We start from the raw sequence: 72,089 nt of genomic DNA on the forward strand, positions 1-72,089 counted from the left end.
AGCTATACGCGTTTATCGAGGAGAAACAGTTTCCGTTGGAGCGTATCCGATTGCCGTTTGAGTCTGAGACGTTCTTAGAAAACGCTAAGTAATCGTGTTAATTGAACGGCTCCATCAACCAGCGTCTTATTGCAGTGTCGCCGTCTGATCTCGCCGCTTCTGTGATGATTACACGGGGCTACCTGATGCATCGATGTATAATTGGACCCAAACCGTCTGCGTAGGTAGAACACTACTGTCGATCGTCTACATGCAGTATCGTGCATGCAGAGCAAAGCGCGAAAAACAGTTAGATTCGACGCGTTTGCGTGCTACGGAAGAAGCTCGCAAACGAGTTAGAAGGCCTTGAAAAGGTGATGTTGGAAAAATTCAACGGGCGAATTTTCATCTGAACTGGATAATCGCTGACGCAAAAACAAATCTTCCGGAATATGCCTTTGTCAATGAATCCTTGTCTCCAATCGCAGCGGCGCTGCAGATCGCATTATTATAAGCCAAAGCGGTAATCATATCCTGTCACTCTGTAAGGAGAAAAGGACCTGCAGACGCTCAAAAGCCTGTAGCCGATATTAAAGCGCCTCTATATTGGTTCCGGCGTACACAGAAAAAGCTAGGTGCGGATATTGCTGACTTCTCAAGTTTAAGAGCCAAGAGGCATGTATTCTGGCGTCCGCTCCGATCCACAGGAATCCAGCTAGACAGCACAGACGCTGCAGTGCTTCAGAGATGGCGCGAGGATGTTGAGAAATGATTGGACAACGCTATTACAACAAACCCTCAACGCCTGCGTTGCTGGCACCTTCAAGAAAGAAACTAGCAAAGAACGCGAACAGCTCGAGACAAGCTTGGGAAATATATGAAGCTAATGCGGCCGAGTGTGATGGCATGCACGGAAAATATACTTAGTACTAAATATGTCCGTCGGCATCACTATATGTAAAGACGAAGTGCAGAGGGAATCAACCGGGATTGGGCCAGCATTAGTCACTACTACACCACGTATGTACACGAACGGTTGTTAGCCTTCATAATCTTCAGATAACGATGATGCTTGATGCTAGAAGAAGAAGAGATCTACCTCCTGCGATTATCCAGTTTTTCATAACCACCCATGATTTTATCGGCGACGCTGCCATTGACGACGAGAGTAAATGAGTGGCAACCGATGCAAATCGTGACAACTCAGAGAGAAAAAGGATGGAAAAAGAAGGTGGCGTGTGCATCAATGAATGGTGAAGATCCTACAGGAAAATGGAAGCACTATGAGAAGTCGACAGGATGATGAGTCTAAATGTTGTTTTTTGAATCATTTGTAGTTGCTTGATTAAGTCGTCTTGAAGCTCATTCGTTTACCCAGTGTACATGTTAATATAATTCCTCCGTTTTTGCATATCTTCTACCGACGCGTTTGTAACCAACATTAATTTATACGATAGTTCTAACAATAGTAGTCGAAAGTCCTTATTATGTTTCCCATAAGGTAGCTGGGTGATGGGTTGCGCCCTATCATCATCATCCCCATAACGACCATCTTAGCGCGGCATATTTTGCTTAGCGTAGCCCTTCAGAGTATGTTTCTAGTAGATGTTGCCGTTGGCGAGATGCACTTCGCTTCCATTTGCTGTCAACCTGTCACTCATCATCACCGAATGCCCTATACACCACCGTACGCATGCACACACACACACGAAGATACGAACCAATAGTTCTCTACGGCATATTTTAAACAACACAGTACATCCACAAAGACCTTGCGCGGGTCTTCTTAAAGCGCGGACCACACATAGCACACGAATAAGCCCATCTGAATACTCACACACACAGACACATCGAGCCATCCAACCCAGCAGCAGCTGTCAAAGGGTCGTCAAATTATTTGACAGCTGATGACCAGCGAGCAGTAGACCGTCCAATTCGCTGCATATACAGAACTAGGCTAATAAAACGGGGGCGGTCTCACTGATTCGGCTAGATGTATTCTACAATCTGGCGGGCCTCTAGCAGAATATCAGCCTCGCCAATAGGCTGAGACATCACAGGGGGAAGCACGAATGCTCATATTTAGTGTTATCATCTATGTGTAAGTACTTTATTAAATTGATTAAAGCAAACTAGGGCCCATGAGCTACACCAGATTAGTGAATAATATATCATAGTAGTGTACGTACTTCTTAAACTTTAATAATTATTAAACAGGTAACAATAACGTCCATTTCAGTTATGTAATGTTATCGATAGCGATGCGCGTTGTCATCATTTTCCCCTCTGAATGATCATGGACCAGGGCAATCTGGTTCATTTTAGGTGCAGCTCTGTCGGCCTTTTGTCGACAAATGCCATTAGTCAACGCAGAACAATGATCAGTCTAGCAGTGTACTCCTTCCTGTAAACTTTACTCCCGTCCATCCTCCATACTTTCTGCTCCGCTTTTATCGTTATCTTCTTCCCAAGCATCAAACCGTTCTGGTATCTTTGCTGTAATTGGCCTTGTTGGGTCGATACTCCTACAGTGCCAGTAGATACTGCGATGTTGTAATATCCCTGTCGTGTATATAACTGTCAAGTGACAATAGTGATTTCCCACTACGGCTGATTAGTTAGGTGGCTAGATTACGCCAGGACAAGCCTGTAACAGACCTTACAGCGCCAATTTATTCACCGTAAGGTTGTCTGACGGCTCCGGTCGCATGCTCTAATGCTGTTATAATTTAGCACGCCCTGAGTACACCTAGTTTAAGAATCTGCCCGTACCCGAAAATTAGCATCTAGCTCATCCGTCCATAGTATCATCGCAAAAAAATATCACTCGCTGCGGCGCGCAACGGCTGACTTCACAAAAGTCATGTCGGCAAATAATTGTGCCTGCCAGCAGGACATAGATCAACAGCTCTGCCACACAAGGGTTCTGACAACAGCATAACTGCGGGCGTGCGTGTTCGGAAAACCACCTATAGATGGATCGGTCAACGTATACGATTAGGACAACAGTCGGAGCGCCAGCTCGCCCGCTCGTCACGGCTTCAGTGGCTCCGATTGTTAATGGCGTTATTGATGCCACACATCACTCTCAACTGAATTCCTGTCCGCCGGTTGTTCCTCTGTCGTGGTCAATAACGCCTACGTCTACCGGCCGATCCACGTCTAGCAGCGTGAACATGATCGCGTCGATGATGATCCAATGGCAACGAAGCACTGCTACAAGCTGCAGCCATTAACACCGCCGTAGAACACCGACCATTCTGAATCTGTATGTATGTGTGTGTGTGTGTGTGTGTGTGTGTGTGTGTGTGTGTGTTTGTGTGTGTGTGTGTGTGTGTGTGTGTGTGAGCTTCATTTTAAGGCTTTTACATAGCCACCATCAAATCGACAAATTTGAATGGGAGCAGTTGAAATAGCGCAACAGAAAGAGAAAGAGAGGGGTAATGCAGACGACAGTAAACACTCGACGACGACGATGATAAAAATGACAGTGCCCACCAAATACAATGGGGCACAAACCGGCATCGACTAAGAACAAATCCGAACGAGCCCGGAAATATGCCGTTACATTGTACACTTATTTGGTTATCGGAAACACCCTAACCGCTTTAAGTCGAGATCAACGAAACCATTTTTTGTATTTTGAAATTTGAATATTACTGAACTAAATATGCATCTTTTGACCGATGACCTTCTGACATTTGTGTGGTAACAACATAATCCCATCATCGAAGAACTGAAGAGTTACTTCTGGAGGGACAAATGATCTTTGCATTCGTCCACTCAAACTAAATTAACACCGTTAAGGAAGTTCCGCAAAGACAGAAACAGATGATAGTTTAATAATGCAAAACCCAGGCTCTATGACCTACATTGAAATTTTTCATTCACGTCCTTTTTTATTTTCGCCGCTTGATTAAGGACATATGTCATTTAGCGCTGTCATGGTGGAAAAATACGCCTCTCCTGTCCACTAGTTCTGGCTGTTTTTTTTCCGACCGTCTATTCTTAAGTTATTATTAAGTCAATCGTTTGGGCGGACGGCACCAATTCTTAATGCACGATTCTCTTGTAATCCCACTTACTACGTAGTATGATCTTTTTTAGCGTTAGTCTGGACTTTACGTATATTCCTTACGTCATATTGTCGACTTTTCATTATCTGTAATCAGACGCTTTTGAAATCGCCTAATTTAGCTGCGTTTCTGTGAAGTTTCGCAGATAGAAATACGGTCGGCTAGATAATCTAGCGTCAGTGCTTGTAAACTCAGGCATCGAGGTCTTTCTGGCCGACTTTTTTCATTTGATACTATATGTTTAGTTGATCGGCGAGTCCATGGCTATTGAAATGTCGGTCTTTCGCAATTATTTTGTCAACTTTTGTTCCATAATCGGTCTAGAAAAACATTTTTTCTAAAACGAAAACGATAGAAGCATGTTTGGGTCGTTTCTTCCAACGACGCATCTTGGGCTCAAATTTTCTATGGATTTTACCAGCATCTGTATCTTTATCGTAATATAACTAAAATATATAGCTAGTTTTTTCATTAATCTTCAAGGAGCTCTATGGTAGTATCCCTAAATAAAGGCACTCCTTAGCCAAGCCAAAGGCTTGACATTAACGCAACTTATATTACCTAACATATAAGCGATATAGTTAGAAAAACGGTCAATACTTTGTTTGACAGCCGTATATATATAGTTAGTCGTTAGCAAGACGTTTGTGCATACGTTGACGCCGAACAAACTGTACACCGTATGTGGCAGTCACTGAAGTTCGTTCTAGAAAGCAGTAATAATTATTTATCTAATATTGTTAGGACAGAGGACACAACCAGCAATTAATATTCACAGACAAGGGATACCGGATGCAAAAAATAGAAGGAAACTAATATGAATATTAAGCACATTTGATTAAAGTTTAACTTATTAAAACTTAACAACTTGGTAGAAGTTACGGTTATTGATACGCGCTATCGTCAAAACTTTTCTTAGCAACCTTGTTCGCCTATTCAGGTATACTATACCGTCTGTTTGGTTCATATTTTTATCCGTAAATATGATAACGATGGGCGTTCGTCCTCCCTGCAATGGGTATGATCTCAGGGGATCCCATTTTGGGCGTTTTGGGATCAGTGCAGTAGAGTACACAAGCTATCTGGGCCCAGAAACTTTTCACGATGGGCTATGTGAACAGCGAAGCTACGACCTAACGTCTATGTAAATCTCAGCAGCGCTTCGCTGTTGTTGTTGTCAGTTCCTCGATCCACTTTTTTCGTCGTAATAGCAAGTGTTCAGTCAAAGTCGGACTAAAGCAAATAGTCCGCCATTGTGCGGAGTGGTGGCTTTTTGCTTCTGTCCGGTGACCAGTGTTTCACCGGGACTACAGCAGATCAGTTTCCTTTTTCATCTTCCCAGAGGAGAGGCGTTGGTCCCTGGAGATTTAGAGTTCGGGCGCTGTAGCCGCTGTATGCCGAATGTTGTTGGATTGAGCTCCTACAGATCACAGTGAAATACCCCCAATAGAAAAGTAGACACAACAAAAGGGTTCTAGTCGAATTTAAGAGATATGGCCTCTCATAAAGGCGATGGTGGCGCCAGGGGAAGCTTATGCTAACGCTGGCGTGTACGCCGTATTTCCACTAGAAGTTAGTAATCTTAGCAGCAGCAACGGTAGTCATCGTAGGAGCTAATGGAAGGAGTTTACGGTTACATTGGCTGCAACAACGTGATTGATACAAGACAAGTTTTATCGGCACTTTATAGTCGGGGAAGAGAATTAGAAAGACGGGCTGAGCTTGGGAGGAAGGTAGGATAGAAGAAAAAGCGATTGCAGCGGATCAGGATAACAGGACGAGTTACAACTCCCTCGGAACAACCATAAGTGCGCTAGTACTCGTATGCTGAAACGATCAGTAGGCATGATTATAAGAACTAAATGAAATAATACTATTCGACGGAATGAATATCGCTAGTGGCTACTCTATCGATGAACAGCTAAGTCAAGAGAGCCAGCTGGATTAAGAAAAAGAATCCGACCAATATATCAATCACACAAAAAGTCCGCTCGTCATGTTCACTTCAGCTTTTGCTAGTTGCTAGCGAATCACTGCTGAACTACTCTCGTCGCTATCCGATAGATGCTATTGCACCGCTGTCGTCGTCGTCGTTATGATGCTCCCAACGACCGTCGTAGCTTATTACATTATACACATTATAATGTATGGAACAATCAGCGAAAAGCTGGATGACATTGTCTTAACTCTAAACAGCTGCCGGCAGTATGCGGAGGATCTCGAGAGGGTGGAAGGGGCCGCCCGAAAATCGAGCGATGAGGAAACCCACAGTTAATGGCAAAGTACGGGGATATTTTGTGCAAAGTTGACCCAGAAGAGTGAAACAGAGCAGGATGACACAGTCGAAGGACACCAAAGAAATAAGCGCTAAACAGGCCAAGTCCCGGTAACAACTTCAGGGGGCGAACTCGCCTTAGAAGAAATGCATGGATGGACGAAGACCAGCTCAGCCCGTCAACATGAACACCTTTGATGAGCGGTGAGCCCGCAGAGGAGCTCACTGCATCGAGAAGTTCGACGAAACTGCACTGCCATAGTCTACACAAGTAGTCACTCCGCTTGTGGCTAGTTTAATTTGCGACCAAGCCGCTGTCTTTTAGTATAGCAGCGTTCGTTAGCGATAGCATTCGAGTCATTCAGAGAAAACGATCGGTCGACGATCCGTGCGAGCCACCGGTCAGTTCAACTGTTCTGATCAATCAACTCGATTCGGAATAAGAAGAATAATATATAGCTTTGTATGTATCAGAAAATAGATAGAACAAAAATTCGAAGCGGGTAGTCGTAATAGGACTACTTACAGGGAACTTGATGGGTGATGTGGTTGATCAGCTTTGTATTATAGCTATCGGCAAGCTGCCATTAAATCTTAGGCTTACTACAAGCCCATTACCTCTTGGGGAAGCAAGCATGAAATTCTGGATATCAACAGGTACCATTAAATTATAGAATTGTTCTTGCCTTAATTGTAGCATGAGCTGATGCTTTGTGGTGCGCACAGGCTTCGCTGAAGCAGTACGTTCAAACGGGTAGCCCATAAGCCAAAAACTCATAGGCTTATCATTTGAAATTTTTCCCACTTCTATTTCTTCTACTAATCATTGGGACCGAATTGGCAATATTATAAAACTATACGAACCTCGAAGAAAGCTAGCTTATTTGCTGGCTAAGTATATTGTATTTTATAGCCTACAACAATACCAATTTCATAGAATCAAGTACTTTGCCATGGGAATGTTCATTGCGATGGTTACCGATCTTGGCCGTCGACCATCTGCTCAGACGGTACGACAGGCTAGTCGACAATAGCTTAATGAAGGATGTCTATCAGCGAAACTAGTAGAAATAGCATTTCTATCTTATCTCAGGTATTATACAAAGTTTAAGATCTACGTTGGCGTATAGACAGATTCGATGGGCCTGCCCTCCTGTAACCCATGTACATGATCTCGCTGCGCTTGACGAACCATTTTTCGGTTGCTTTTTCTTTCATCGCTCACAGTCTTTCCCCCACTATACTCCGTACCCTCTTCTGAGGTTCCTATAACAACCCTCCATTTATCGTTGTACCGCTGCCTCGGCGCTGCGAGGGACTGTCGGACAAAGCGTATCCTAGCGAGTGTGTAATCAACCAGCCATTTCCATTACGCAAACAGACATAACAAGCCGCTTAACGTGGCGTTCTGCTGGATGACTATTAACAACAATGAGGTCCGCTGTTGCTAGGGCTGATGATCTTGTCCCGGGAGTCATCGCAGGGGCTCGTAGTGGTGTCTTATGTTTATTGTGTCTGAAGGAACAGTCTCGTACGATGACGGCACACCGAGAGAGAAAGGGGGCAAAGGGGTTAAAAAGTGGCTATGACAGTAAGGCGTCAGGGGTGATTATTCCGGCTATAAAATTACTGCATCTTTGTAACGGAACTGTTGGCGCGGCACGTCGAGACATCATGCTGTATGTATCAAACAGGACGTTTTTTCTTTCTTTTCTCGAGGTTGTCCGTCTCTTGCGATGTCTGTACGTCTGCCTGCCTGGCTGTCAATACCTTGTGTTGTCCTCTGATCGTTTGCTTTAGTCGTTCATAGCCGTTGTTACCGGAACAGCCGTAGCAGTAGCGGTAGCAATAGCAGTATACACTATCGCAGTAGGAGCCAAGCAAAGCTGTTCTGTTCGTTGTTTGACTGAGGAATCATTCACAGTCACCGTTGTTTCGCTAGCGCACAACTCACTGCTGGCTATCACCAGTCGATGTAGTCTCCCAACTGCCTAGACATTCAACATGCAACATCTAGCCTCTACCGATCCCTCCTCCCTCCTTCTCCTAAATCACTCAGGATGAGTTGTTTATGGCTAGGGTAAACGTCGCGGCTACTGTCGCCGCCGCCACGAGAGACCAGCTAACGACAATGAACGAAGGCGAGAAAGACGAAGAAAGAAAACGACGACCATGATGATGTTGACGAGTGATCGGCGACTCCGTTGAGTGAATGACGCGTTACCGCCGCTGCTGCTACTGCTGTTACTACGAGTCCAACTCGACAACGGCTACGAATTTGTGTGTGAGGGGTGTGTGAAAGCGTAGCGTATGTTTGTATCCACGACGAAAATCCTGCCACTCCTTGTCGTGTCTAGATTACTTCGTAGGCACTAAATGCTTTTCAGTCACCCACCCTCATCGAGTAACAACCGACTGAGACTTCGTAAGACAAAGAGGACATTTATACGGCCTTTATATTTTGAGCGAAAATATGCCAATGAAGACACAATGTCATGATGATACGGATGATCGACAAATCCTAAATTCAAATCATGATCATGTTTACTCTAAACAGTATGGGCAAAAGAAAATGAAAATTGCGTAAAGCACTAGAATACACTTCGTACTTAAAATAAAATCCTCCTTATATTCCTTATGATAAAAGGGTAAAATGATAATCATTATCTCGCTTAACTAGATACCGTTCTTGGACGTTTTCCTATTCAAGCTCTATAGTTTTCTCAGTGAGTCTCACAAAGCTTTCTGCTGGTTCGCATTACTCTATAGAGGCTTATATACTTTGTAGATTTAGAAGAAAATATTCGACGGAGTCAGCCACTGTGTTGACGTGCCTTTATAGTAAACGACCCGTCTCATATTGAAAGCTTAACAATCGGCTAGTTCGACGGGTCATTTAGAGCTCCGCCATTTTCGATCATGACAGGCATCACAGCAACCTGTAAGGCCCGAAAGCTGTTGTCTCTTCTAGAATCATCGCTGCTGACGTATTTGATGTCTGTATCCCATATCTGCCGTTCCTTTAACGTGTTGTCAACTGTTGAATACTGTAAATCTATCAATCTACCAGCTCGACAGATCGACGTCGTGCCCAAAACAACACGAACTAGAGGCGTTAAGCCTTTGAACGTTAGGTACCGTCTACTCGATTGACCAGCAATAGCAAACTACCATAGTATATTAACGACGCCGCAGTTAAATAAAGGTACGGCGCAACGGGGATGTCATTCTTCGACGCTGAGGATAATGCAAGGGGAATGGATCTGTGAGACTTCTTATTAGGCATCCGGGCGCAGGTGAACGAAATGATCCGAACTGAGCGACAAAATCAGAAAACATGGAAAATAGAAATAGGATAAATTGATCAGAAATAATTTAGAACAGGTACAGAAGAGTGATTCGGCTTCCTGACAAAACGTTGCACGCCAATTAGGCTTTCATATAATTCGCATGGCATTAAGGTATCATAGAGGCTATTTGGATGATGTCTACATTGGGGCGCAGTCCTAGTTATAATCAAAGCAAAGTGTTTTTCCTATTTTTTAACCTGCCTTAGTCTTCCCTTTACAATACTGATAATAAAAATAACAATAGTATTTGTAGAATCTTCCTGCGATTTACAATATTGGACACCTACAAATTATGTTGCGTAACGTAATAGTTAGTTGTGTTGTGGTACGTTTTTTCATTCAATTACCTATTTTAGCTAGCATTCGTCAATATCGTGTTCGACGGATGAAGATAACGGATGTTTTAAAGAAATGTAACTAATCTTCTTCAGGGCTTGGTGATGCTGCAAGCTGAGACTGTCTCAGATAACGAAGACATTCTAACTCGTTTTGACGCATGCTAAGACATATTGACTCTTGTTAAGCATGGTCTATCGATGCTGATAGGATTTGCTAGCCATTTGACATGGCAACTTTACAGCTAACTTTTTCTTCCAGTGTTCTTATCTCTAGCGCTTTATGATGCTGCAACGGCGTTTGCTCTATCTACGGATGTGTATTTTTTTGGTAGGAGGTAGTCCAAGTCAGATAGGTCAGTGAATCGATTCCGACAAACTAGACGACAAAAACGGACTGAAGATGCGTACGGCAGACGAGTTCTCTATAGTTACATCTATACCATCAATGGTAAGGGAAAAAGAAGCGAATGATGATCCGGAGCCTATGGATGTAGACTTCACCGTGGTGGAAGGCATATTTGCAACAGTCAGCGATAAAACATATCCTGCCCGGGGGCAATCAGGGACTCTCTACTCTATGTTCGACGCCGTACACCGCTACTCTTCTACGTATTATTGGAAAAAGTCACCTCATGGCTACGCGACGTCAACGTGTGAAAAATAATAGACAGCTGAAACTTAGACCGATGATGTCAACGAACCTCAGTTTTTTGCTGACACGTACCTTTTTCTGATTATTTTGGATTCTAATCGGCGGGAAACAAACCGCAGTCAATCATCGCAACATTTAAAGATTTGCGTTCGGCTCTCCCGGATCTGGGACGTCCTCTAGACATGAAAATGTCTCTAGACATTTTCCATCGAAACCCAACATGCCAGCAAGCGTAGTGGAAAACAAATTTTTGGGCAAGAACGCATCTAGCCCTATTTCAGGACATAACTACATTTTAGTCAATCACCACTAGACCGGATAGCACAACTGAAAAAAGTTCAAGACAAATGACTCTTAAATAATTCTCAACTGATCTCCGATAAACCATGTTAGCGGCATGTCCTGAGACAAGGCTTTATATTGATTAACTCTGCGAACCTGACGGATTCTGCCGTAAACGTCAATTCCTATGTCGTTAATGTTTATCAGCCATGAGCTCCAGCGGATCTGCAGTGAACAGCTGGTAGCGACGTCTCCATTATAAAGTCTATTGTGTTGCTATATCAAACTGATAGTGTTGTACTCGTAGTAGTCCAAAGCCTGTCGCTGGATAGAAACGTTCCACTAAAGACTCGAACTCAAGGCTATGTAATAATATGTAATTACTGCTTGATGAATTATCATATATAATCTGTTAAAGCATATATCGTTTACTAACATACAACTTTAGTCGTTAGGTGCAATAGAGTACGGATTTTTTCCCAAAAAGCCACTCACTTGGATACCAACGAACAAATAATGTCCATGCAATAGCTTATATTTTCATGTTCTTCTCCAAACTTGACAGGCCAAAGACCTTCAATTGAAACCTCAAACCCAAAGATTGCTTGTGTTTATTAGCGGTCACACATTTACGGAAACTGTCATTATTTACGAGCTGTAGAATTACAATAAGAATATTGTACAAAACGAAAAAAATGCACCTGTAAAGCGTGAGAGCCTGGGAGAATAAAATTGATAATTTTAACGACTGTTTATATTGTTTGTGACATTGTTTATATTCTACGTCCATTGGTATCGACGTGCTCCTTTAACCGGGTTGACGTGGCACAGCGGGGAATTTTTCGTTTTGTTGTCTTTCAATTCGTGCGAACCAGGAACGAAAAAGGACAGTGTCCTTGAAAAACGTTAAATATAACAGAGGAATAACAACGGAAAGGACGGCGGCGATGAAGATGACAACTTTCGTGTCATCACTCGTTGCTGGCACGATCGAGCACTTTTTCCACGTTTTAATGGCTTAGACAGATAGATAGATGCATTTTATCCATCTCTCCTGTTTTCGGTTTTGTTGTTGGAGTACGTTGTCATTGGCGTCGCTTGTATCTGTGCTGGAGAGGCAGTTTGCACCCAAGCGATAAGCGGTCGAGGTGTGAATCCTTCCTTTGCCCTTTGTCCCCGCTCGAAAACGACAAGCCACATCTCCTACACCTGCCGCTGCCATGTTCTCTGGGGTTGAAAATAAGACGAGAAAAATACTACGTGCAAAAAAGATGGATTCGTGACGGATTTTGCAGTTGCTTCATCCCAGTCGGAATCCCCCGATTTGCCCCGGCCTGATTTCGCATCCCTCTATCTCCATATGCTCAGGACGCTTTTTTACAGTTCGCGGTGAATGTCGTTTGTCCATCGGATTTCGCAGGCGCAGCCGTCGCTTTGCTGGCAATCATCGATTTCTCAGACAGGTACCCACGATGTCTCCAACAACCCAAACTGCGACTGCCGCAGTCACCGCACTCTAGCAATGATGAAATCCACGCGGATTCCACGCAAGGACGCAAATCGATCCATTCACTTGCCTTTTCCCTAGGTAGCAATAAGGTGCAAGGAAAAATGATATATGCAGAATAAGCTGGTAGCATATAGATGAGTCGTACACTGTGCACTTCTATGTACGGTTTAATGATACACTTGGACATCTGAGGGCAAAGCCTGCTAGCGAAAACATTGATGCCGCCACGAGAAATTACGACGAAGTCCCTGATCTACAGCAAACGTTACATTACGCTAATGTCAATTTTTTCTAATGCTTGATTGATTGATTGATTGACTCATTTCAAAGTGATAAGGCATATATAGTTATTTACGCCCTGTTCATTAGAGGTAAATTACTAGCATTTGCTTTGAGACGTGTACAGGCAGCATTTTCTTCAGATACTCTATGAGGCAGTCGATGTCTTTAACCTTTGATCAGATCAATTCTTAATTGTTACATTGTTGTATGAAGTAAGCACGTGTGCAGCTTACAAATCGAGTATCGGCACTGCTAGGGTTTTTTAACATCACGATCTGTACAACTCTGCACAAATTCGAGCCGATCCGATTTTTAAAGCTACAATAGCTTTCCGAATTTCGATTACTTTAAATTTTATATTCCATCATTAATGAAGATAAATGAATCATTTGTCTCATCCCATGAGATTACATAGACAGACATAGGTCAAATTTACTTATAGAACATAACGTTTCCAGTTATGAACACCGTACACAGATCTGTCCGTCGCGGATTGTGACTGGCGTGTGTACTGAAGTATATTTTTGCATGCTTAGCGTACGTTTAAAAAATTGCCGATTGAAAGCTATTCAGAAACACAAATAATCCAAAAATATTCAATATTCGTGGAAAGATGGGGACGAACTAATTTGGAGTGCCATGTCGTCCCTTCCGAGTAGCCCCTATCGCCTTTGGCCCAGAGTATGAGTAAATCCTGCTTCAAGAGAAAGACCTCTGTCCTGTGACGTCCACTTTCCGACGTCATCGCAATGCGATCATTTAAATCTAGCAGTCAGTTTTTTTGATGTTGCGCCACCTTTCTTTCAACTTTATCTTGACGCTCTTCCCGTCTCCGATGTATTCTAGCTGTTACATTTGAGTACCTTTTACGCAATTCAACCGAAAACAGTTCTTCCCGAAGAATCGCTCGATAGTCTAGTTTCTCGAAACACACCATTATTTGCGCACTTTTTGGAGAAAAGATGATGACAATGACGACGTCAACAACAAATCTTGAGCGACATTTAGATAAGCATAAAGACAACTAAAAACTAGTGCTGAAGAATGACACGACTGACTCCCGTTGTTGTCGTCATCGTCATTCCCGTCCTTGGCATCAGTTCCTTAGGCCGGCTGGAGCGCTGAACAGGCCGGCCGGAAGGCCGACGTTGAGCCGCCGAGCTTAGTCACTTGTAGTAGCATACCGCCGTTGTCCGCAGTGGAATGGCAAAGCCACTGGCCAAGCGAGAGACCATCAAAGCAGCTAGCAGTCAGTGCCGGGGTCGACTCACTGCGATAGTTTCCCGTCCACCAACGGCTACTCCTGTAGTGGGAACAGCAGCTGCGGCTGCAGTAAGACCCAGTCGGCAACGAAGGCCGTAGCTTCTTCATCTTTGCTTGACTTTTTCTTTTACTCGCGCCTACCGATACTTTTTAGACCTATTCTGCTTCTCGTAGATCGCACCGATGTTTATTTATAATATATTGGCTTTATGAAAAATGGTGACATGTCATCCCTACGCCGAGTTCCCCGGCTGCCCTTCACAAAATGTGTCAGGATACGGATAGGATATAGGGATAAGCAGACGGAGGAGAACTCAAGACAGCGATCCGACGAGATGACGCAGCAGCAGCATCGGTGGTCGCGGTGGTTCAGCAACTATACTAGCCAACTGTGAGGCTTTAATCTGGGGAACGCTCTGAAAATGGACAACAGCAACGGCGTTCGCCGAAGCAATCGAATAGCTCTAGCAATAGCCATGCTACCAGTCGAAAGGCCCGCCGTACTAAGCATCCGTCGAAACAGCAGAATCCGACCGGCCGTCGAAGAAAGAGATTGAACGGGAACGCGAATATCTGCTGACGAGGGTACTAACTCTTTTATTTCAGTGTGGAGGTGCTGGCCCTTATCTTTTTTCGTCCCGTATCTCATCCCTGCCCTGGCATATAGACCCACACCCAAAACCAGCTAGTTTTCGATTACTCTCGCCGGCTTTCGCACTTTACCGAGCTTTCAATTGGGAATAGGTCGAATGGCTATTGATCGGATGTAAGAGCACAGCAGAGAATTGACAGACTAGTTTCGGATCTGTGTTTACTTCTTTTGTTTTGCTGTTGTGGTTGCCATCGTTGCTATGACTTTTTCTCTCATAAACACACACGTAGATTCTCTTCCTTCTTTCATGTTCGCCCAAATCGAGAGCATCTCAACAAGCATTGCTACGACGGTCAAAGGGCGCGGGGGGTCTTCGTCAAGATGACAAGCGATAGATAGCCAAATCGATACGAGTGCTGATAAGCTGGAATAGTCTCTTTGGTCCCGCAGCAGCAGCAGCAGCAGCTGCAGCCACGGGGACAAGCTGACGCTTCGTTCGATAACGCAGGTGCCGTAATGCACCAAATACGCCCATGCGACACGGTGCCATACAAGCCAATGCGAGCGCACTCACATAGACACACATAAATCGCCAAAAACATAGACACATCGCGAAGCAATAAGACGGGCAATATTCAATCACAGACTAATTCGTCGTGAAGGTCAATGTGCATCGTGCGACTTTGACTTCTGTGCTTCGACAGACAGCATACGCTGGTCCGAAGTTGGTCGTTTGCCATGACAGGAACGTACCCAACCGCTGGCAAGCTGATTGGGACAAAAAAAGTAACGATTAAAGTGGTGACACTGGCGAATCATGTTGATGTTCGACGTACGACAGCAATACAAAGTGATATCTCTGGTGTTGCTTCGTCCGCGTGTAACAGAGATGCGGGAGCCAAATAAAAGTAGAATGGGGCCGCGAAGGGGGTGACTATTGATTCGATTCAACTCCGCGTAGCGTAACGTCGCTGCAGGGAAGCTACTCGGCGTTGACTTTCCTATGCGACGCTTGATGCGTCCATTACGATTAAATAAAAATTTACAAGTATAAATAAGAAGGCAATTAACATTCAAATCAGAACGAACGAAGACTACTTTGTAAAAAGTTCGCAAGCGCGTTGTACGGTTGTAAAGGAACGCGTTATCGATAAGTCGTCAAACGCTGCTTCTCAGCAACGGCTGTTCGCCCATCGGCCACAGCGTTAGAGAAAATAGTCGAAGTTCACTGCGAGTACGCGTTGTGCAACGAAAAAACAGGGATGAAGCGAAGACCAAGGGGCAAATGCAACGAATCAGATATTGAACGAAGAATTCACTTAAAGCGGACGTTAGAGTACGCAGTTATACGAAAGCAGATGACAAAATCCTTAGGGAGAAATGACGACTCGTTTCGGTAGACGCAGTATTTTATCGCTAACACGCGAACCGAACGATATATCAATGGACCGGAAGGCTCCTCTGGAGCACTTCTAATGTAAAAGTTGAACGTTACGCAATCAGTAAGAAAGCTACTCAAAAGAGGACAAGTTTTTAGCTTGAATTGCAGCTTTCTGCGAAAAAGTAACGCGCATTTTGAAATGGTAGAAAAGTACATGGATCAGGTTATTACAAGCAACGTTGGCTGCAGTTCCAGGTCGGTTAGAGTCTTCAGAATCTGGACGAAGGACCGGCTTCCCAATTGCCACGCATTATGTCCAATAATTATAAAAGAACAAATCGACCTTCTCTAATTAAGAGCCATGCAGATCGGTGTTTGTTTTATTAGTTTGAAAGCACCTTCGCTTCGGAGCTTCTAATTTTTCGGGTGTTTGACGGATGGATAGACATAACGGATTTTCTGCTACCGAGAATTGGATGTGGGATGAGGTGAAAATGAGGCCTGACTAATCGTGCAAGCCGATCACTCGGAAATAATGGGAGCTGTTGCATCTCCAAAACTCACCGCTAGCTGGAAAAAGTTTATCATTTCATTATGTAAGAAATAGCTCCAGAAATATTTAAGGTTTTTTTTACTTCTAGTTACTAGCAAATACTTGCTTCTTAAAGACGAACGGAGCTGAGCTTTTTGTTTGTTAGTCTCAGTTGATGTATGGTGATATCAGATCGGCACGCCGAGGCTAATTTTTTTTTGCAGTTTCCTCCACATGCAGTTCTTCAGACTTTAAATATACTTTCTGATGTCGCCATCTTACTAATTTTGGCTATATTCACCTGTTGATCTATGGATCTGGTTTCTGTCGGACCTGGCTACCAGCCGACCCGTTCGCCTCCTCGAATCCCTACCTCTACTCCCGCCACTCCGATGTATCGAATCGCACCCAAAACGACGATGAAGGCAATCGCCATTGGGTAGCAGCAGCAGCAGCAGCAGAAGTCGGTCAGTTAAATCGAAGTGTGTATGATCCATGGTTGGCTGAAGGTCCAATGCTCCCAGTGCTTCGTCCATTCGTCGACCCGCCCGTCATAACCCGTCTCATCCTATATCTTTCACATCTCTCATATGTAGCATTATGGTCCGATTTGCCTGAGGTCGTCGAGGACAGCGGGCACCAACAACGGCAGCGAAAATATCAGCGATAGCAGAGACGGCAATGATAGCTGTGTGCTGAAGCTTAGCAAGAAGCATTCCACAATTGCGAACATTAATCATAGGCACGGTGAGACGCTGACGACGACGATGACGAAGAAAAAAGCGAAGATAGATATTCAGAAAGAGACACACAAATCTGACAGAGCTCACACGAGGGTCTGTTGCCGCCGGAGGCTTGGCCGCGCACAGTTAGGGCCATACTATACTGCTTTGGTTGGCTTTGTATAGCCCTCAATCAGGTGAGCTCGTCTGCCCCATCAGACTACTGCTGCTGCTGCTGGCATCAGGGTAGCCGGTGCCGCTGCCGATGCTGCTACTCTGTTCGAGTTATCGCTGGTCGGTCGGTCGGTCGGTCGGTCGGTCGGTCGGTCGTCGTCGTCGTCGTCGTCGTCGTCGTCGTCGTCATAAGTCATAACTCACAGCAGATACACACGGACAGAGCGAGTCACACAAAGTGAGATACACTCACAGACATCTTACCGTAGCAGTCAGCAGCAAACAGTAACATATCTATGGCGTAAACTGAAGGCAGGCGAAAAATAGATTCAAAGCAGGAGTAAACCAGAAAAGCGATGTCGAGAGAAGCAAACAGAAAGCAACAAAGAACTGGCCACAGGCGCTACCGGTATTTTTGACTCTGCCGCTGCTGATTTAGAAACCAGTAGACAAACAGCAACAGCACTCAGTATCGTCACCATCTCCGGCAGCATCGTCATCAGCGCACGCAGCATCGGAGACAAACGGAAGAAAAGTGGGTGTCACGCATCGAGTGGCCATATTTCGTCAGCCACAGCTTCTAGCGGTCGCCCTATTGCCTGAAAGAAAGCAGCTATGAACGTAACTTCACCCAGAAACTGCGGGCGGCCCCGAGTTGCACGGCAATCATCTATGACTTTCGGTAACCGCCATACAGAACGGGAACGGATATACACATCTGCCATCTCTGAAGACCAACGATAAAAAAACTGTGTACGTTGCGTCTAAAAGCCCAAAGTTTCGGGGACGACAGTACCGTCGCGGCCAGCAGTGTAATGCAGTGAAACATGGTTAGGCACGGAGGGATGTCCGACTTTATGATACATAGTTGCTACTTGGATATATCTACAGCGCGGACACTGTGCTTTCTGTTCGAAAAGAATGCATCTTGCTGATCGTTTTCTAGGCTTTTTCAGCGGTTTTTTTTTCGAAGCGTTGTGTACACAGATCAACTGAAAATGTACGTCTCGTCCTATGCGTTTTGTTTTCAAAGCTTTTAGATGAGACAGAACAACTTCGCTTGTCGATAGACGTGTGCGAGGACGCATCGTAAGCTACTGGGATGTTAAGAAACGCCATCTTTACACTAGCTTTTAATTCACTTATCAAAAAGAGGTAACTAAATAAAGTGGCGTTAAGTATTTCTACTATGAAAATAAAATTTGAGTATTCGGCAACTTTAGGCAAAGAAGTCTCACCACTTGGTGTATTATAAGTTCATTAAAGTATCCAGAAGCAGTCGAAGACAGAGGAGCCAAATTTACTGTCCACTTCAAGGCCCTGGCGTCTTATCATTAATCCCTGCGATGATAACGTGGTCGCCTACTAAGTTTGAGCGCACGCAACTTAATCTAGGTTCGAAACCAGACGTAGATGTACTTTGTTTCGTGCTGACAAGAGCCAACTGTCTAAAGCAAAGCTGTGCTAGGCGTAAAAACTTAGCTTAAATTCGATCATTGACTATAATATTGTCAGAATATAATTGAACTACTACTGTGATGTGAGAGATATGCCGTTCTTCACAGTAACCCGAACAAAGAAAGAACTGTTCGTTCATTTTCTACAATGTTAGAGGCTATTTATTTTGTAGGTGCCTATTATTTGCCTCATAGGGCGTATCTATAACCCTTGAAGCGGATTGCTCGAAGGTTTTTTATCATGAGAACAAATACTAAAACAATAACAATATTAGCTACATTGCAACTTCAACAGTCCAACATACCATTTCGAAGGCCGAAAGGCGCCAGCTCTCCTATTTTTTTTTTTTATATCCTAATCATCAATTGTCCTAAATGCTCATAATTTAGGACTGACGTAATGTTTCCAATAATGGTAATCGCATATCGGTATGTAACACTTAAAGATTTAGTTATTTTTTCACGGAACACATTCTGAAGGATCGAAGCTTTGAAAAAAGAAGATGTAAATAAGCGTCCTTCTAAAAAATACCATATCGCACCATTGTTTTCGAATAGCCCTGATGGTGCTGTTAAATGGAGGGTTTGGGGGATTCGCGCGCAGAGGCTTCCTCACCTCTGTACTACTGTTATTTGTATTTCCTGTATAGCAGCAGAGCTCCTATGTAAATTCTGTTGCCAGCGGCACAAGCGTATTTCGTGGTCGTCACCACCACCACCACCACCGCCGCCGCTGCCGCCGCCGCCGCCGCCGCTGTTGGCTGTCTGAACAGTAAAAGTCGATCGGTGTCTTGGGAGTTGAGCGGTAGCTAATGCTTGGTTGCCGTGAGCGTATGTGATACCTGCAGAGGAGAAGTTCTCGGCATCTTCTGGCTGGTTTATGCTGGATGTCGTTTTATGATGGAATGTTCAGCCTGTCGTCTCTCCGCGGTCGTCAGAGATGGATGTTTTATCCGGACGAAACGAGGGACGCGCATCGCTAACGTCTGCGCATATACTATCCGATGCGTGCGAGTGTAGACGGGACGATCGTCAATGTGCGCGGTATGATACAATGTTGTCCGGCGTTCTCTGTCTGTACTGCACTAAAGTCGAAGACAACTCGCGAATCTGACAGTTGTTTTGATTGACCGGCCTGCTGACCGATGGGGATCGACTCCAAGATCTGCCCTCCAGAGGCTTCTCCATGCAACTAATAGTCAAACACCGACAGATCAACCAAATATGTGCCGCTTAATCAGAAATCAAGTCATACGAGTGCAAAATAACGGCATTCGCAGATTCTATTGAACTAGGTTTGGTCCGGTCATATGGTTGTGCAGAGACGGATGGAGCTTGTAAATGATGACCTTCTTTCAAGACACTGATATCGAGACCTGTGCGTAGATTCTGTGTAGGGCAAACTTAGCGCGAATCCATTTTACGTTTGACTACAAGCTTGCATATCTCTAAACAGTTACACAATGGGCTAGGAAATAATAATAATAGATTATTTAGTTTAGCCTACCTGATCATGATCATTACCATCATCCTTTTGTACTGTCTTTTTCCACGTATACGGCCACTTATACGGATTAAACTACACACGTCACACGTAAAATAAGACTACTTAATTCAACGAACGCCCTGCGAAATTACACTGCTGAGGATCATATCTTCACCAAAACTACAATAGCGCTCTTCTCGCTTGCCAATGATCACATGAATATAATAGCAGCCTAATTCAGAGGTACGAGTAGAATCGATGCGTTTCTATGCTGTTATGCAATAAATAAGAAATATCATTGTTCAAAAATATTAAACATACTATGCACGCCGACCAGTATATACACGAATGAGATATCAAATCAAACGAGTTAACGAGGCCGGCGTCCTGGAAACGACGAGGACCGAACAGGCGCTCGGCTTTTTACCCGGGTAGGCTACGGTAGCGGTGACGTGGTGTAAGGCAACTAGCGATTGAGTAGACACGCATATGACGCAGCTCGTGTCTCTACCGAGTCGCGTTGCAGAGAAGGGACATGAAATATGAGTTATTCGTGTTTTAGTTGTTTCTCGTCCTATTTGTCGTTCTTTCGCGGCCCTCTTCTTTCTGCCCCTTTTGTGTTGTATGTCACTTTGCACTGGTCTCTTGTTGCTTGTGATGAATGAATGAAAATAGGTGTCCGATCCTATGTGTCCTGCGGTTATAATTGGCTGGCTTACATCGCTGAACATTCGGTTTAAACGAGTTTCTACGGCTAGGCTCAGATCGGTGATGGTCGAACGTTATTAGCACAGTCGGATTGCCATGAGCAAAATCCTGATGATGTCGATGCGGGCTGGCAAACGCAGGAAAGCAGGAGGACAAAGGGAATCCTTGCACTATAGGTTGGCTTCCTTTTACAACTAATTCTTAGCACTGCAGAGCGAAAAGATGAAACAGGCTTTAGGTTTTTTAAGGAGTCTTCGTTCTATTTGCTGCCTTCGTGAGGCGCTGGAGGACAATAATTTCTGACACTGCCAGCGTATGCAAACGATGGGTAAGAGAAATTAGTGGTTCATTGAATTCATCGCTCAGACGAGATTGCGGATCGGTAGCTTATCATACGTATGGCTTTCGGACGGGCCGATTAAAGTTGCTTACTAAGCTCGTCGTCACCTGAGTTTACTCGACGATGGAAGACGCTGGGGTGCGATAGTATAATTGACTGAAACTAATCTATATCTCTATTAGGCAGTATCGAAAGACATCAGCTAAAGATACATCGTGTGGTGGGCTGCGACGCAATTAAGCTAAACGCAGCTAAATGCGCTTTATGTGTCATAATTTGAATGTTTTTAAGGGCCGCCACATGCGTAAGTGAAGGCCAAACGAAAGGGACCGACTGTCCAGTCACTCAAGACGATCGTAAATTGATCGATCGGTGATACCTTGGCTAGCGTCCAAATGACGAGCAGAGTGGTACAATGTCACCAATCAACAGAGCAGCGTACACGCATTGTGATTTTTACACCGAATTTAACAGTAGGAGAGTGATGTGACGATTGCTAAAATATAGATACATGTTTATCTGGGCCGTCATAGCAGACGAAGGACAGAAGTAAATGGTTTACCGTTTTAGTTGACGCACCTCTGCGTGATCCATCCTGTTCAGTTGTCACTAATAGATATCTGTTAGAAGATTGTCGGATGAAGACTGCTGGTCACACGGCCTAGTAACAGCCACTCCTCTAGACGTAGAGACGTCGTTAGAACAATCCTATCCATTGTCGGTAGATTTATATCCGTAGTTAATTTTACCTCATGCACCGGCGGTACTGATTCATCTATGTGCTGAACTAATGTAGTCTGATAACTTTCATAAAAATGTCAAATTTCTGCGTTCAAGGCACCGTCTACACATAGCAGACTCATTGCATTGATCATATTATTTAATTATATTCTAGTTAATTGTATGTCATATGGATAGCCAATACAGCAGCGCATTTGTAGACAACAGTGCATAGTCATATAGGTTACAGAATAATATGGTAATCAAGTAATAGACAGAAGCCAGTAAACAGAAACAAAAGGGTTAATTGATCCAAATTATCATCTTCGTCGCCGCCATTATGATCACTAGCGCCTTTCTCGACACATCATCGGATCTGGCAGTGATCTACTCAAGTGAGCTCCGTGCGTTAAAATAGTTGTTCTAGGTGGATGGATGGAACCTTGGATGCCGCTATTGACTGATCTAGAACGTACTCCCTTCCATTCCCGCCGCCGCCGCCGCCGCCGCCTTCTCCGTCAAAGTCAAACTGAGGCTATCCGCTGCCAGTAGCCCCACAGATCGGGTGATTGAAGAACGGAAGGCCGAAGTACGATCAGCTGAAGTCGATGAGAATCGCTCATCCATCAAGCAGATTACTGGGGGGTCTTTAGTGGCCCGATATCCCCTGGGTGATCATCTCGAGACAATCCTTCAAATCACAACATCAATACGGCGTAACACCAGAGCTATCCAGTGTGGATACGATAACATCCAGCTGTTATAGACCGAAGAACCGTCGTTTATTGCGTATCTTGCTGCTCGTACTGATTTTGCGAAATTCAAACATTTTAACGATGCTCCATTACGGGGGGATTAAGAAGTGCAAATACAACACGTTAAGTTTCAGTTAACATTGCAGTTACACATGGGCGTCAGATCTATCAACACAGAGATACAAGCAAGCAATCCGTAAATAATCGGCAGAGGGAATAGGAACAATCGGTCCCCGTTGCATACATATGACAGCACCGTCAGATCATATAAACAGAGCTTTAACTTCAACAATTCGGAACTTACAATAATGCTTCTGCTTGTATATTTCCGAGAATTGTTCTGTGATATGATTGCTAGAAGAAGAGATCGGATCCAAGTCAAATGTTCATAGCTGAAGCGCGACCCTTTTGATTTAGCCTAACGGTAAAAAAAAACCGTGCAGTGGTTATGCCGACACTGTACCTAAATGTATACTAGGGGACAGTCGATAGGTCTTGTAGCTTATCGTCGTAATTAGTTGAAGCCAGAAAGGCCGAGACGAAAATGTTTCAGTCGGCTAAATTTTTAAGTTGCTTAGAGGCGGAACGATCCTAACATTGGCGCCATTCCAATCGATCGTCGGCCGCTAAAACAATCCAAAGAGAAATGAAAACAATTGATACTATCTAAATGGCTTCAAAACAGGCATAAGGTTTACCATTTGAATAGTATTATCATTGTACGTTTCACGCCCCCTCTGCGTTTACCATGAACTTTCTCTAGGATTTGCGAAACTTTCTTCAAATGTCAGTGTGATATAGCTAAGAATATAGTTAAATAAATCGATCTTTCAAAACCTGTTTCGTTGAACGATAATACCCAGTCATCTTTAAATGTTCAAGATAGCTTGAAGAAGCTCGTATGACACTGGGTTCAAGCATCAGCTGCTACTATGAGATCGAACCTGTGACCTTGATGGGGTATCTAGGTGCGCGAAGTCAATTTAGAATTACTGCAAATAGATCAAATTGGTAAAATCATTAGTTTCAAGTTGAATCGTATCCATAGAGTAGTCTCTCTATTCGCGCAACAACAACAACAACGGCAGCAGCTCAAAAACCTGACCGAAAACCTTCGCCATAATTTCTGCACTTTGTTTATCGACTTTACTTTTTCCTCTCTTTTCTCACTGTTCTGGCATTAACAAACAATCAGCCGCTGCTCCGAGAAAAGATACGCTATAAGAATTTCTACTGATAGTTGACTGTCATACAGTTTGACGGTACATCTTTGACCGGCTTGGCTCGATACATTATTATTATTATTATTGAGCGTCTTCGTCATCTCGAGGATGATCATCATCGGCGTCGTTGAGAATAGGTTCCTGCCGTCGTACGATCGTGGACTCTTCATAAGAAGTAGCCGAGTAGGCAGGCGTCGAGAGCAGGCAGAAGGAGCAGTTGGCGTTGCCGAAGATTTGTGATGGATTCTTGTAAAACAATTACGTCTGACTGCGTTCTTTTCTGCTCCGTAGATGCTCAGATACGTACATGCCAGTTGTACGCCATGTATACATATCTATATATATATATATATATATATTTCTGCATGGATACCGTAAGGGCGCTAGCCAACAGAAAGTCGAATGGTCGATATAACGATGACGGCTGCGGCGGAGGCAAACGGCGCCCTCTTTGCCACCGCTAAACAACCAAGTAGTCTACTACTTTCGATGTTGCTAATGTTGTTGTGGTTGTTGTTACTTTTACTGCGAGGCATCAGTTGCTGCTGCTCGGTTTTGACGATGACGAAGACGATGATATCGGTGATGTTGGTGAATTGGTGGCGCTGATGATCGGCTAGCGCGAGGCGGAGGACCTCCGGGGCGCGGCCGGAGCTACATCCATCGAAGGGATACATACGTACGGAAAAATCTATAGTATGCGTATATGCTCACATTCTGTTCAGCCACTTCAGCTGAATAGTGAAGGTTGTTTGACTGAAATTCTGAAACGTCTGTTATCCGCTAGTACCACAATAACCAGCCCACGGCGGGCAGTTCGTTCGACCGTCGTTTATCCGAAAGCATGTTGCCCGCTCCTCGGCGAGTCCCCATCCTAGCCCCCGCTGCCCGCAAGTAACATGACAGCGTCGCCGGGACCAGCAGCGGCACCATCACCACCATCACCGTCATCTCCAGTCGAGAGAGAGGAAGACGGCCGACGGACGGGCGGACGGAGTATTCCGTTGAACGACAAATAGCAAACGCTTCACACAACGATTCTGGTTCACGTAATGTCGCCTTGTTCGCGCGCATTCGAAGACAGCAGCGAGCAACAACATCGATCATAAATTATTATAAGTGCTGCTTGTTGTTACTGGGTGATCGGTGTTCCTGCTGCCGCTGCTGCTGCTGCTGCTGCTGCTGTTGGCCTGAACCAGCCACCGGACGGGGGAGAGAGCGAGGAGAAAACAGGCGTTCGAAGTCGTTTTTGTCGTCATTGGCGGTGCGTCGTCGTTAAGCGCCGCGTCACTCTTCGATAGCATGGCGGCGATGACTCGATGTCTCGAGAAGCGCTGAAGAGAAAAGGGCATCACTTCAGTGAAGAATAAGACGAAAATGCAAGACCAACGTCGAGTACTACTACGGTCACTATCGCTGCGATGACGAGCATGCCGATAAAGCAGGCATCTCTTTAGGTGACGAAAGCGCGAATGAAGAAATGCCGTCTCAAAAGCAAGTACCCCGTGTGGTACGCTATGATACACTGTGCTAGACAAGCCGAAGTCCCTTGTTCAGTCGGCACACGTTTCTGCGACATCATAGTCCGCGTAGTACATGTCGTTAGAGATGACTGCTTTCAAAGTGTTCTGAATAGCTTTCGAAGCGACGATTAGGCATCTATCCGTTTGGTTCGCCAAGAGCTGATTTGGCTTCTCCCCTCTTCGCCCAGCTGCGGATGCTAAAAAAGAAAGCCCACCAAGCCAAGAACGTTAGGTAAAGGCGAGAAGTTCTTGACGCCCTTTTCTGCTGGACACGCGCTTACCGCGAATGGCGATGCTGTGCTTATCGTCAATTGAACGCCGTCAAAGGAGCTCGGTCAACATCGGCTACCGCTATGGCTGGTCGGACTGCTCGCGTTTGCAGTTCGAAATGTCCAAGGAACGCGGATGACTGTTGCTGAAGATGACGACCCATCGACGGTGTCACTGTTCGACAATCTTTGCCGATGTTGTAGACGCCGATCCGATCAGACGACACGACCAGACCCTCCAGCACTCTCTGCCTGCCTGCCTGCCCGCCCGCCCGACCGCCCGCCCGCCCGCTCGCTCGCTCGCCAGCCGCCGATCCGCCAAAGCATTATTAATGACTTGGTTGCTCTGCTGTAACCACAGCCACTTGAACGTTGAATAGCGAGGCCGTTCATGTCAAATGGATATCTCATCTCTCCGTTCCATGCTGTCGTGTCATGTATTGGTGCGCTGTTGACCGAAACTACTGCTGATGATGATGAGACCGATGCACAAACGCGTACAAATGAGACAACGCACGGTTTCAGCTAAGCAATGCGACGACAACGTTGACGCGAGAACCCAGCAGAAGCAGTAAACGAGTGCGTGAACGTTCGAGCGGCTGGCAGACTAAACCGAATCGCGCTACGGGTGCGCCAGCGTCGAGCTACGAAATGACGCGATGCGATACAATCCATCGGCACCATGAGAATTATTTGTCTTAGATACGTGTATACGTAGCTTCATGTTCGGATGAGCGAGGTGACGCGTCGAGTGGAAGGCAGAACGCGAGAGTGAGCGGCGACACAGCGAGAAAAAACTCTTCATGCAGTGAAAGCGGCAGTCACCGCACCAGACATTTTTAATGACGTCATGCTTTGAGCGATGAACATCGTGAGGCCATTTTAGTATCGATGCTATTTCGTCGATGTTTTGTAATTTTCTTTTTTTTTTTTTCATTATTACGTTTGATAGATGTATTGAGCTCTTGAAACTGTTAGCGACACGGCCGGGTCCTGAGTTATACCGTCATACTGCTTGGCGTAATGCACGACGTAAACCTCGCGCAGACGTTTAATATCATATTTACATTTATGATATTCCATGGTATGATACAATACTATGAATCAGGTGTATGCCCATAGAGGTCTAGTTCTACTTAGGCAGAGGCTGGCTTTTTGTTACGTGACTATAGAATTTTTCAATAGCTTATGATTGCATGGTATATATTGTTGGCCCTACAGCTTAACCAAGCCATGTGCGCAGTCGAAATGAATTTAAGCCTACTTTTGATTGATAAGCTAGTTTCAAGAGCATTTAATGTTATGAAGATTATCGGCGTCCGGTTTCCGTTTATCTTCAAATCAGAACGTCATGCGTTCCTTCAATAGAGAGTGATAAACGAACCCGTCTAGTCATTCATCCATTCATTCATTCTCGAAAACAGCGGGATTTAATCGAATTCATTCAAATTTAGTTTTTATTGCAAGTCGTCTTCAGCTCAAAAAATATTCTCTTCAACGACTCAACAGGAGATTGCTCTACAGAGCTTCATCTGTTGCTGTCAGTCGTTTGCTGTTAACGGCGGCGGTCTCGAACAAATGAACCAATCTGACCAGCGATCAGTGATACGAAGCGTTCACCATCCTTCAGCAGCAGCAGCGGGATGCACCAACTTCGCAAATGCACCTCATTTGTGTTATGTGTATGTAATTTAGTACAGGACCATCATCGTCATCCGTTTATTGACGTGCATGGACATACACGTAATATTGCCGCTTTGCAGCTCGTTTTCCTTTACCCTTTTCTTTGAATCCGTATTACTCCCATTTATTCTCATTTTACGATCTGTCTGTATGCACAATTGTAAAAAGTAATGGCTCGTATGTATGGCGCGGGCGAAATGTATCACTGGATAGAATGTTGTGTAAGTTATTACGTTTTATCGGACTGACGACGTCTTAACGTGACAGCGGCAACGGCACTAGGGTGCATTGTGATGGCACGACAATTGACGATTTCTTCTTGTTGTCGACAGAAATATTTCGCACAACGGTGCGTGCTCTGGCTCCGACACACGCTCAGACACAACGGATATCTACCCCTATATACCTACGCACGATCATGTCAGTGCCGATAAAAAACAACAGCGGTACCTACCGGCAGAACTACTGCCACCTTATAATAAAGAACAATTTGTTAAATCTTGTAAGTTTAGGATTTATCAGTATACGAATTTGGTCGCCGTGCTTCTCGCTGTCCTTGTCGGCTTTTGGCTGCCGTACTTCTCCCGTTCGCTGTCTTTTTCTTGTCTTGCATTTTTCCAGCATTTAGCCGAGGGATGAAGGCGCTACGGTGTGCCGACCGTCGGTGTCCACAGCATCTACAGGACAGTGGCCGTCATTGATGGACCTACTGCGCTGGAAGGTCAATCGACGGATAAGTGAGTTTAGTGCCGTGAAGACGACTGCGGCTTCGGTGGCAGGGAGCTGCGAAAGAAGCGAAATCAAAGATTGATGTGTTGATTTAGGAGGTGTCCAAAATTAGAGAAAATAAGGTACTAAAAACTAACACAGAACAAATATCAAGGCTAACCATTACGAGCTGGATATTAGAGTCTCTGCAGCGGTTTTTGCTGCGGACCTACTACATCGATACACCGGGAGCCAGTGCAAAACTAACATAACCGTCGTACTTGTATCGAAATTAATTAGGAGTGTAACCGTAGAAAAAAACATACCATTATCAATAAAGGGAGACAGACAGTCCAATCAGACCGATTCAGTCAAACCGCAATGTTTTTTTTTTAGTTTTTGCAAAAAATAGTCGCAGTTTTGGCAAGATATGGTAGTCATGGCCCGAGAGGTATAGCGCTTATAAAGTAGGAGAGATCTGACGACAGGTAGTTTCCGCAAATAATTAGGAATAAAGCCATGGACACGTATTATATATATATATATATATAATAGTTGTGTCAAATAGGTACAATAGTAACGATCGCCGATGATAATATCACTCAATAGCAATACTGTATTTAGAGACAATCCAGTATTTCTATCTATTTCAATTACTCTAATTAATCTTCGATTAAAATATCGACATTGGCTATAGTACCAGTATATGAAACATTGATTATCCTTTCGTCTCAGTAAAGTCGAGTGGTATGTTGAATCAATTGACGTGTGAGCGTCATTTCGACGAGCAGTGAGTGGCCTGACCAGTCGCCTGTGGAGAAGGCCGCCACTGTATAAGGCATAGAGCAGACGTCAGCGGTGTGGCAGCTGCAAAGGGCACTCGCGTTGCACAGGAGAAGCACGCTGAACCGGCCGGACGATGCTTCCTCCTCGATGCCAGCAGAAAGCACGGGTCCAGCGATCCACTAACGTCCGTCCCTAGAGCCATTGGGCGTACGCTGGCCACTGTGCGTTGTCCACGAGGGATAGCGCTGTCTCGGGTAAAACGCACGGAGACCGCCGCAGCAGCAGCAGCAGCAGCAGCTGAGGCAAAGTCCTTCAAAGATAACAGCCGGCAGCAACCGCTCGTATAGTTGGTTGGCCGCGTTCTTCATTTTACCGATGATGGATCTGCCCCCGCCGGAGGTCCGCTCATGCGATAACTCGGTATCAGGCATAACAAACAGTTGAAAGTCCCTAACAAGTCGGACGTCGCCAGCAGACAAATCATTCATAAAAATTGTCGATGCGACCATAGGAAGTTTCATTTGCCAAAAGTTCACCGTTAAATGAACAATTATTTGGCATTAGCAACGTGCAACGGCGGTGACAACAAAAGACCCTCCCGATATATGGTATGCACGAAAACTGGAAAAATAGAGATAGTACCCTAATTATTCAAGTAAATTTGACGGCCCTTCATTTTAAGCCCACAGTTAAAAGTGCATGCAGACATCGGTTCGATGACACAAGCTGATCGTGGAACTCGATCGAAGATATCAGTGATGATCCGGCCATCGTAATTCTACTATGGCATTTTTGTCGCTACGGATTTACCCTTACGCATATCATTACTTCTCTTCAAGTTCCAGCCTGAAAATTTGGTATAAACTGACAGTTTTTACCATTTGGCTATTATAATTCAAATAGCAGTTGACCGGTCTGCTATGACAGAGACTTCCTAATAGCAGAAAAGGGAAATTTCTCCTCTTTTTTTTTTTTTGATGAAAATCTTGTTTATGTCCACAGCTCAACTTACCGAGCTTTCTCCCACATACATTATAAACTGTTCTTATCTCGAGAAGGATAATTTGGCAAAATCCAATCCTACCAATAGCAACGGCTTTTGTCCCGCAGTCTGTTTTCAACCATTTGTTCCTGTTCCTCTTTGTCGTCTCTGTTCGTTCGTCATTATTGTTATCTTCACGAGTTCGTTGCGTAAATTATGGCAGCAGAGGCGGCAGAAAAAATGGATTCGGCTGCTGGCAGTCTTACTTTGACGTTTACGTATCACGTTATACGTAGATATTTTGTTCCAAACATGATGAATTCGTTTCGTCTCTCGCTCCAGCCTCTTTTTCCCATCCCTTCTCTCTGTACACATATATGTATATAGCGGACTTGACTTGATCATTCGAGTGACGACGCTACGTTGTTCCAATAGGCCATTGATAGAATAACTCTTGTCTAGTACTTTGTCACTCCGTCATTTTTCTGGTCCATCAACGGCCTATCATAACAACCCGTATCGAGTCGCGTCGTCACTTGAAGGATCAAGTGGTGCGTCGTTTTCGGCTTTCGATTTGATGACCGCGCCGAACGATGAGAAACTGGGGTGGTTGAAGGAGATCCGACGCCGCTGGAAAAAAAGCAGAAAGAAAAAACAGAGGCCGAAAATGCGGCTAAGTATAATTATTGTCGATCGTTAATTTCATTCATGGAGACTTTTCGTTGCTTGCAATTTAATCACAGATCGCTCGCGACATTTTCTATAGGCGGCTGGCCGATAGAGAACTGCGTTAGTACGAAGAAAATGAATAATAGGCCATAATAATAATAATAGAAAAAAAATCCTAGTAATCATAATAATAGATTGTTACTAACGTATGTCGGCATTGGATCGACGAAGAGAAGGCGCAGACGAACAGCTGAACAGAGATGTTCTTCCCAAAATGCTAATGATTATTTTAAACAGCCAGAAAACAACGAACTTTTCGTGTTGCTTTTCGGAAGATTAACGATATCAGACGTATGCGGATGGGACTGACGCTCGTGTCATCAGTATCGTCAAAATCATCGCAAACTAATGGACCTAGCGCAGATTTTGTCCGCATGCTCCTGTCGTAGTTTTGCTATTGCATTAAAAACTAATAGAAAACCACGACAGAGTAGCAAATGTCTGTGGAAACGTGGAGTTCTATAGTAATGAAGTCATTTACATGTTTTCCGATCTATTCGCATAGATACGGCTGGCCGGGATCGATGGGAACTGAATCGTTGAACGTAAGCCGAGAAACTGACCGGACTAGGAGGATAGAAAGGAAACTGGGCTCAACTATAATATGCGGCCAGAATATGCTTTATTAGCTTTACGGATACAGGCAGTTGTGGTTGTGCTTGCTGCCTACTATAACAAAAGCACTCTAGTTATGTTATCATAACGCGCTACCAAGCAGCAGAACGCATGATAACATTTGTTGCACCCATTTCTACTCGGGCAAAAGTCGGGTTATGCCGTTCTCCGCAGCGACCCTTCTAGATGTTGTCACGGCTTTCAAACATTACGATGATTCACATACGATGCTCGCAAACACTGAAGCACAAGCGAGATTCAGATACGCAGTGCTAAGCGCACGAAGCATATATGGACACACACACACACACAATCATATGAACAGCCGACACACGGGCGGCCAGATCTCTGCCATACATGGACGCGCAAAACCTTAGTGATTAATGACATTGTTACATTTTACGAATGTCCAATGCGCTTTGGTGTCCATCTTCCTTGGGCTCCCTAGCTCAACCTCTCCCCCTTCTTCTCCCCTCCGTTTCGTTTTGGCTTACTCTCGTACCCCACCCCCCTCGCGGCCTATGTCTGTCTGTTCGTTCGTTCGTTCGTCTGATCGTCCGTCTGATTGTCCGCTCCTCCATACCTCGTTGGTCTGCCACTGTGTTGGTGCGCCTTCGCCAAGTTCATAGCATAAACGACTGCTCTTACTGCCGTTGCCCTTCGTTGTCTCCCTCTTACTCTACTCTGGTACTATTTCTATTGCTTTTATTATACAACACATTTACCGCTGCTAGCACCGCTCAGATAATATAATAGGTAAATAGACGTAATATATACGTTACCATATAAATGGAGGAACGATGATCGTAATTGTAATCCTAGTATTCGTAGTGGAGGCAGGTTGAAGTGTTCGTAGAACCAGTAGCGGGCAGGTAACAAGGGAGATATCTGAGGTCGTAATGGTGCTAATACTAATCATATTAGTCATCATAATGACGATGGCCATGATAGTCTTAATTATAATTCTTCTGGTGAAAATGATGATGTTGCGTAGGTTACGGGAATGATCGTGATCAGTATGCCTCTACGATGCGTGTCGTACTACGCGCTCGGCTGCAGTTGTTGCTATTGTAGTGCTGACATCAGCAACGTCCCCACTGATACTGTCGCCGTTTCTGCCTGATGATAATATCGATATGGTACCGATAAGGTGCAAGACAGGGCCAATGACTGATAACAGTGATAAGGCGGCAATGGCGCGAGGAGTGACGCGAAAGCAGCGAGTGACCGCAGTTGGTGGTGATTTTTATAGAAATGTCTCGAGAAAATGAAGCCACTTCTGCGCACAGATACTGTGAGTATGTGTGAATGGATGAAGCTTTACTATAGATCATTTTAACGATAGTACTGATGAAAAATAGCAGGGCACCTGTGGTGATGACGACGATAGTAATTAAACAGTTCTGAATCTGTAATTGAATTAGGGCAAATCGTCTATACTCGTGGTCGTTGTTTTGTAGATGAAGCTCTACACTAAAGAGACATGTACGTGGATTAGAACAGATGAATACGATGTCTATCGGACAGAAGGTTCCAGTGTTACCATTTATGAAATTCATCGTAAACTCAGTCTACGTGAGTGAGCAGTACGCGCATATAGGCAACTTTGCCCCTTTGTTTGAGCTAAAATTACGCTCATATCCGCGCTAGTTCAGAGCAAAAAGAAAAAGCCTAGTCAGACGCGTGAAGAATAAACTGTAACCTACACTAGAAATCAAGCTTTTTTTTCAGCATATCAGCAATCAGAGAACGTGATACCGAAACCTTGGATCTTTTGCTTACGTGTGAGTCTTCTCAAATATCTTAAGTATTCTTTGTTTTCTTCTTAAATCTTCTGCGTGACTATCAGTCGCAGAACGTATGCTATTTTTCATTTGTCTGACACTTTCGACTCGGCCGGAGTCCAGTAGGGCCCATCAGTTTCCAGTTAATGGTCAAGACCCTGTACTCTCTTATTATACTACACATATGCACTGTGCCTTCGGCCGTTCGCAACACAAACAGACAATCAGGAAGGTTCAAACTTGCCCTGTTGGACGATAAATCTTCGCTTAGTTCAATATGCTTCCAATCTTTTCTGGCCTCTCTCTCGCTCGCGTTCCTCTCTCTCTCTCTCTCTCTCTCTCTATCGCGCGCGCGCGCGCTCTCGCTCGCTCTCGTACGCCTTTTTATTCTGCTCCATTACTATTAGCACATCTCATTGCCTTTTTTTCGGGGTGTTGGTGTACGTTAATTGGTGTGACTTGCCGAATTTCTGCCTAAATAGATTCTAATCTGCGGCAGTGATGAAAACCTCTATGGCCACTACTAACAGCAACAGCAGCACTATCAGTGGTGGTGGTGGCTAATGCAGGTCCGGATGAAAACATTCGAGGTCTTCGGTAGCAATGAAAGTTGTCGTTCAGTTCTACTGCTCATCGCCGTCTTTGCGATAGCAAACGCATAGAGGAAGCGACAAATGACGGTAGCACCTTATCGGCGAAAGGGATCTCAACTCAGGCAGAGATCCACTGAGTTTCCCTCGCAGCTGAGGGAGGCACCAGAAGAAAAGCGTCGACGCGAGTCACCGCTAATGGGTAAAGATAACCGAACTGCTAAGACACCGCCACCGTTTGTGCTGATCTGTCTGTGCGTCGCCGAATAGTCGGTAAGTTCTCAAAAAATCAAGTCCCTGCTAACGTCAGATATCTGGGGCAAGTAAATGTCTAGCAAGATCTGACATTAAATTCTCAACCCTCAACTCAAGGGAGACCCACCACGCACATACATACACATATAGAGACACACACATACGTAATTCTACAATACTATTCTGCGGCTGTTAACAAATCGTGATATTTTAAACGGAATGACGAGAGTGAAGTGCGTCAACGTTTTCCCTATTTGCAGATGGCGACTGGTGAAGGACAACTGCTAGGATGCTGGAACGACGAGAGAAAAAATACAAAAGGAGACTAAAAAATGGCGCACAATGATTAGTAGGCGGTCACATGATTGTCAAGCGTTCTGCTATTGCTACTGTTGCTGATGACCGAGAAAAAATAGATTTAATCGCTAAACGACCCCCTTAAAAACCCTGCCTATAATTAAGTTTAATTTCGATAAATATCCTTATCTTAGGCCATTTGCTGGCAGTGTCGATGTGCCTTTCTGTGTTTATACAGGGGCATGCGCACACGTTCAAGAGGCGAAGGGGTTTGACCGCCGGAGCGACTGTGTTAATTCGTGTAATATCTGTTGAAAAATGAAGCCTCGAATTATAAATGGAGACGTGTGAACATTAAGAAAACAAGCCTAAAATTCGACATTTATGATGAAACGTCATCACACTCGCAAGTTTAGACGGCGACCCTTCAAGGCGCCGAAAAGCCGTGGGTACTTGTTACGGCGAGAAACAAATTACTATCTATACCGAAAATATATTACGTCATATCTAAGATAATTAAGTAAAGTAGACTAGCCAAAAATGTATAAGACGTGATCCCAACCAAAGTGTTAGTACTAGTATTAGATTTTTTGTTTTATTTCACGCGTATTTGTCGTACTGTATTAAATGAATGAATATATTATTGGCAAGCAACCCAAAAATTAAGAGAACAACATTTGTACTCAGTAAATTCAAGCGAGTAATCATAGCATATGTTGCAAACGATTCTCTCAAGTAGATGGGGGATTAGAAACGGGATTGAAAACTCATCTGGGTCTACGTTGGTTCGATAAATATGTGCCTATATAAAAACATTTCACTGGCTTTAGACGTTTCTCCTCGGTGAAGCTAACGACAATCCGGGTCCATTTGCGAATCTATAATAAATCTAAGTTTGCAAGTGTACGTTAAATCGATGGATACATTTTCTTTGTCTACCCCCCGTAAGCCTTATATGGAGACTTATAGCCACCATCCTTTACAATATTATTATTAATAGAGCACAATTTTATCTCGTTTTTTGTTGTATTTGTCTGGTAGTATAAACCCTGGGTGTATCTATTTACGCGTGAATATATTAGATTATCACGATCGCCTTTTTCCTTTCTTTCTTAATTAAAATACCACTGATATAGAAGTATTTTTGCCCTTAGCCTCTTAGGTAACCGCCTTACCTGCAAACTAAGTAGCTCCTTCATGATTTTGGCTGCTCATATTTTCTACCAAAGTATCATCATAGTTTTATCAACTTTTACATTTGTTCTATTCTACTTATTGTTGATTACATGGTCTTGCAGCTATTTACAATCGCATAACATTTGCTCTACGTACTCGTTCCTGATACGGCACTAGAGTCCCCTTCACGCCCCCGTAGTATAAACTTGATTTACCGAGATAAACAGTACCACTGTAGCACCATATTTCGCCAATGTAATTGATTGACTTCGTCAAGAAAGAAGAAGCTTCTATTAAACAGATGCCGGTTACAGCTGAACTCGTATTAGACGTTTAAGAACGGCGTTTTTACTGTCGGAGTACCTGCTTGAATGCCCGTATTATAACCTTTAATCTTCCTCGGCCATCAGCCATTAGCTGAATTCAGCCTATTACGTCTTCATGTACGTATTTCGACAAGGCGCTTGGATGTATATCTACACGCAGACAGTGGAGCGACGTATATAGCAATACTATAACTGCGGCACAGACGGTGATCTATGAGTAACGGCTTCCTACTTCCACATGCTACGTCCCTTTGCTGTACCTCTTACTCTTCAAGTAGCGGCTGCGGTAGAAACAGATTTACGTACAGCGTGTTACAAAAGCTGAACAACCGCAGCCAGGCCACACGGCTAACGTTTGGGGCGGCTGTGTTCGGAATGGCGCCGCCGTCGCTGCTGCTGCATTACGAGCGTTTTCGGGTACCACATACGTGCTCTGGTATATCCCTTGCCGGTGACGCCGGATAGGCTAGACGAGCAAAGTGAAGATCTCTTAAAGCTGGAATAACAATAGCAGATTTTTCAATGCTGCCGTCTCACGATCCTCCTTGCCCTGTTGCCTTCTTCTCTGGCAAGCTGCCGACATCCACTTCCCGACCGACATCAAGCGAATAAATGTATCGTCTGTTCCCGTAGCTGTGACCCATGCTACGGTGATATAGTTGCGCTCCGTGCGAATACGTCGAAGTGTGTATACATCATTTTCCTTTCGCCCCTTCTTTACCAGCGTCTCGTGCAGAGACTAGTTCACTCGCTAGAGATGCTCACTAACTAAAAACAAAAGAACACGCACATCTTACGTGCAGTCAGCGTCGGCCAATAAGACGACGGAACGACCCTATAGATAAGAATCAGTCATGTTATTTCACACAAGCAGATCATGCCCTTCCCCAAGGATTAGTGAATGAAACGGTTTTATCTGCTTTTGACAAGAACAACAGCAGCAGCAGCCTTTGCCGCTAATATGGACGATGCGGACTGGCTACTTGACATTGGTTGTTGTCATCGTTGCAACGTTACCTAACTTCATTAGACCTTTGAACTTAACTAGACTAGACTTGCCTGTTGCCCCACTACCACCATTACACAGCTAGCAAGTTTTTCTCCAGCGCATACAGGGTAAAACCTACAATAAGCAGATCCTCGCAAGAATGCCCTCATACACTCATGCATGCACATTCATATGCAAGATGATACACAGGTCGAAGATCGCCTGCCGCTCCGACCGTCGTCGCCGCCGCCACAGTCGTTCCTTGTTGAAGGTCCATTCTCTTCCAGCCCCCTTATTTTACGTGTCCACTGTGAATCTGCATTGTTATAATTAAAACAAGTGTTTTGCATAGCAATCCGATACTCGCTTGACAATCAGCTAACAAGTAAATAATCAAGCCAGCGCCGTAACGTTAAACAAGTCTCGAGCGATTTGACCTCACAAAAACCATCCTCGTTGTTTAGACGATAGAAAGGCTGCTGTTGTTGTTGCTGCTGCTGCTGCTGCAGTAAAGCCGTAACGAACAAAAAGTGGGAAATGGATTGGACCAGCGATGAGTTTCGAGGAACGGCCCAAATGGGCGCCCCTAGAGCTGAAATGTCGTTACATTTGTGTAACCACATTTCGGCTCTGGCGGCATAAATCTAAGTTATGTGGAGCTCTGCGTTCGTGTCTATCTATAATATATTACGTACACACACGTATATATGTATGTGTGCCTGTGTGTTTATGCATGTACGTTCCTCTCGTTCAGTTGAATGTGCGATTAGATTTGTTTGTGTGTGTGTGCATGTTTGTGTGCACGCACGCACGAACGAACGAGCTCGTATTTCTGTCTCGTAGAGTGAAGTTTGCTTCCCTCAATGGTAGCACCGATTGTCGATTCAGTGTGACGAGTAGCGGCTCCGACAGCTAAAATTTCAAGTAGGCATGAAACAGGGCTGGTTAGTCGCCGAACCCTGAGGCGGACAGGATTGTATGTCACCTTACGTACGTTCTGCCCCCCGTCCTCTCGCTGCTGCTGCTGCTTCACACTATTTGAACAACTAGTCGTCGTAATGAGCAAGGCGCACAGTGAGGACATTGCTAGGGGCAAGATTGATCGTAATAATGATTGCCGTGCATATTAGATGTATGTTTACCGTATTGCTATATAGACTATTGAAGGAAGTACTCGTTATCTTCTCGAGTAGCGTGAATAAAGATGATCAACAGTCGAAAGTCGATAGTTATTCGACCGTTATCCGTCGGTCGACCAGCCGTGCGACCAGTTCTCCGTCTCTCTGTTTGCCCATCGCCGGTTCGTCTTCGAAGACAACACTTCGAACGAAGCATCATCCTCAACAGCAGTAGTATTCATTTAGGCGCAAAAGGTTTCAATAGAATCAACTGTCTATCGATAACATCGAACACCGACAACCGACCGAACCGAACTGATGATATACAGTGTGTTGTATGTATACAATAATGGAAACAAACATAGTAATATGGAACTGTCATGTTACGGAAGGATATTATTGTACATAGGCACACTCTCTGAACGTTGGTCTATAATAGACAACGCATTTGCTTTGTAAAAATCCAAATCACTGATGCGCCGCGGCTCACGTCCACGAAGTACTAATTTCGAGACTTCATTTTGACAATGCAAAAGACATTTTTTCCGTTATCCAGTTCGTGTTCCTGATTAGAGGGTCAGCCCAAACGCATGACCCTTTTACGAGACGCGTCAGACATATAGAACTCAACTCGCTTATTCCAAAGTCTTCCTTGCCTCAAATGCTTGCCTTGAGAAGTGTCTTTTGACAAGTGGAGATATGTATATATATGAATTAATAAACAAACTATCGAGTTATGTTTTGCGAAAGGGCACGAAAAGATCTCTAAAGGGCAGAGCTACGTTAAGTTAATCCTGACGAAACGAAGCTTAAAACACATAAGGTCGGCGATCGTTATTTTAAAGTGAAGGACTGTGGCGAGAGCTGCGACACTGAATTAATTGAAGAAAATCTTCTTTTGCTTCGTGAAGCGAACCATCGATAACGATAACGATTAGACTATCGCTAGGATGATGGGCTATCAAAAAACGTAGTACGGGCCACTGTGCGTTATAAGTATTGCACACAAAATCGTCTACAAAAAGAATTTCCAGTACACAAAATAAATTAGGTATTTTGATTGCCAAAATCGCCAGTAGTAAATGACGGCACTAAGTGGAACGCTCATAATATCTGAATTCCCACAGAGTAATTTATTGTTGTACATATAAAGTGTTCGAGATTAATTTGGACAGCCCTCAATGAGCTGGTCTATATATCAGACGATGGTATACGTTCATCGTACGGCTATCCGTACGGCTAAAAAGAAGCCAATTTTTTTTCTATAACAAAGCTTCAAATTTATGATGACGCAGGCAAAAAGGTCTTCATTTGTGTTTTTGCCCTGAACGAACTTCAAACAGACAACTTCCTTAACACAGTCCCTTAAGAACACAGTCACTTAAGAACAGTCCAAGTTGTATCCAGTCGCATGCGGTGTGCAAAATCTGTGGAAGATTTCCATGGGATTTCACAGTAATTACAACCGATACGTGTGGAAAACTTATCGAAACAAAGTAAGTCGTAATAATTTTGATATGGAGCACACCATCTGTTGTTGGAAGGAGAGTGAGTACCCACATCAACTGGGTCGTCCCAAATCCAACCTATAGGTCAATATTTCTAGTATGCTATCAATCAATCGCTAAATTCTCTCGGCTTTGTCATGTTTCGAATGTTCAAGAAGAACTAACTCGGCTACGAATACAGATAGTACCGTATTTATGAAGATTTATTGGAAGATTACTAACAGAGCTGAGCTTAGAACGCAATAGTAAGGCGTATTTTTAGAACGTCGTAGAGAAGACCATGTGATCCATCAAGTAATTATAGAGGGAACAAAGGCTACACTGCTTGTTTGGAACTTTTCGACGGAATTAATGCACCTTAATGAGAGATCTTCTAAAACGTCCGGAATAGCCTTATTATTGCTTTATATTTATATTTAGCATTATTTGAAATGATAGATGATTGTTGAAACGATAGCACTGAGTAAATTAAGGAACCCCTTTTGCTTCATAAAACAAAGCATCATCACTCATTGAAACAAGCTAAAGATGACGGTCTGCCATCGGGAACGTGCACATTTAAGACGGTAGGCGTCAGAGGTGTAGTTTGCCATGCGGAAAATTTTCTTCTTCGAAGAGAATCGCTAACGAAACTACTGAGAGGAACACTTCTGCCATTTAGGTTCCTGCTGTGCATTATTATAGCCTAAATCGATACTCAATGGTCCGTCGGCGTCAACTTCAACATAAACTGAACTATAAACGACAAATCAATTCGATCAATTCGTTGAAGCCAGGTAAATGCAGCAAAAAAAAAAAAAAAAAGTAAAATTCACGACTATTGCGTGTTATTTCTCAAAATTCTATATTTGAAGCTATGTAGTAAGCCGGGAGAATTAACGTATATGATTCTATAGCTGTTGAGAGCCACCATTAAATGCAGTCTTATAAAGGACACTGTCGAAAGAGAAAGCTTCGGACAGGATTTAACCGCGAATGGATGTGAGCCGTTGTTACGTGTGAGGGGTGAGACTAACTATTCTACATTGTGACGTCGTCGCCTATGTATTGTCAGTGTGTGAGGCGTCAATCAGACGGCTCCTGAAGGGGTTCTGTTCTGTCGAACGATCGCTACTACTGCCGCTGCTATATTGCTTATGACTTGGCCTATCCTAACGATGAACACTTGAGCGTCGAACGCGAAGGTAGCAACACCAACAGGCCCGCAAGTGCATTGGTCCGGCTACATGCAGAAAACTTCATCCGCTCCATCTGCTTCTTCACTCAGGGGGAGTCGGCAGAGGTGCTAGTCAGTATGTTGCCAGGCAAGCGAAGGGTACGAGGGTGGGTGAAGGAGGGACGCAACTGCCGGCAGAGTAGAGGTCATAAATGTCAGTCATTCGATGTTTTCTGCCACTACCACTGACAATAGTCGACCTAGAACAACGATACCGCCCTATATATATCTTCTTAGTAGTACAGACAGCACAGAGACGTGTATTGTTCTATACGAGAGACAATCAGACACAATGTTAGGAGCATGCGCGAACATCACATGTATATCACGGCTATTATGGCTAGCATGCATACATATATCGTTAGAGGCGGATTACAATACTTCGAAGGCTCGATTTCCAAAGGACAAGAAATAAGTCTTCGTCTTGGGAAACGCAAAAGGAGGAATAGCGTAATTTTATGTTTGTTAGAAAGGACTATAATCATGTGTATAGCCAAGTTTAGATATGTACATGGAAGATTATCACTGATAACCATATGGAACCTAACGTAAATAGTTCTGCTGCTTGCCATTGTCACTATAATGATTATTGGAAAAAGTAAGCGTCCGGGCTAAATAGATCGAATAAGGATGCTAAGAAGTTGTTGGTAATTATCTCATTTACTACTATTGTATCAGGGGTGTCGTGATACCGAGTATGCGGAAAACGCAAAAAAAATACCTCAACGAAATCAACCTGATTAGTATTGGTGAAGACCAAATCACACTAACGCCGGAGATGGGGCACACTAAGCTCAGTAACCCACACAGAAAAAATCGGTAGTAGTCTCCGACGGATAGTTGGCTATTTGATGGTTAGACTGTTGTATGTTTCGTGCATCTAAATGCTCAGTTGGACTCTAGTAGCAGTAAAAGGGAAGATAGAGAAGAAGACATCTATATTTCAGAGCTGGTCTCGCAAATGCCAGCGGTAACAGGCGACGTACATATAACAGCGAATAAACATAACAACCATGCAGCCTGTTTTTGTGTGTATGTGTGTGTAAAAAGATATTGTTCCGGACCACAACTTGTTACAACGGAGTCAAACACGAACACGGCAGCAGAAGGACGACGCCGAGGAGAAGGTGGCAGGACTCGAGGAGGTTGTTATTCGAATAACGGCGAGCAACAGCAGCCGCGCAGCGACAACGGGCCACCGTGTAGAATTTAACGACTTCTATCTGCCCATCAACGCCGTTAGCTATCTTACACACAATGAAGCTTTGACCGTAGTTCGTCGGCATAACGACATGGGCCACCAATTCGACTCAGTCAATGGCCACACGCGCATCGGTGGGGAATAAAAAAGAAATAAATACTAATAAATCGGGTCATGCCTAAAGATGGCGCAGTTCAACAAATGACTGGTGGGCGAATTCAGTTACCGTGAACGGCACATCGAGGTCAGCGAGATCGAATTATTGAGCACGAGCATTTCGAAGGAGGGGCGACGGTTGCACATCGTCGTGTTTGTCGAAAGCTCAATTGTCGAAAACAATTCTTCATTGACTCTTAAGGCTGAACGACATCTTTTTAAATCGTATAGTAAAAATCGTTCTCACCGAACATAAGGTTTTATATAAAATCTATGAATGCGAAAAAACAGAAAAAATAAAGCTCTTAGAGAGATCATCGCAAGCACCGGAGCATTCTCTATTTAGTGATATAGCTAACAGCGGTGGGCCTGTCCCAGAAATTTTACATTTGCTCTATTGGTAATAAATGTGAGAGTTGTGGTCATGAAACTGGTCAACGTGTTGAACTGAGCCGGACGTTAAACGCACATCAATAGTGGACGCCGTTTGTCGGTTTTTCTATCGTGTTCTAAGGTCATCGCGCGCTCATCGCCGAGGGGAGAATTTAAATTTGTGCTGCCTAGTTGCCCTCCTATCTGAGCCCCACCAGCGCTTTCTCCGGGCTGCCCTCTGATACCGAAGCAAAGCATATGGGAGCTATCTCCTGCTGCCAGGAGTCACTTATAGACCCGCTGTGCCGTCTGCCAGGAGAGATACATGGTCTAGCAGGACGATGGCGAAACGATATCCCTCTGTCGGGCAGCCTGTCATTCCCGTCGTCCGCTGGCAACGAACGACGGCAAGCAGTAGCAGTAGTTCAGTCATTGCCACCGCCTCCGCTGAGCAGACGATGCGATGCAAATCTGACGACTAATGCTCATGGTGCTCGGCTACCACCATCGTCAACACGGAGCCTTTCTGTGTTTGTCTGTCCATGTCAAGCGGTGTGTATGTGTGTACATCTCTGTGTAACGGCCGTCGTTTATGTTGATGCGATAAAATGGGAAGCTCGTCTTTGCCGCCGACGCCTGCTTGACAGACAGAGCTCGGCACATCGTTTAGCGAAGAGGTCAGGTCGCGCGCGAGCGCGAATGGGGAAAGAGTAGTGGGCGACAATGATGGTGCCGGTTAGAGCTGCTGCTACTGGTGATGCTGCTACGAGTGCGATGGGAGAGAGCGAGAGAAACAGACGGAGCAGGCCAGCCAGAGGGCACAGAACGCGAGAAGGCTACGACGAATGGGGATCAGGAGGAGTGCCAGAAGAGAGAAGGACGAGATAAAGGTGGAGGAGAACGTGTACGACTAGGACGATATATATCGCGATTAAACATCCCGCGCGTTCGTCGTCGGAGAACGCCAGCTCGCTTGTTCGTTCGCCCGTTCGCTTGTCACCTAGTCGCTCCGCCGCGCGTATAGTCCAAAGCAGCCGGTAGCCCCGGCCCTGACTGTTGGCTCACTGTTCTGCTTGTCGTCCGACGAACGAAGCCCGACCGACTACTATAAATCGGCGGACATCGCCCAGGCATGTTTATGGCTCGACTAGCAGCCGCTGAGCTGGAGCTAGACTGTCTGACTGTTGGTGATTGCGACACGCCGGATTGAAGGTTCGGGGCTTGAAAGAGGGGGCACAGGGACACTAGCACCGAAACCTCCTTTTCCTTCTATTGCTAGATGTTATTGCTACAACCAAGCGCTCCCCTCTCCCCAACTTGTGCAACTTCTCCTGTTGGTCCTTATTTCACCCAATTCCAAGCAAACCTCTAACTAAAGGCTGCGTCGTGACACGCTCGTATACGACGTTGTTCAAAGCTAAGAAATCTACAGATGTATACCGGTCGAAACACAAATTGCGCCTCGAAAGGATGGTGTCTAAAGTAAACGAAAAGAGCAGTCTCTTTGTGGGAGACGCAAACGTCTATCGAAGTTGCACTAAAACTTATGCTAGCACCCGATGTAAAGACGCACTACTTCATTTACGAATCTGAAAAGCTATAGGAATCGAAAGCTACGGATCACTCTGGCGACCGATTAAGTTAGAGTGTCTCGGAACACGGTCTCCGCGCTGTTTCCAGTAGAATTCAACTTTCATATTTGTATGGATGAATCGATAACATTAGCAATCGGTAAACCGTCAGAATTTTTGTCATTATATGGAATATATTTATTGTTGTTAGAAAAGGGACACGTTTAATTGCACAAGCGATCCACGGTAATGGCGCAGTGGTGACGTATTTGACTGCCATCGATGCTAGGAACTCATGAGTTGATCTGAGTTTGTCCAGTGTTGGAAAAGCAGTGCATAACGGATATAAAATTCAAGGTAGTCATAGTCAATTGCAGTAAACTTAGCAAATTAAGCAATGGAATCTTTAAGCGCACTTGTGTGATTTAGGCAGCATAATCACATGGGCTATTAAAACAGGGAAGATGTTAATTTAAATAATTCAGGCCATGATTAGAAAAAGTATTGTCGAAGTCGGTCTAGAAATCAGGTGCAGGTAATGAATGTGAACCACTGAGTTGTAGGCATACGCTGGCTGCCGGTTCAGGCCCAACTATGCGCACATACTCCGTATGTTACGCCATAATATATGCATGAAGAAATACAGAATGTTTAGTGTTGTGCTATACGCCAAGCTCCTTGTAGAACCTGTAGTCGAGAGGAACTATAAAGTACCGATACATGAGGCGATAATATCGAATCGTATGTAGGTAATGTGTTTTTCATCGCGTGACAACAGTGGCGAAAGCTTATTTGCGACCTCGTATTACCAAGGTAGTAATCATTCCCATCATTTTGAGTAGCAGTTCTACCTTTCGGATTACTTACTGCTGTTGCTTTTACAGTTGCACCGAACCACTCTGACATTGGTTGTCAGCCTAAAACGTATCTTGTCTTGAGACCCCAACGACAACGTTCGCGACAATCGCCATCGCAACGCCGTGGCATGTTAGTGCACCTAAGGAGTCCGAGGCCGTTGTTACCTTTGGATGGCTGCTACTGTTGTTGTTGTTGTTGTTGACGTTAGTCGATGCCCGTGTGCCGTCATCGTTGCTGGCGTCGGCTGAGCTGCTGAGGAGCGTCAGCTTTCAGCGCGCTTCAACCTACTCGGCAAGTCTTCTTCGTTCTAGTGACTTCGCAGCGCAACGGCGGGAAAATTCAAATGGTTCTTTCCTGTGGAGATTTATGGAGATCAATCCGCTCCTCAGCCGCTTCTGCTGCTACTGCCGATTCTTTTCGATGCCTTTCTGCATCTTTCTTTGAGCTCCTCCAGTGACAACACTCCTCTGTGCTTCTCTCGCTTGTCGTCCGTCTAGCCACCACTGCTGCTGCGTCGATCGGTCGTTCGTTCGAACGGGCGGGCGGGCGGGCGGGCGGACGTTTGGTCGACCGGCCGGCAGTCCTGCGCCTTTTTGCCCCAGTCCTATTTCTTTCCCCCAATATCTTCGTCCCACCAACATCCACCCCGATTCCTCCTGCTGTTACTACCAGCGGGCAGCCCAAGTCAGTGTAGACAGACAGAAATCGGCAGCGATCTGCTGGGAGCGCATCTTGAGGAGTAGCACTGCACAGAGGCAAAGTGCGACTGCCACTGATCGAGATCACGGACCGCCGTGCTGCCACTGTCGGCGCCCACGCCACCAACGATGTCGACGGAGACGAGTGTCGAGAACGAACAGAGAGCAAGAGGGATGGCATCCTTGCGTCCTCGATCAGAGATCAGAGCAGAGTGGGGGGCGGCGGCAGAGTTGGAGGAGAAGGCGATGCCGAAAAAAGGGAGACGAAGCGCTGGGGTGACACAGGCCATAAATAAGCAGATCAAAGTCTGAATTATGACTATTGCCTCCATACCCTCACGGCCGGCCAGCTCTCGGTCGGTCGGTCGGTTGGTTGGCCTGAACCATCGCCCACCCTCACGACATGTCCCTCTCACCGCCCTCGTACTATACCAACACGCACATGCATAGACGGGCAGTCAGCCTACGGGTGACAGTAGTGGCGCTTCTAGTGAATTCGATGGAACAAAGAGGGCAGGAGGCTAGCAAAAGAGGGCATGAAAACGAGTGAAAAAAGCACCGTTGACTCTCCTTCCTTTCCCAGATGACCCCCACTTTCTGTACGCCCCGCAAATACACCCCACATTCAACTTCTTTGCCCGCACGATCTTCTTGCGCATCCCACGTCACCGATTGGTCGAGTGGCAGAGCAACGACACGACGATTCATGGGAACGGTCGTGTTTTAGTCAGAGGGGGTCTTCTTGATCGGGGGCCACTAGAGCCCATGATAGTCTGAGGTTAGGCAGGACCAAGCAGAGTCAGGAAGCCAGTTGAATTGCTTTCCTATCTGTACTGAAGGACGAAACAGAGAGGGAGAGAGAGCGAAAGAAACGCATGGAGAAATGTGCTTTAACGGGAAGATGATTGCAGAAGAAAAAGGGGCAGACTCTTTTGCGCACTGTTACGAAATCATCTTCTATATCTGCTAGACCAAACGTGTCTATCCATTCTCGTGAACTTGATTCTCATATGACATAAGCTTGTCCCTTACGCGCTTCCTTTGGTCAGCCGAAATGAACTCTTCGGCTCCACTCGGTTAAAGTTAAGTTTAATGATCAGACATCGCCATTGTCAGACTTGTAACACGATGAGAACAACATGTTGCTCTACGAAGCAAGATGCTGCCGACTAAAGGGTTTATGAATAACCTGCCGTTATCGGCGAAAAGCCATATGTAGTGCCTAGATGCTCTCGGGTCGTTTCCTTCGGATAACGCATGAGGTTTCCAAGCTACAGACCGTTGTAAAGCTACTACCTACTAAGTCTCGGCATCGTTCGCCAAACTTAAATATGGATATTCCTGTTAATCAATGTTGTTGTAGAACTCTTTTTCGCGGCTACTTTATTCATGGTCAGGCCAACTCTACTTATGATTAGGCCGACATCTACAATATATTAAATAATAAGAGTCCAAAAATCTAAGTCGGTTCGCAATTTTTTTTAAACAATTACACAGGATGTCATAGAAGCTATTATTATTATATATATATATATATATATATATATATGTATATTTATTGTATTTGTGAAGCGGCGACAGGACGCAGAACCAAACGAATGAGATAATCACTAACAGGGTAAAGCCGTTAGCTGTTGCGAACGAGATCAATAATGTCCCCTGCAGAAAAATAACGTCAACAGTTTCTGACGGAAGATTTTTCTTTTCCTCGACAGTTCTCCTTCACCTGCAGACGCTGGTTCACGTCAATAATCCTGCTATGCGCCGGTTCACATCATTCGTTCTTTTCTCGCCTTTGAATAATTACCCTAAGTACCCTGCATGGCCAGCTAACTAACTAACGAAAACAAACAGCAGGTATTCTAACGAGCTGACGCGGCTTTACGAGCCCCACTTGGGTAGCACGTCGCGCCACTAACGATACGGTGGCGTTGGACAAAGTCGCTTGAGTCGAACCTTAAATGATATACATAACGCCTTCGCTTGAGGTATCGGTTTGAAATACATGAACACTGCCGCCGCCGAGCGAAAGCACTACGTGCACACGGCGATGTTGTTTTGTTCTTTGAGCCGGAGCCGGATAGATGACATCAGGCCAGCAATTAGCCCCTTGAGTCGTCGTTATATCAAGTGGCGTAGTCGATCAGCGACATGAGAAAAATTACCCCACGCTACTGTAGCTAGCGAACCGTTTGCTAAACAACAAGAATATCGCTACCGTTCCACTATCTCAAATCCATTCTATATTTGTCGAACTAGCTTAAAGGCAAAGCTAGATATATAGTATATGGCCACCTGACGCCAGGCAGCAAGCGGTACCGACAGCAGCGGCTAGTATATGCGCTAATGGTGGTACAGTGGCAACAACAATGGTGCCAGCTTCAGCGACGGCGGCCATAGCGACAGCGGTATCGGTATGGCTTCGCGCAACGCGCGGCCCGCCAAACGTCCACGACGACAACGCTGCACGATTCCATTTAGCCGAAAACTGGAAGGCAATATAGTCAAGTGCTGATTTCTGCCTACTACGTTGACGGCTGGTACTGATCGTGTTGTGCTGCAGCTTGACGTTCCTGTGCAGTGTCGCTGTCATGATTGGCGTGCGCTTTTAGTGGCAGGGAGTTCGTTAACAGGGCGAGAGCACAATCGCCGACTGTGGTTCGCCGATTCCCGGATTTAACCAGTGACGAAACCGGTGGTAAAGGACAACTTCGTTTGTCGTTGATTCGACATTTCAAGTAGAAATATTAGATACTGTTTCGCTGGTCGATACGTAAATAGCAGAACGACGTTCCAGGCAAAGCATATATTTATTGTATTTGTGAAGCGGCGACACGACGCAAAGCCAATCATTAGAGAAGGCAGCGACAAAAATATAGGCTTTTATATAAATTAATAATATTAAAAGGCCAGGGGATAACAGCAGCGGACGCATACAAGCGAGGAGGGGCAAACAACCACAGGCCACAGAACGAAAGAAACAACAACAGCCATCGCAGGCAGCAATAACAACGAGCACTCGACATTTCTGGCTGGACAGACAGACAAGAATAACGGCGGCCAATAACGCCTTACACTTCAAGGTCTCGCGAGAAATCTCAGCTTGCCATCACACTGGCGACGGTACATAGCCGATGGCGATGAATGTATTGGAACTGTGCGCACCTATACAAGAAACAGGTCTGTTACTTGATTTTTCTAACTATATATCCTACATTATTATATCTTTACATATATATATATATATATATATATATATATATATGATCAGTTAATGTGTTCTACAGATTTACGAATTGCTTCGTCGTTACTGGCTGAGTGAAAAGATGCCGAAGCCATCTGATTCGTGACACGTCAAGATGATTGTGGTCCATTTGTTATAACGAATCCCTATAACTCTGCCGTTGCTGAAGAAGTCAGAGGAAAACATCTCTTCCTGTGGGGGTTGAGTATTTGACAAGCGACCGTCAAGATTAGTTTGCTATAAATATAAAATAATGCACGACATTTCTTCATCTTGATTTGTTGCGTTCGCTTTAGCTACTACGGTACAGTCCCTTTTTTCTTTTTCAGATTCTGCCATTCTTTCAGTCCGTTGCCAATAGTCAGACCTGCGCAAAGTCTTGGGTGATTCTCAGCGAAATACTGCATACTCAGCAACTATTAGTTCTCAACAGTTGAAACAGCGCCCCAACAAACCCTTCGTGTCTGTTTTTTACGTTGACTGTAGGGACTGCACGGGCGACGCCATCGTGGGCGTGCACATTCGTCTTAAAGAGCGAGGCGTTATGTTATCTGTATGTCTGGTGTGTGTGAGAAGAGTTTTGAGGCGGGAACATAATTCCTGGTTACAGCCGAGGCGGGTTTACCCTGAAACTGGTTGTTGCTGGCTGTTTGCCCACGTCGCCGAACTAATTCCTTTTCCGTCCGTTGGTGGCGCTCGCGTCTCCTGTCAAAGCGTCTGAGCGATGGGATGACACGCTATGGCGTAGCGATGAGACAAGTGGTTGATATTTGACAGACGGTAGGCAAAGCCAAGGAGCGCGATGATCGGGGACAGTATTTGTCGTCTTTCACTGTCATTTCCGCTAACCACCGCTTGATCTAGCCGGAAAAGATCGAATAACAAAGCATGAAGATAACGCGCGTGACATAAATAACGAGCGCTAACTATATTGGTTCTTTCAGGAAATCGTACGAAATAGTTATTTTCATTCGACCTGTAGCAATCTCCAATCAATAAGACCTGAGAAATTCGTGCACCTGCAATTGATTCACCGTTGCACGTACGTTAACAGATAAAGAGCTGGACGGCCACATACACACAGACAGGCACGCACATAAAGATGTGTAGGCCCGTACACACAAGGCAGGGAGGGTCCTCATGGACCGCCTTTTCATTTTTGTCATCGTTGTTGCTGTTGGCTTTTGGTCGGCTGGCCTGTCAACCCGTCACTCATTTCTTCGACCGGTGAGACCTATTATCCCGTTGTTCCTCAATAAATGATAACTCCAAGTAAAGATACCTACACGATGGACAAGATCAACGAGTCACCATCAATCTGACAGGCAATTGACGTCGTCGTTGTTGTTAGGAGTTTTCGTTGCTATTACTACGGTCATCGCCCGCTTATTAGAAACCACTCGTCGAAATAGTGCCACGGAGGAGACAAGAGGTTTGGCTGTAGAACAGCGGGGGGAAGAAGGGATAACAAACGAAGGGAGGGGGAGGGTATCAGTCATTCTCTGCTTTCGTACAGTTGGTCTATCTCTGCTCGTCCGGTTATCAGTCGTCAGCCAGCTAGCCGCAAGCCAGTAAGTAGCTAACGATCAAACGCGATTGACAGCAACAACGATCATAATGGCGCTCTCATAACCAGAGCTAACATAGCGGCTAAAACAATCTTCCGCAGCGACGTCACGAGAAGCGATCGCAGCAATAGCCTGTCAGTCAGCCAATCGTTTAACAAACCAATAGCAAATCGACAACTTCGTACACGCTCGCTGGCCCATCACAATGCCCCATCATAACACAGATGCGCAGTTGTGTTATGGTGGCATTGCCGATTCTGACAATGATGATAATGATAATAAATACGCTGACCAATGATAATGGCATCCCCGAAAAAGATCATTTCGTCGAGCGCCCTCCAACGGCAAGCTCGCCTACCCAGCCCGGCATAATTAACATCCAAAAAACGTAGTTATGATATTGGTACTAGAATAAAACGCGCGTGGTCACAAAGGCAGGACACGATATGATAAATACACACAACATGATACGAAAAGTATTTTGGTCACTTTTTTATATATATATATATATGCATCCATGCGTATACAATGGTCGTTCTGGCAGGGCTCTATTGTTAACGCGATTCCGATTAAGCTCAACTTTCATTTACAGGTTCAGATATAGATCGAATAGGTCCGTTAGTGCTCGCAAAAGTCGGGAAATTGAAGGTCGCTTCAAGTATGCTCATGCTGAGGAAATAAATGGGGAAAAGTCTTTTCTAATATGCTTTACGTTTATCGTAGTAATTGTTATTATTGGCAACTTCACATGGCGTACTGAAGTCCTCAGACTGCTTGAATGTATACTCAGCTTCTCTATTCGATCAGCGATCGTCTAGTCGTGTACGCCCTAACCGTTTTTATGACGTTTCTTACGAGGCATCTTCAAGCGCAAACGATGTTTATGCAGAAAATAAAAAACATACGGTTTACGTCAATTGTGGGAAAATTTCACCAGTTAACTTTATCGAGTATCCATCTCGACACACGAGCGAACCCGCCGAAGTACATACGACGGATGGACATACGGACGATTGCTATCCCCCCCCAGTTGTTAGGGGCCGATAACGACAGTGGCGGCTTGAGGTGGCGAAGATGATTGGCTGGGAGTGCCGTAATAAGTCGTCCATATTTTTCAAGTGAGCCGAAAATTTATTTACTTATACCGGCTATCAAGGATGGTATTCGAAAAGCGGCATCAGGAACGGGAGCCGATGCTGTTGCTATTACCGCAAACGTGACCTTGTCAACTACCGGCCGCCGCTACGCTGTCGTCGGGACGACGGAGTTTTTTTTTCCATGGCTGATAATAGCTGTCTCGTTACGAACAAGAACAACAAGCGTGAGCTGGCCACGATGACAAAGTAAATTTTGCAATATACACAAAATACGTATGTGTCTACGACAAACTGTGCCGTTGATACGTACGTTCGATTATCCAATACATAGAATGAGTTGTCCATCGTTCGATTGCCGCTGAGGGTTTTGTCGCAGTTTCGGTGAGTTCGACAAAAAGTATGTACCTGTCCGGAAGCAAGGACTACGCCCCAATAGAGCTCCCGCAACGGTCGAACCGATCCATCTAATGCAGTACAATATTAAGATACTTCTACAACTACAATAACAATGTACAGTTTTAATTGTTTCAATATGTTAAATGCACGGTAGAATGAATGGCCAACGGAATTAACAGCCGTAACAGGGATATTCCGTAGGCAGCAATTGTTAACGAAGTTCAAGCCGAAGATACTCTGATACAGTGTTTTTGAATTTGTAATGCGTCCAAAGTGAAGTAACGCGCGGTCGTTGGCCAACGTCAGCGTCGTACTCAAAGCCAATTCCCCATTGTGTATTTCGCCTCGTTATGACGAGAGTTTATGTATTACGATCATATATGCTATATATATATATATATATATAGCATGTATCATATTTAAATGTGATAATGTACAATGCAGTACTATCAGTAATGGCAGCAGCAGCATCCGAGATGGATTACCTCGCAATCGTCGCTTGTTCTACATCTAGCTACCTGGAGTAATGACTGCTAGATAAGCCGCTAGTAACCGTAGGTTTAACCGCGTCTATAGGGTGTTGAAGCAAGAAACTATAAAATGACGCGTCGCTACCACTTGTAGTGCTATTGATAATGATGATGCACGATTTCTCTGAGTCAGAACTCTGATCAACAAATAGACATATTGAACGTCAAATGTTTCTGTTAACGAGAGCCGCAAAACTGAATCAGACACAGACATCAGCGATGCGTAGAACGAGCATCTGGCGATAAGCACTGGCGCTTACAAGTCTTAGCTTTTAATGCTGGTCCGGCATGTCACTTTACGTTGCACGCTTATGTACAAAAGCACTATACTGACACAGCCGTGACGATGGACAATACACATTGTTGTCGACTGAGGTAAACGCGAAGCCATTTACCAGATATATACGTGTACACATATGCAGTACTTGTCCATACGGATGTATGTTTATACAAACTTATTTCGAAAAGCGACCGCAATGAAATTATCCGAAAACCGTAACACCAACCAACATCGCCAGCATTAGTCGAAGGCAAGCGTCGTGCAAAGTTGGGGTTTAAAGATGTCGACGTACGCTTTGCCATTCGTTGTTCTGCTCTGATGAGTCTTCCTGTGCACCTGTCTTCTCTGAAGCAGCGCCGCAGATGGCTGCTCTTGACGTTACAGGAAGGGAGACAACAAAACAATAACCACAACAACATACGAAACATAAACAGATAAGTGAATACGGCCCTAAAAAGTCGACACTGACTGAATTAATCAAATTACATTACACCCATGATTTGTAGGTATATGCTTCACACGTAAATAGATAAACAACCGTAAGTTCAGCCGCCACTACCAGATACCGTCACAGACTAAGATGTGCACGCGCAGAGAAGGTTTCCGTACTGAAGTTGACGACTATATGCTTTGAATTTTCCTTAGGACATATTATTGCACCCAGTGTTCTGTTACTGCCCTAATTGGACTTCAGGCAAAAGAAGTACACATCGGCACCTTGTCCATTCTTCAGAGCTAAATATTGGCTTCTAATGTCAAGGTCGACTGCATATAAGCCATAAGCACGAGAACCGAAACGCGATCATACGCTATTGAAAGCCCCAAAAGAAATGCCGTCGTTCCAGGGAACTACTTAAACCAGCAGAACCATAGTCGTACTAAGATCATTAAGGATAGACTAAAAAAAAAACCTACATTTAGTATAACAGAGTCTGCGTAATAGATACGTTGGAAAGTAGGACCCGTTTATGAAGTGTTTGTTTCTCGAGAAACTTGAGCACTTAGTCACAATTAACTTCTAAACGACTTTTAAATACTTGCAACTGCTAGGCCAGGTAAGCCAGCTAAAAAATATATACTAAAGTAATCATGTCTAGAAGAGATACCATAAGTTAGATTCCTTATCTCTCGCTCGTCTGTTTAATTGGAGACACGCTAACTTACCTGACTTAAGCTGACAATCCGCGCGAACAGTTAGTCAACCGTTCCGCGAAAATGCTGACGGCCGTAATCGGGGGCAATGACGACTAAACATGTGATAACAATCTTTCAGAAAAAACTAAATGTTGGGTAAATATTATCAGGAATATTTATCTGGAAACCGGTTTTCATTACTTATTTTGCTCCAAACATGGTAGCCGTGGCAATGTTAAACTGGTTAGCCCTTTATTCTGTCATAAATGAGGCAACTTAATGCTCGCTTGATCGTCGCAAAAAATAAGTAGAGATCTGTTGAACGGGCTACTGATCGCGGTAGCGGCGATGGTGCTACTTTTGACCAATACGGGATTGTATTGTGTGCCACCTGACGATCAACGGATGAATTTTCGTTCCTGTGAGACGGTAGCGTATTTCGAAAATTAACCGCGCCCAACTTTCTCTTAATATCCAGCTGATATAACACAAAGAAAACACATAATAATCACACGACTAGAAAACTTCAAAGAATTCTTATGCCAATTGACCATTACCTGATATAGTATTAAAATAGAGCTTAGATATCACCTCTCAATTGGCGAGCAACACATATGAAACACAGCAGACCTGTACATACACGGTCAACAAATGTAACAGTCACGAGAAAAATAAAGATGCGTATAACAACGGCGATCCAGATCGAATTATTTCGAAATTTTAAAAAAATTATCGAAAAAAAAAAATATTTTTCGATCGATGTGACAAATTAATGCACTGACTTACGAAATGAAAACCTCGACAGTTTCCACCATGCTTGCATCAAACAGACCACAAATCATCTCTACCTGACTATTTGTAACAGGCGTTAATTTTTTTCAAATGATCGTCACCTAGGTTGTCACATCTTGCCTTAGAGCTTCGCGTAGTTAATATAACTAGTGACGTGCTGCTATAATCCACGTCTGGCCTGTTCTATTTGCTAAAATAGCTAGTTATCATTGCTTCTGCCATAATGAATGAGCGGAACTGTTCATGTCTCCGTGACTGTTCTTTATCCCGGTCCAATTCCTGACCTCCTCCAGAGAGCTATCTATATATAAGCTCATTAACTCATTTCTTTTTACAGTTTCTTCAGTGAACCTCGATTTATATTTATCTGCAGTGATTTGGCCACTTCTGCTCGCCATCAAACAGCGTCAAATCGACTGTGGCGGCAACAAATCTCATGGTGACGGCGATAGTGCTTGAAAGCTTGCCCAGAACCTCAATGATGCTGGGCTCATTTGATGCCAAATCGCTGAGGCCTGATACGATCCGGCATTGGACAAAGCACTGATACCAGGCAAAGCCAGACAGCCCGTCACTTTCTTGTATATTTGACTCCTTTCACGATTAGACGGAAGACGCCGGCCATGCTGACCAGATTGATCGTGTGTTGGAGTGGGCCGATCTGGTATCTTTTTGCACGCAGTATTCCGGCTACTCAAAAATGGTAAGCGATGAATAATCCCAGACCGGCAAAGTCTCTATGGACAGTCACATTTACACACGGCCATTTATATACAGACGTATGTGTCCCTATCTGTATGTACTATTTACAGATATATGGTGGGTGACCGACTGACTGAGCGTCTAGCTAACTCAAGACGAAATACGAAATCGATAGAGTTTACATGCTTGTAAATGTGTTGCAATCGTCGTCCGACGAAAAGCTCTTCCACATAAATGTACTCACAGACGTACGTACGTACGTGCTGCATCCATGCATACAAACGTGTATATATATAGATAATTCAGCGTCACTTTAAGAAAGACTGATGACTTTCATGACGCGAGGTCGGTGATGACCATGTTGATAATAGAGGGTAAGGGCAGTGATGATAAAGTGACTTATTGTGTTGCCGCCACTGCTGCTACTGCTCAAAGAGCAGTAGATAATGAAGATAGTTAATGTCACCTCATCGAACATGAAACATCCCCCGGATCATTATAGTGACCCAAGAGCTGAAGTCACTGATCGATTGATTCACATTGAGATCCCAGGAATGGATAAAATACGCTAGATGAATGGCTGGGGGAGGAAGGGGCGGGCGGGGTGGTCGCGGAATGCGTCATTCCCACTGGGACAGAAACAGAAAAAGAGAGAAGGGGAGAAAAAAATGCGAAAATATGCATCGAACGTCTGCGATATGTTGTCGGTACGAAACGCCGCAAGACGGAATTCGCGTAATGCACTGCAGTAAAGTGGCGCGAGCGTGTATTTAAATATAGCGATACGAAAACAGCGGATACGAGCAGTGCATGGTTAAGGTTGATGGAGGTACATGGGCAGACGAAGATGGACAAATTGACGACACTGGACAAAATATGATGGTCGACTGTTTTTCTGCTACAACAGACTGATTCCCTTTTCTCCTTCTTCAGCAGATGTGCAATCATATTCGATTGGACAAATGTTACGACAGGCAGGCCATCGCGCCTATACCGTCGGCTTTGTCTGCCACTGCTAGGAACAACAGCAGGACCAGCGTCAGGATCATAATAATAATAATCATCATTAGCAACAGCATCGGCAACATCATTGGCCGTTGCGATACGTGACCGCTTTCAGAGACGCGTCTGTCTGTTGCTTCTGCCGTAGCAGATCGACACTCCGCCTGTCCAAGTGGATGTTGTCTAATGTGAAAGCTGCGCATGTTCGCGCTTTTCGGATGAACGAATCTTTCTGTAGATATTACATGGGAGGCCGAGTTACATCGAAGAGCAATAACAGTATCATCAGTAAGACCGGCACAGTCAATATCAGATAGCATGATTATATGCGCATTGGATAAAGGTATCCAAAATAACCCAGCGGTTCAGCTGCTATTTGTAGTAGTAGTAGTAGTAGTAGTAGTAGTAGTAGTAGTAGTAGTAGTAGTAGTAGTAGTAGTAGTAATACAACCACTATGGTATTGGGCCGTCGTTCCACAGGAGACAAAAGTGCAGCGCGGAAGGAACACGCAGGGTCAACGTTATATAGAAATGTGTTCGTATGAGCAATAGTGACAAAGATAAGAACACTGGAAGAGATAAACAATGCTAGTGATTGGAGTAGTAGTTGACGTAGCTAAATTGGAAACACTAGCTTTACAACAATCATCTTTGACATACACATATATACTGCACAGATACATATGTACACCAGAAGAGCCTTCTGCGGTGCTACAGTAGCAAGCACATGATACACAGCACGTGCAAGAATAACAGCAGCTTCTTACTCGTTCCTCGTTCCGTCCGATAGTAATAATAATAATTTCAAGATAACACGTTTATCTTCATCCTCTCTGCCGCCGTCATCATCGTTGTGATTGTTTTCTGTGGGTGAATGAACATCAGGCAATGCAGAGCATCGCAAAAAGACGTGCGATGCGCAAAAACGTTGTATCATGATGAGTTGAATTAAATAGAAGCTATGAAATGAGGACGTGACAGTGGTTGACGGCCTATGACGTCTCGATGCGGCTACTCATTGCAGACGCTCCTGGCGAGCACGCCAGGGTGTACCATAGGGGATGGCTGACATCAATAGTCGTTCTGAGCGGTCCTCGAATCCATAAAAATAACAGTGGGCTGTTGTAAGTATTATAGCAAATATGCTATGGGTTGTTATATCGCGAAAATAAAATAGACTACCGTTGCTGGTATGTTATTTTGATTTGGAAACGTTACCAGTTAGCTGGTGCTGCTAATTACCTTTCAGTTTGCTTTAATTGATGTAGAAACATCTATATAAAAAAAGGAAGGGGAAGACTTATATTGGCAACGTTGCCCTAAAAGTACACGCTTGATATGATACGTGGATAACTTCATTGGTACAATGAAGATATTCTAAGTTTCCATGAATTTCGCTACCTTTCGTTTTAGATAATTCATTAATTATTGAGAAAATGCACTGGTACAAATGTTTTTTTTTTTAATTTTTTTTTTTTTTTACTATCTACATAAAGTCTGTTGGGAGAGCTATTTTCATTTAATTAATAAGTTAGTAATTAATTAATTAAATAGTCGAAGAATGATATTGCTATGTTGGCGTGTTAGGCTTCTTTCCCATAGTTCAGTTTAAAAGATCTCAACGTTACACTCTTCGGTCATCTATCCTATCCATTTTTATTTATCCAAAAAATTAACTAGTCACATCAGTGTAGACTCGCTCGTTGTATCTAATGTGAGCCGAACACACAGCTATACGCTTGCGTACGTTTCACACTATTACCGACGGCCAATAGGCACTAAGTACTTACCAATACAAGCACGATCATTGTTTGTCCTTTGTGCGCGGGTCTGCAGATTCAGATATAACGATAAACGCAACTACGAATCTAATATTATGATAGACTATAGATTTACGTGCGTTATCCTTTGTCCTTTTTCTCCCTATCACATTTTTCACTTTGTCGGAGAGTAAACAACAACATCCGAGGAACGAATTGATACCGAATGCAAATTGGTTTGATTCTGCGGTCAACACGCGGGTCTCAGCCCAAAATGAATGATCTGAAACCGCGACATCAGCGATCTACTACTGGTCTTCGGTATAGTTTTTCTGAATTCTCAAAAATATCGCCGACAGCAAACGATTTCGAAGACATCGTTGCGTCGTCTACGTTGCGCGACGTTAAATATGCTTAACGTCACCAGCATAGAGCAGAGACAGCAACGGAGCTGTTTCAAGGGACAGCCGATTATTGTTGCAGAATGACGATGCCGTCTGCAAAGGTCGTAGTGCGCACCGTGGCTATGACAACGAGACGCCGACTCACCCCACAAATTGTCACGCAGCCACCCGTTGTCGATCTGTGTTGTTTGTCAATCATGTTTAAACATGATTGCGCTGATTGTTGATGATACCCGCATCTCGTTGAAGCGCCCTCTAACGCTTCAGAGGGCCATTGACAAAGGCCGCAAGGCTGTATTTGTCGCCCGGTCATCAATAATAGTTACGAATAATGATAAAAACAATAATAAAAAAAACGAGAACAGAATACGAAAATGACAAAGGTTAAAACCAAGATATGGGGGTTTCGAATCACACGAGCGAAGTTCTCGCTGCACGCATCACAAATACGTAGGAACAGCGGGTGATATCGTGGCTGAACAACTGATAATCACCCGATTGTGCAGAGCTGAGGATCAAAGAGTCCAAAGAATACCACTTATCTAGTAAATGCTCGATATGCGAAACGTATTCTGATGTTTGCCATTATATGCTGTCGACTATCGAAAGTATTACACCCGCACGCGTCGACTCTGTGGGTCAAATAATAAATCATATTGGGCACATGGTATTTATACATAGGCAGACGATACTTCAAACGGAGTCGTAGCTTGGAATCCATCCCTTACATTTTGCAAGGTGACGTTTACTTTGTCCCGCGGCCATGACGCTCTCTTATTTTATGAATGTTTCTTTTCGAGCCGGACGACGCCCAGATTGACTAAGCGATAGCTCAACAGATGAAGTTCAAGTCCCATTTTCACGATAGTCTTTCGGAATAATGTTGTGTTTCTTCTGTTTATTTCTAGCGTACGATAATGTTCAATCGTTTGTTTTTTTTTTTAGTAATGTAATTTGATTAGTTTGTTTCTATTTTAATTTAATAGCTTATTAATACCACAATATCAGATTAAATTTATTCCCATATGTTGTGCAGCATGTGTTGTTAGCGGGACTTGAAGCAGCCAGACTAGATACACTTCAATTAAATACGACACGAAACGTCCTTATCTAGACATTGGAAAAGAGAGGATTAACTTCAGTGATTTGAGTTGTTATCCGAGATGCCTCTTGCTTCGCGTCTTGTCTCGGTTTCTGCCCTCAGATAAGTATAGAAAATTGAATTTTAGAAAACCGCAATAGTCTTTTAAAAAAAGCCATATCTTTTCTAGTAGTGCGGGTCCGCACGGGCCATCGACTGACCCTCAACGATTGATAGTACTGCTCCTGATTTCTGCTTTTTTCTGCAACCGACACAATATAAGATACAAAAACAGATCCTGCATTCGGTTCCTTTGTTCAGTCCAAAAATAATATCAGTGATTCATTTCAAACGCACAAACAAGACGTACGGTATACCTGTCGTAAATAGAAACACACAGGGGATATTACTACGGTGACAACGTCTACAGTAATTTATTAGCTTAAGGAGCTACCACGACCGCTAGCGTTACCGCTGTGGACGTAACACTCGTCAGTCGATCGAATAACAAGGACCCTTACACGATGACCAAAAGACAATGAGTTGAGGTCGGGAACCAAATTCCACGGGATTTTCAGGGAACGGAGCGGTTCTAAATGGGGTTCTTAGAGATACAGCGACGTCAAGCACGACGGTGAATACGGTCCTTCTCTGCACGAGAGCATGGATACAGCTATGGTGGCGAAAGGGGGATGCACGGTAAGACGCGATCTCTGTGTCTGCTGGTCTTCTTTTCCTTTACGGATTCAGAGGATGACGATCTCTCCGTAAACCTCTTGCTACTCAACGTAAACCCCGACCGGATCTGTCTGTCCTTCCCGCTGTCTCTCCTCTATACTTCGTATCGCTTACTGTATCTTTCTTGCAATAGAAAGAGGCACTGACGAGGAGTTCTCGTTGCCGTCTGCTGCCTTCTATCTCAGTCAATCCTCTATCTTCTATTCGCAATCGTCGCTGCCGTCGTCATTGGCGTGGTCGCTTCAGTCAGTCGACCCATCCCTTGATTCCATCCTTCTTAGCCAGCCCGCTTACTACTATCCCTTGAGTGTTCTTCACTTGTCCTCATCGGTTGGTCGTAGCAGCGGCGGTGGCATCGGTGGTAGTGATCGCAGTGGTGATGCGACGAACGAACTCGTCGCTGGCTCGCGCGCCTCTCATCTAGTTGCTCCGAGTGATCCGAGAGCTTCCGACTGAGAAGTACGCGAAAGGAAGAGTGAGAAGCGGACGATGAAAAGAGCGCGTAAGAAAGAATGAGAGTGTGATAGAGTAAGAGAGTCCCTCGTTCTCCTCCGTTTATTCGCACTCTCTGTCTTGCTCGTGTTGTCTATCGTTGCGCGAGTTAAAGATAATTCTGAATTATGGCCGGACATTAACATTTGCATCAGAGCAGCTCAAACCAGAAGGGGCCTGCAAGGGCGCGCACTACGGAAGCTCGAAAAACTGGGGAAGGAGGCAGGGAGGCTAGAGGGATGTGGGTAGCAGCAGATATAGGTGAAGGGGGACATGAAGGAACAGAGAGGTGCTCTGTACGAGGAACAACTAACGGGCTGCGACCGTCAGGGGTGGGAGGAATTACAGTGGGACAGGGGGCGATGCATAACCTTTGGCTGGCATAGAAGCTTCACCAACGTGCGGTTCGAGAGGGCCTGTCACTGCCAGACAGAATCTCACCAACCTCATTCATAGCGACGGTAGCCTCACTCGCTTGCCAATACTCTGTCTGCGGTAAATGATGCCAGTTGCCGTCAGCTTGAAAAATAACTTACGCTCTCATAGTAGTAGACCGAGCGATTATGGTCTCTAACAGCTATGTAGAGTTTTGTGCGACCAGCTATAACGAGATACAGTAAGTGGACGTCATGCCTATATATATATATATATATATATGTATGTATATATACCCGTGCAATAGAATTACAAATACTTTATTAAGATGTAGGACGCAAGCAATGATTTTATATATATGAACATGTTTACGTCTACATAAAATACGTTGCATTGAGTGTCGATCATTCAAATCTGTATATATTACTCTATAATTAAAAGCCTTGTTCCTGTAGGTGCTTTTTTCAACTCTACCAGGACACTTACACTGTTTAGTAAGCGACAGAAATTCAGCCGATTGTTTTGCGAAGCATATTTCGTTGCATATTTACCAACCGTTTTGTTTGATATGTCCTGCCTCCAGAACCACAAGTAGCATTGGCAAGCAAACTGCACCAACAAGTTCGTTCGTTTACTCGATTTCCCTGAATATCAGCCGATAACCGACGCCTCATTCATCAACGTAGGCCTTGATGATTTTCGTTCGTTGGCCCCACCTTTTGCATTACCTATTACTCTACGTGCAGTGGCCGCCCCTACCCCTGTTAAACTCCTATGAGAACGACGTAGAGAATGATCAGGCAAGCATGCGGCCAAGTGCCGTTTTCGCGGCCTCTGCTTCCACTTCTGTAACGGCAGCCATCCTGCGGTTACTTCAACGTCGGCAACGGCAGCTGCGATAGTCGCAGCAGCAGTGATGGCGGTCGTAGCGAAGACGACGCAGGATTCAGGAGTAGGAGTTTAGAAAGAACCAGCGGCAGTGAACGGCAATAGCAGGACTGAACGCCTCCACTAGTGAAGTGGCGAAACCGTGGGGAGGAGAGAGAATGAAGAAGGGGAAACGGGGTGAGGGAGGAATGCGAATGGAGAGATAAATAAAGAGAGGGAATGAGAGTAAGCAGGAAAAAGGAAGAAAAGCTGCACCGGTGAGAGAGAGAAGATCCGTGCAGGAGAGGAGGAAAACCAAGGGTAGGAATGGGGAGAAATAAAAGACAGCGAGACGGCTGCGGCTGATTTATGTCGGCTATTAAAGGTGACAGTTTATTTTTGATATATGGCAATTATACAAAGGGCTGGCCATCACTCAGCGGCGAATATTACAAGCCGCCAGGGCCAAGCAGCCATCGAGAGACCATGAGAGAAACGGAGATAGAAAAGAACTAAGAGGAGTAGCTAAGGACTCTGGGGTGTGAGGGTATGAGGGGTTCCCCCGGGGACGGCAGAGGAGTCCTGAGAATGACGCTGCCAGCCAGGCATCTAGTTAGCTAGCTAGCTAGCGGAAAAGCAAAACGAGAGAAGACGAAGACGACGACGATAGGAGAAAGGGGACGCTAGCGAAAAGGTCAAGAAAAAGAAAAGTGACTTGGATGGACGGACGGACGAACGGACCGACCGACCGACCGAAAGAACCAGAAAGGAACGGAAGGGTACCACTTCCGATGTCTCCCTGCTGGGGGACAAGGGTGCAGGGAATTGCAGGAGTCCACAGAACGATACGAAGAGATCGGGGCAAAGATGGGAAGAAATGGGAATAGGGTGTAACTTGGGGTCTCAGCACGTCGCAAGATGTGAAACAAGAAAGGCAGGACGCAAGGATGGCTGCGCCACGAGATAAAGAAGCACTTCACTTTACTCAAGTCGACGAACCGGACCTCATCATGGCGTCTGGCTTGTTCATTCCGTCAACATTTCCTTGCCCCAGGCTCTTCATGCCATCAGAAAACTGGCCTCGACTGAAGCGACCTTACACCTCCCTCTTTCTCTTTCCGTAACATTGGACTCGCCTGTTTTGTTCACGGCATAGCAACCATGGCGATCACCATCTCCATACAGAATGAAACATGCATACGCGCGCGGCAAATGGAAATCAGCCGGCATCACATTAGTTCTCTCCTCAGGGCCTATAATATGACTGTGACAACCAGCGCTTGTGGCACAGGGACAAATCACTATATAATAAAGCTTCGAACATTAAATGTCAAGTGGATAGGTTCGTTGAACCGTGCTTATAGGGGTTGTATGATGAACGTATTTGCTTTTAAGTGAGAAGATAGTTGTTTTCGTTACAAATTTATAAATAGCTATCTAATATTTTAATTCGCAATAAATATTCAAGACGAACTCAAGTGGAGGTTTTTTGTTAGTTTAGGGCAGCGCTTCTTCTACCCTTAATATTCCTAAATACGTTGCTCTATTGGCTTTTATTGAATCATTTTATCTACTTCAGATTTCTCTTTTTCGACTCCTTTTAGAGCGAAAATTGGTTACGTTACTACCACGGCTTCAGAGCTCTGATAGAGCTTGGCGGAATAGTATCTTACAACATGGCATCCATTTTAATAAAAAAAAAAACAGCAGGTGCTAGACCGTTTTTGCGTTGAGGCCTGAGTCAGATAACCTGAGCGATGACCGTCGTGCGTCAGCTTTATTTAATTCGTATATATATATAGGCGTCATTGTCTTTACTCCGCATCATTGTCTTCTTTAAAACATTAGATGATCACGCATGACCGCATGACAACCCAACTCGGGGTACGGTATGGCAAAGCAGCCTATGACGTACGCTTGTTCATGCTTAAGCACACACACACACACATATACATGCACGAGGTAAGAGACACAATGCAACGTAGGTACGATGCCCCGTAACACATTACTAAACCCCCCACTTCTAACGACTTCCAATAAAAAAAAATCAAGCCTTATCCTACACCCACTCCCCGCCCGAGAGCGGTACGATGGACGCACGTTTGTGGACCCACGACGGATAGCGTCACACGACGATGGTGATGGAGTTACCCCGCGTGGCCGGCGGACCGGTCGACCAATGGACAGATATACAGAGGCGAACGTATAAAGCTAATGTCCTGGCTTGTGTTGCCTAGTCAAGTTATATCCATCGGCTACTCGTGCATTGGTTATTCCCCTTCTCCGCTCTCATTTACTGTATGACAGATACACGAGTGACATATTGGCAAGCCATTAATCAGCAACAAGCCACTGTCGAAACGGTATCTCTAGACGGATGGCTGTGCAGACCACGACGAATCACTCGGTGAGAACAACGACAACGGCAGCGATAACAACAACATTATAATACGCACGACAATCACCGAGCACCGCGAAGGACAACGAAGACGCAGTGACTGAGGCCAAATAGAAGGCTAAATCGAGCGTTGACGCTGTTGTGCTGCGCAGACGGAACTACCGGACAGGAGGCAGCAATATGAGAGGGTTAGTTCGAGCTGATCGAGAAAAACTAAGCAAGGGGCGTTAGGCCTGTGAGCTACTGATGGTGATAGGCTTCGATAAGCGCCGCCGTTGTTGGCGTCACGACCATTAGAGGTGTATTCGTTTCTCTACCCGCCCCCACTTCTTAAGGCAGGGTTCCCAGGCTCTCCCTTTTCCCTTTGTGCCTTTGTAAACTGTAAAACGTACACTCATTTTAACTTCCCAAATTAATCCGCCGGTTGCCCTCCCTGCACCGCGGCCCTTTTAATGTTTGTGATCTGCTTGCCTCTGATGCAAGTCAGCGGCTACGACCATCAAGACGGTAGGTAAAGAAACGATGTACTGGATGTACCTTGCTTGTTCGAACGGAGTCGCTACACATCCTTTTATCGCTACTGGCTTAGGATAAGAACGGTATCCTGTATTGTATGTATCTATATCCCACTATGCTGCAATGGCTAGCTCCTGTAGCCGTTTCTGAGTCATTCTGCGCGTTGCTGCGCCTAGCGAGCGGTCCACAATCGAAGGTATCACGCATATAATGTCTGTGTAGTATGTATGTCAGGCTGTTGGCCTGTCTGTGCGTCTGCTGGTCTGTGCGTGTCTATTTGAGTATAGTGTATGATCTTGATATACTATGGTATACCGCCGCTTCTGCTGCTGTTATGTATTGCTCACATTCACATATATCACGACACCCCACCGACTGTGGCACACACGCTACTTCGAGGAGGGTGGATTGGATCATATACATACATCCATACACATATATATATATATACACCCGTATACACATAAACTATAGTAGTTCAACGGCAGAGCTATTATGGCTGGCTGGCTGGCTGACTGGCCGGCCGGCCGGTTGGTCGGTCGGTCGGATCGCAGGATCAAACTTGAAATTGTCGTCGGAATAAACCCTGAACTTGTGAAGGATGATACTTAGGGTGGAGTAACGATTCGTCCATGCGCTGGCTCTCCGTTACTAATAAGATGGCTATATGACATAGGAAGAAGGTATAGGAAAATATAGTCTAAGTTTATAGCACCAGCAGCTCTGATATGGAAGCGAGAAGAGGAATGAGGAACACAGCGAGCCAAAGCAATTGCATTCGAGAAAAATCGCGATTTATGAACAAAGTCAACTCCTTTTGAGAGAGCGTTAGTTTGCTTTACGCATACTTGGGGGTACACATATGTGTGGGTGCATTACCTCGTTGTCTTGAAATGGGAAGACAATTTTACCTCATAGTTTTGCGCTTTATTGCAAATAACAGACTTTATCCAGGATTTATGATACCGCGAGCATGTTCCTAGCTAAGCATGTAAATATAACCAGATCAGTGAGAGGAAAACGTGGTAAAAATAAGGATAATACAAGGATAACTGAAATCTCAACAAATTAATTTTTCATATAATTAAAATATATATATAGTATATTTTGCAGGTCATATTCATATACATTGGTAGGTGTCGATGACATAATTATTATTACCATGGCCATGTCGAGAGCATGGTTCTAAGTAGTACCGTGTCGTGATCTTGATATATAATAGAAGACACTTGTGCTTTATGAGTGATGTTCTTGATCCTGCTAGAGTTTGGCGGGGATACTTATGCGTTGGTATCGCATATACCTCATCATGATCAAAAAACAAAACGCGCTACATCTCATAGATCCGCCCCTTTCTTTCTTCATACTCTCTTTGGTTTGCTAACCTAAAAAGGCCCGGGGCGTTCACGATCTTAACCTTTTACTTCTCGGCTTGGAAGACGGTGCTGCTTCGATGTACGGTCGTATTGATGGCAGTAGCAGCAGAAGAAGCGGCAGTATTTCGTAAAGTTGACGAGCCCTGACTGACGACTCGCACTGCTTGTCGAAGGCTGCTGTTCGCCATCACCACTATAGCGGGATCACAGGACCTAGAGGAGTACTTACGATGAAGGCGGGGGGATTTATATGAGGGGAATATATGAGAATGTGCTTGTGGCGGTCTGTAAGGACGGGTGTCATTCCATCCAACAGATCCTGAATGAAGCCCTATATATCACCGTCACAAGCCCTGCCACTAACGCTCCATATCTATAGGCAGAACAAGCACTATCAGTCGCCCTAGCGATACCCCACCATTCTCCTTTCCCCCCACCCCTCATCCCTCCAGTCTACCGTACCACATCAGCACATTACCTCGCATCAACAACTGCTTGTCTCAGTCTCTGTGGCACATGTTGGTCGAGCTAGCTACATACGCCAGAGTTCTGCTAGAGACAAGACAGATTCGGAACTGCCTATCGCGGCAACTGGCCGACGCTTTTGCCAGCCGGGCAGGACGCCATAGCTAAATGGCCCTACAACTTTGGTCCCTTTGAACAGTCATTGTCGGAGACTCCTATCAGTTCTATTTCCCTGAGAATCGAGAACCGAGTTACGGGTAAGGAGGTTATCCGATGCTGCAATACTCCCACTACCCATCACCTGGACTACTAGAGTTCCTGTTGGCCAGCCGCTGTATATGGGAGATTCAAACATCAAGTGCTTTATTATAGCGATACGAATTATTCTGCAAAAAAAGCGGAGCCATTAGGATTAGCTCGCGACAAGAGAAATATACTCATATATTTATTCAATTTAATGCTTAATAAATGTGACGTCAGAGTAAATGGCTAACACCAGCAAGGGTTACTCGAATAGCCTCTACTGTGTTGTCTGATTGTTAAGTATTAGACCCCATGCTTCATATCGCACCTGTCTGTAAGTCGAATCGAAAGATTCTGCTATTGCGTTGCCAAAATCTTACTAAAATTATAAAAAAATTGGTAAACATGGCTGAATACGCGACTGTTAAACACTGGCGTATTCGCATAACGTAAATGATTATTTATCTTGCTGACTTACTCATGTTGCGCCCAGAATGTCTAGGCAATAGATAAAGTGGCCAATTTTAAGCTACCTAGACGTACTTCAACTAGGTACAATAAGTCAATAGTATCGGTCGACATCATCGTGTCTCAGAAATGATCGTCAATTTCGGCAGGCATCGATGCCATACTCTGTCTTCTACTGAGCTTCAGATGACTCTGGAGTTGCATGCAGCATGACGCTTCATTTTTGCTTGTTATTACATTCGAAGCGTACAAGCATCCTTGTTTGTTGTGCGGCTATTGATATAACAATTATTATGACATGCGTATGTAAAGAGGTGATCGGGAAATTTTGAGGCGACCCCTAAACATTTGTGGTGTCCATATTTAGCAGTTGTCTTATGTTATTACATTGATTAGTTCGAATGGCAACAGCCAAGCGATGTGACAGTAATAGCAGTGTACAAAAGCTTCGCGGGTCATTCTGCTCTGGAGCTGTTACTGATGCTTGACCGTGTATCCGTCTCCTTGTCGGTTCACATCCATGTCCTCACCTCCCCATAGCCGTCCTTTCTATTTGCACGTTAGAGAAGCCCCCGTGGAACCAGAGGCTGTGGCCATTCAACTTCAGTTCCTCTGAGGCCTTCATCTGACGTATGGCAGGCAAGTGGGGTAGGTAAATTTGCTTTGGTTGTGTCATTTATCTACTTGGGATTGTTTTTAAATGGGGTCGTCGGATAAGCGAAAATGATGTTATAGTCTGACGTGCGAAGTTCCGTATTGTCCTTAAAAATGCAATGGACAAATGCGGTTAAGTTAAAGAGGTAAGTTTTTTTGAGGCTTATGAGGGTCTTCTGAATATATATTTGTAATCAGTTTCTTTGACCGACATATTCATTGTTTAAGCCCGCGTTGTCTGACTGCATCGCGGGTATTTTTTGGATATAAATAAATACTCAAACTTCCCAACCTTTATACTTTCATATTCAACGTATATCGTTTTACTATTCTCTTATCCGGACAAAAGGCATGTTGGCAACGCTTTTTTGTCGGCACGAGTGGGTGCTGTGCTTCGTAAGTGCTTTATATTACTATTTATATCAGAACATTGCCTGTTGTCCAGTAGCAACAATTCGACACGCAGTGTCTTGGCATTGTGATAGATCGTACAATAGATTTAATTTTAACAAGACAATTTATTTGGTCTTGTTAAGGTAGTATCGAGTAATTCTCAAGTAGTGTTTCATAGAGATGTTCGTATTCGTAAGTCTCAGAGCTGCGCAGTTTCAACTATCGACGCCCTGTAATGCCCGTCACGATGATTGTAATTAATCAGCCTATCCTGTTATCAGCTGGTTGTTGTGTAAAGAAAACTTCACTCTTGTTCTGTCGAACCGTTGCAATCAAATGAATCGAAGGTAGACCTTGAATTTGTTATACTTACATGTTTAGCTAAATGAGTCGACGTGCTCATCTGAGAACCTGAAATGAAGTAAAGGCCTTTCAGGTACTTCCAGGTGACCTTCTCCTTTCTTGAACTCTTTTCGAGAACCCGTGTTTGCAGCTTTTAATAGCGATAGTGGTAGAAATCGTGTGTTCATGGCAGTAGGAGGCAATAGTTCATGTACTAACTAACTTATGTTGCCGCTGTTGTTGTTGTTGTTGACGCCGCCAGTGATGACGATGATGGCCGTGATGATGCTAAGAATACTGCGTTGGCCAATCACGATTTTCTCTCTGCCTGGTTCGTTCGGCTTCTCTTGGCTTGCTTACTTTTACTTCCTGCTACTTTGGTCGAGCAGACCTTTGCATCAGGAGGAGGTTGGATTATTTGCACTCTTATTATGGTTATTGTTGGTGTCATTATAACCCAGTGGCAAGAAGGCTAAGCGAGGACGAAAGCAAGGGCTATGTGGGATGTAGGTTAAAACGGCGAAGGGCGGCGGAGGGGTTGCGCGGGGATTGCAGGACATCCTAATCCTGTAATCGAGATTTCTCCCGACAACAGCCGCCCGCACACACCGGGCCGTACGGTCTGCGGGCGTGTAGCGCTTGCTGGCTAACGCTGCTGGCTGTCATACAACTGCCATCTATAGGCAGAGACGACTCAAAACAACAACGACAATGAGACGGCCAAGTAGGACGAGAATCCGGGACAACGAGGAGAAAAAGGTTTGCGAGAGAAGTGGGCTGCTTCTATCGGCGCTGCTGCTAGTAACAGGGGAGTGAGAGCAAGGAAGACGGCGGTAGCAACGAGGGTTGGGGACAGGGGTTCTGGTTTTGGCCGTGAGCCCAGCAATCGAGAGTATGGCCACTTCGGGCTGTGACATATTTATGGCGCGAACGTGTGTTAAATACTCGTATTGCCTTGCTTTCCTTTTCGCCTTCGCCTCGATCTTTTCCCTCGGTGACTCCCCAGCGTCCCAAATGCCGTCCATCCGCCGGCTCGTCCCCGTATCCCCGGCGTTTGAATGTGATGTGCTCCTGGGTCGTCAGGCACTGACTCACTATAATAGCCTTTCTTCTGCAAAAGGAGCAGAGTAACGCCACAGCGTCAGCAGCATCAGCGATTGCAGCACCGCCGCCGTTAACATGAGAAGCAGAGGCTGTAACAGCCGTGCAAGTCTAGCCTGCAAGCCAGAGCTGGTTGGACCCGAAGTACTGCACAGAAGTATAGCAGGGACGTTGCAGCAAACACCTATACACACACCTACCTCGACTGCCTTCTCGACTAGCGGTCGCCTTCCTCTGGCCCTTGCCCCCCATGGTACAATAGCATGATAGCTTTCCCACCCGTGCTGCCCTGGAAACCGCGCCTGTGTGATCGGATTCGCATGGTTTCGTCATGAACGACGATGCGAAACAACACTTTAAGGATGATACCACCGAAAGGGAAAACCTTTGAAACCTGTGCAATATGCACGGTTTGAGTACGCAGGATAGTACAATTCGAAGGCGAATTCCCCTCACATTGTTGTCGTATAATCGTCATTACGGTAAAATGGTGTGTGTCTAGAATGTCTTTTGACGAAAGTCCTAAATAGCATCCATGATTGACATGTCTGCATTTGTGACTCATTTGAATCTCTGCTTGGGGCATTCGAAGCTGGGCCTTCATGTGAGTGGGAACTTACGGCCGCTGAACTAAAGAAAAAAAGTACACAGGACGATCATATATCGTTCGAACCTAGTAGCTTGAAAAACTGCTTTCCTACGGTCTATAATATTGTTTTTTTGAGCTTCGAGTATTGTATCTATCCACTCGACGGATACTGTCATTGCCGCTTGTTTCGCCGCTGTGTGCATGGATGAAAACATGTATTTTTCTGTTAAACAGAATCGTTCACGTTGCGTCCCGGCGACACAGAAGCGTAAAGAACCTAGAGCTAACCAGGAACAGCTTGACCCGTCGAACAATAAGTATGAAGTATTCTACTGGAGCCCGATAGATGACTGTATTTTTCCTAGTAGGATGTCGTAGCTAGGTTGAATTCGGTGTAGAGTTATTTTGATTCATAATAATATATTGATTCATATTTGAAAAGTAGCGATCTGCAGAATTGATTAGACCTTGACAATGGTGCAACGTTAGCTATTGAAACCAGACAACTATTCGGAATTTAAACACAAGATAACCTAAGTAAATATTAGTCTTCCGGGGCGCAATAATACAGTAAGCGTTTCGTTCTGGCTAGTTTATGAGGTGAAATTCAATTTCCCAAATGTATAATTGACGTTCTGTCCGGTTATAAAATGTACATTATGGCGGTTTTGGTTATATCCTTATGGCTGGCGCAGTTCTCTCGCTTGGCCTCACGCTTAAATAAACTTCAGAAACATTACAAGTTATTGGTGTCATCATAAACAAGCCGGTTATTGGATTGCAGGGTTCTGAAAATTCGTTGATATCCGTGGACTCTTTGCATGTTTTAAATAGTGAGAAGACCGAAGTTTTCGTTTGATTCAGGAGGTGTTTCCGTTAGCTCTTCATATAGAAGTTGAAGTAGGATTACACATACCAGTCAAGGCAAAAAAGCCAGTAAAGAGCTCAAGTTCAACCACTGACTATGTCTGGGTAGCCGCTTAGTTAGCCTTTCGGTTGATCCTGCCAGCTTTAGGTGCCAGTTTGCAGTAAACGCAGTTTTTAACTAGCCAGTAGCTGCGCGTTCTATAGAAAATGGAATAAGTACTTTTTGAGTGTTAAAAGGAGCCCCAATACAAGGTATTTTGAGTAGAAAACAAACTCCTCTCAATAAACTCTCTGACTTTTAATGTAAACCACTTTTTGACAAAGCTTACTTCAGGAGCTTTAATAGGAGCCACGAAGTTTGAAGCACAAACAAAAAAATGTTTTAGTAAACGCTCAGGGTAAAGATCACACCTATTTGACCCGCCGTTATAAAAACGGCAAGCCAATCTCGAATACTTTGCAATTAGTAATTTCATAACAAACATAGGGACCCTTGTGTGCGTTCTCGTTATGATATGCGTAACGAAATTAAGAGTGGCCAAATAAAAAACTGTTATTTACTAAACTATATAAGACCTAGATATGAGAATACACCCTTAGATACGTAGTCACTTCACACAAAGGACGTTTCTAGCCTATTACGAAGGTGCTGGCCTCGTTGTTGTTGAAGGCCATTTTGTCGCCATGATATTGAGGTGGCTATGTGAGG

General features: G+C 44.6%; 3 long non-coding RNA genes across 4 annotated transcripts; 2 read left to right on the top strand and 1 right to left on the bottom strand.

Moving 5' to 3' along the window:
- The first annotated feature begins 25,315 nt into the window (after window positions 1-25,315).
- Window positions 25,316-28,656, top strand: LOC111259072 (uncharacterized). Its single transcript, XR_002679407.2, has 2 exons — window positions 25,316-26,801; window positions 27,399-28,656. It is a non-coding gene; the product is annotated as an uncharacterized LOC111259072 (long non-coding RNA).
- On the bottom strand, window positions 26,795-58,715 carry LOC111259071 (uncharacterized). 2 transcript variants are annotated; one of them, XR_015310426.1, is made up of 2 exons: window positions 58,042-58,715; window positions 26,795-28,355 (listed from the first exon to the last, which is right to left on the bottom strand). It is a non-coding gene; the product is annotated as an uncharacterized LOC111259071 (long non-coding RNA). The 2 variants fall into 2 exon arrangements; XR_002679406.2 differs by lacking the exon at window positions 58,042-58,715 and adding an exon at window positions 30,151-30,675 and having other exon boundaries at window positions 28,265-28,355.
- LOC147753695 (uncharacterized) lies at window positions 33,539-34,341 on the top strand. Its single transcript, XR_015310427.1, has 2 exons — window positions 33,539-34,039; window positions 34,282-34,341. It is a non-coding gene; the product is annotated as an uncharacterized LOC147753695 (long non-coding RNA).
- Window positions 58,716-72,089: the final 13,374 nt, after the last annotated feature.

The sequence above is a fragment of the Varroa jacobsoni genome, unplaced genomic scaffold, assembly GCF_002532875.2.
Source record: "Varroa jacobsoni isolate VJ856 unplaced genomic scaffold, vjacob_1.0 scaffold_290, whole genome shotgun sequence".
NCBI lineage: Eukaryota > Metazoa > Arthropoda > Arachnida > Mesostigmata > Varroidae > Varroa > Varroa jacobsoni.